At 40.7% G+C, this 54,078-nt stretch overlaps 2 protein-coding genes and 1 long non-coding RNA gene across 5 annotated transcripts; 2 read left to right on the forward strand and 1 right to left on the reverse strand.

Annotated features, from left to right (window-relative positions):
- The first annotated feature begins 681 nt into the window (after positions 1 to 681).
- lrrc8aa (leucine rich repeat containing 8 VRAC subunit Aa) lies at positions 682 to 24,330 on the forward strand. 2 transcript variants are annotated; one of them, XM_033646696.2, is made up of 4 exons: positions 682 to 871; positions 11,487 to 11,637; positions 14,143 to 16,267; positions 19,937 to 24,330. In XM_033646696.2, the coding sequence occupies exons 3-4, from the start codon at positions 14,153 to 14,155 to the stop codon at positions 20,210 to 20,212; spliced, it is 2,391 nt and encodes a 796-aa protein (XP_033502587.2). In that variant the 5' UTR covers positions 682 to 871; positions 11,487 to 11,637; positions 14,143 to 14,152; the 3' UTR covers positions 20,213 to 24,330. The 2 variants fall into 2 exon arrangements, with proteins under 2 accessions (XP_033502587.2, XP_033502586.2); XM_033646695.2 differs by lacking the exon at positions 11,487 to 11,637.
- On the reverse strand, positions 3,142 to 31,267 carry LOC117269584 (uncharacterized). 2 transcript variants are annotated; one of them, XR_013488096.1, is made up of 6 exons: positions 31,169 to 31,267; positions 30,056 to 30,117; positions 29,785 to 29,872; positions 29,406 to 29,578; positions 20,041 to 20,213; positions 3,142 to 3,974 (listed from the first exon to the last, which is right to left on the reverse strand). It is a non-coding gene; the product is annotated as an uncharacterized LOC117269584 (long non-coding RNA). The 2 variants fall into 2 exon arrangements; XR_013488097.1 differs by lacking the exon at positions 3,142 to 3,974 and adding an exon at positions 9,074 to 10,348.
- A 106-nt stretch (positions 31,268 to 31,373) lies between these two features.
- LOC117269919 (uncharacterized) lies at positions 31,374 to 38,254 on the forward strand. Its single transcript, XM_078161856.1, has 11 exons — positions 31,374 to 31,661; positions 32,549 to 32,673; positions 32,816 to 33,066; positions 33,475 to 33,772; positions 34,045 to 34,222; positions 34,487 to 34,563; positions 34,767 to 34,947; positions 35,143 to 35,388; positions 35,558 to 35,729; positions 35,868 to 36,015; positions 36,290 to 38,254. Exons 4-10 carry the CDS (start codon positions 33,521 to 33,523, stop codon positions 35,986 to 35,988), a joined length of 1,227 nt encoding a protein of 408 aa, XP_078017982.1. The 5' UTR covers positions 31,374 to 31,661; positions 32,549 to 32,673; positions 32,816 to 33,066; positions 33,475 to 33,520; the 3' UTR covers positions 35,989 to 36,015; positions 36,290 to 38,254.
- Positions 38,255 to 54,078: the final 15,824 nt, after the last annotated feature.

Below are 54,078 nucleotides of genomic sequence, written 5' to 3' on the forward strand. Positions count from 1 at the left end.
AAATTCAGTTTTTTTCACTCTGTTGATGTATAGGCCCGAAGTGCACAGATGCACAAACAGGACTTACATGAGATGTCAGAGTGAGGGGACTGTGCATGGACAGGCCCCGAGTGGCTGGGGAGCTTGGTATGTTCCTCGAGGGCACTTCGGCTGTGCCCAAGAGGTGAACTGGCACCTCTCCAGCTACCAGGACATGCATATTTGGTCCAGATGGGGACTTGAACTGGAAACCTTCTAGCTACCAACCCAAGTCCTCATGGATTGAGCTACTGCTACTGGGCATGATTTGCCAGAACTGATCAGTTCTGCCTTCGAAGGCTGCTTTAATGACACACACCAAGGTACTGGCTAGCCTGGGCCAATGTGAGTTCACGGAATGCTAGGAAGGAGTCTTGCCTAGCCTCTATAGGACCTCACTAGGAAGGACCCTTCCCACCAAGGAGGCATCCTTGACTTTGAGAAGCACCAATTGTTTGGAGGACCCACGCTCTCTATGCCCCACTGCCTGCACTCCAAATAGAATAAAGACTCATGTTAAAGACAAGTTATTTAAATTTGTATGGTACTTGAAGAAATGTACAAAGTAGGTGAACGAGGGTAGAGGGTGTTTTTGTCACTTTATCACCTTGCCGCCGTGCTTTTATTTTGACAGCGGCTCTGTTATGTACTTCCGCCAGTTTCGTGCAGCAGCGGTGTTCTTCGTGAGAGCGGCCGAACCCCCTCGGCTCGTACCTCCGTGTGGTTTTCTCCTCCGTCACTGTCGTACGGGGCCCCGGCCCGGTGTCAGACCAGACACAGCTGCTGAGAAACGTTTGAGAAATGTGTCACCCGTGTGCGGCGGAGGCGAGAGACACCATCTTAAATAAAACAGGTGGGTCTTTTCCTAATTTTCTCATGTATTTACCTAGCTAGTGTAGCTGTGTGGTCCTCAGTGATTTCACTGCCGCAGCGTGCTAACTGGACATCGGTGTGAGACATCGTTTCCCGTCCACTCGGCTCACTGTTGTTGTGGACAAGAGTCACCTAATGAAAAGTCGCTGTGTGGGCTAGGCATGTTATTAAATTATACTGCATTACAGTCACAGTCTTAACCCCACATGAATAGCTAATGAAATATTTTCTGTCATATCAACATTTGGTCCACTGTTGAGGTCCAGCAAGGTAACGCTGCACGGGTAGGTGTTACATGACACAAACAATGCTGCCCATTAAACACAGGGACAGTAAACAATTAATTACAATTAAAATGTTTGATATAAATTGTGAACTGTCTCTCAATAAAACACATTGATTTTAACTGTAATATTACAGCGTTTATGAGATAGCCTATATTGTTAAGTTCATAGTGAATTAATCCAGCCTCATTATGACACGACTATTGCAGTGATACTACAGGATGTAGTGCCTCTGTGTGTTATGTGGTGTAACATCCTTAGAGCATAAGTATGGGGCAAATCAGTATTGGCTAAATAACTAGTCACATTAGTTAAAATATATATTCAACATATGCTTTTATGCTGTCACAAAATGGTTTTGAATGGTCCATGTTTTAGATGTGTTTTGTGTGTGTGTGTGTGTGTGTTTGTGTGTGAGTATGACAACATCAGTGCTGTCATGAAAAGGAAAGTGGCTTTTTGTGAGTTAGAACCAGTTAGACCTGGTCAAGGCTGAAAACAGTGCCCTGTGTGCTGCAGCTCTTGATGTCGCACTCACTCGTACATCACTTCCAGGGTTGGGCAGATGGGTTGAGATCAGAAGCTGTGATAACTCTGTTTTCACAGCTTCTCTTGTTTTTGGAGGAACAAGAAGTATATCATGTTTTGGGAAGATATGTGGACACATTATGGCCAAGAATGTGATCTTGAATTTGTTTTGTGGTTACACCTACAGCTCAATCAGGAGAGACAGCAGAATGACGTAAAGATAATATTTATTATGAAATATGAGTGTACAGATTAGGGATGCACGATCCACATTTTTTCACTTCCGATACGATCCCGATACCTGAATTTGGATATCTGCCGATACCGATACTATTCCGATACCAGAGCTCTGTTTGCTTTAATATTATTATCATTGTTGATTTTATATGAAGCTGTAATAAACTCCTCTCTACAGGCAAGTATGCTATGTACGTATATATGCATGTATGTCCCAAAAGGCAACTTGAGGTAAGTATAAGGTCAGAAAAGCAGGAAATCCTGCTCACAGGAAAAATCCCATCCTGAAAACAAATAGCCTATGCAACTGTAAGGGTTTCAAATTGATTGTCAATATTTATTAAATTCCAAGACAGTGTTACTAGTGCAATATACACTATCAAAAAACAAAAAGTACCTGTCATATTAATCTGAACAGCACAGATACAACTCAAGTAGACACTACTATGTAGTAGTTTTGTCACGGTACCAAAATTGGGACCCACGGTACGATACCAGTGAAAGTATCATGGTTCTGAGTAGTATCACGATACCACAGCGAAAATGAGGCAGATGTGCCTTTTGTCATTTATAAAAAGATAAATCACTTTTCTATAATACATCAATGATATTTCAATGGAATAAATTACTTATTGACTTATTCATACTTCAAAAACAGCATCAATAAGTGATTAAAATAGGGGGGATCAAAATAAAATAAATAAATAAAATAAAAATCAACCAGCCACCCTCCTCCCCTGACAGTCCCTTCATAAGTAACGAACGGTCCCTAAAGTGCGGTGAGGTTTGTGGACCGTTCCCTGCCACGGAGAGCGAAATGTGAATGGCTCGTTTCTCCTCTGAACATCACATACCTTTGTGCCACCATGGCTCGACTGTTCAGGTACTTTTGGGCAGTCATGACGCCAAGAAGAGGACATTATTAGACCTGGAGTCGCTGTCGCCGGTAAGCCGTTCTTGCGCCGCGCAGCACTATGAGTCTCCGCCGTATTTGACAGGAATACATTACCGTCTGTGTCTGTGACCCCCGTTCAACCCACAACCGGCAGGATTTGCCTTTAGTTTCTGCTGCTGGTTGAAATCTGTACTGGCACAGCTGAATGATTTATTTTGCACGCACAAAACTATTTTTAGTCGCAAATGGCAGTAAAATGCTCCATAGAGCTCTGTAGTGGAAAACAAATCATTGTAGCATATATAAACAAATCGAACCTACAAGTAAAAAGTAAAGAAATTAATAATAACTTTCATAGCTTAAAGATACTCAGTAGCTCAGTTCATACCTGAAATGTCACTGGATACAAACCACTGCAGCGGCATATCGAGTGCCAGGTGGGCAGTGCGCGCCGTTATTGGACGCCGCATGGACACTCACGCTCTTGCGATTGGACTTTGATTTTATCCCACAGTAGTGGTACCTGAGGTACCGTAGTACTGCAGCCTACTCCAACATTATGGTATCATATGTACCATCGTGTTTTAGTACCGCGGTCAGTGCAACACTACTATGTAGTAATCATCATATCATTCCAGCAGAAAGCACAGACGCGGCTCGTGGATCGGAAATTTCCGATCCGTGAATTACGTTGGTATCGGAACCCGATACCGATACTGGATCGGATCGGCCCCATCCCTAGTACAGATAGACAGATTATTTGTGCTCATTAAGATTTAGCAGAAATCTTTGGCGCTTGGACACCAGAGGGAGATATCTTTTGATTGAGAGACATCTGAGCAGCAGCAAGATTTAATTTCAGTTCATTTCAATTTTATTTATAATGCCCAATATCACAAATCACAGTTTGCCTCACAGGGCTTTACAGCATCCAGCATCCCTCTGTCCTTGGACCCTCACAGTGGATAATGAAAAACTCCCCCAAAAAACGGGGGAGAAATGGTAGAAATCCCTCCATTGAGTCCAGACACCAGTGGTGGTGGTGGCTGCTGACTCTGAGGCTGCTGACTGCTGAGGCGGATGAGGCAGATGAATCTGTAAAGACTAGATGGTGATGGGGAGGTGGAGGGCGCACACCACTGCAGCAAAGGCAGAGAAAGAACCATATTAAAAATGAGGAGCAGTACGATGATAGGCTGACAGAGAAGGTGTGTTGCTGTGCTGTTGGTTAATTGTGAGTCAGCCAAAAAACAGCTGATGACTCAACTGACAGACCCAGACGATAACACCTAGAGATGGTGAGTGAGCATGCGTACAAGGAGTAAATGGCAGAGTGAGAAAGAAACTCACAGCCTGAGCATGAAAAGTATTGTCTTCCTGACTGAACTTTCGCAAGGGCTTTGTAATGCATTTTACATTCGCACCTCCATAAAGACACCCAATTTAGAATAAGCTGTAGCTAAAGTGAGCCAACAGGCCAATGAATAAAAATCAGAAACCTCTCAAATACAGGTAAAGGTTATTTATGCAAGATACCAAAATCTTATTGTCAGGAATTTTTTGTTCACGTAAAATATTCAAAATCTTATGATACTGTCTTATTAGGAATGCTCAGATTTTATTCACTGAATCAGTATTGAAAATGACTATCAACATAAATCAGATCAACAATAAATATAGTTTTATTTGTCAGTGTCATTATGAAATTAAATTCAAAGGGTTAAGCAGTTTTTAGGGCCACAACAATTCCTGGCCTCATGTTACCCTGCATAAAAAAAAAATAAAAAAAATACTTGAATTGTTGAGTTTGTCCTAATAGGCTCATTCGAGATTAACCAGGCCTGCACATATCAATCACAATGCGTGCCGGTTAGTTTTGTGTACAACTTCATCTGCATCATTCACTGATTGTGACGTTTAGTATTCAGAGACTAAATACATTCATCAGAAGCTATATGTAGTCTACTGTGTATTAACATTGGACTGTTTTAATTATTTAAGTATCAGCCATCACAGAGACTTGTGGTCAGTGGGATGTGAGGATTCTTAAAATAACATCTGTACAGATGTGAAGCCCTGATTATATCTGACTGATCTTTAATTTATTTTATTTAACCTTTATTTTAACAGGGTAGGTCCATTGATGACAGCTGTTGTCTTGGTTTTTCTTTTTCCACTGAAAATATTAACCTACTAATAGTCAGACACAATTTATTTAGCCTCTGTAACTGAGGGGACAGGTCTGCTCTGCAGCAACAAACTGACATGATGCTGATGTACATAAGAATTCATGTCAAATGGAGGTTGAACCATGAACAGCAGGGTTCAACGCTAAGGTTTTTTTTTCACTTGCCCGGTCGGGCAAGTTGGTCAGAGATCTACTTGCCCGAAGTCAGTTTTTACTTGCCCTATAAAAATTGTTTAATTTAAGCGGCTATCAATAACAAAGACTGCAGTTATTTTTATGTTATGTAATCTTTATTCACACTGTATTTATTGATTAAAACAACATACAGTACAGGCCAAAAGTTTGGACACACCTTCTCATTCAATGCGTTTTCTTTATTTTCATGACTATTTACTTTGTAGATTCTCACTGAAGGCATCAAAACTATGAATGAACACATGTGGAGTTATGTACTTAACAAAAAAAGGTGAAATAACTGAAAACATGTTTTATATTCTAGTTTCTTCAAAATAGCCACCCTTTGCTCTGATTACTGCTTTGCACACTCTTGGCGTTCTCTCGATGAGCTTCAAGAGGTAGTCACCTGAAATGGTTTTCCAACAGTCTTGAAGGAGTTCCCAGAGGTGTTTAGCACTTGTTGGCCCCTTTGCCTTCACTCTGCGGTCCAGCTCACCCCAAACCATCTCGATTGGGTTCAGGTCCGGTGACTGTGGAGGCCAGGTCATCTGCCGCAGCGCTCCATCACTCTCCTTCTTGGTCAAATAGCCCTTACACAGCCTGGAGGTGTGTTTGGGGTCATTGTCCTGTTGAAAAATAAATGATCGTCCAACTAAACGCAAACCGGATGGGATGGCATGTCGCTGCAGGATGCTGTGGTAGCCATGCTTGTTCAGCGTGCCTTCAATTTTGAATAAATCCCCAACAGTGTCACCAGCAAAACACCCCCACACCATCACACCTCCTCCTCCATGCTTCACAGTGGGAACCAGGCATGTGGAATCCATCCGTTCACCTTTTCTGCGTCTCACAAAGACACGGCGGTGGGAACCAAAGATCTCAAATTTGGACTCATCAGACCAAAGCACAGATTTCCACTGGTCTAATGTCCATTCCTTGTGTTTCTTGGCCCAAACAAATCTCTTCTGCTTGTTGCCTCTCCTTAGCAGTGGTTTCCTAGCAGCTATTTGACCATGAAGGCCTGATTCACGCAGTCTCCTCTTAACAGTTGTTCTAGAGATGGGTCTGCTGCTAGAACTCTGTGTGGCATTCATCTGGTCTCTGATCTGAGCTGCTGTTAACTTGCCATTTCTGAGGCTGGTGACTTGGATGAACTTATCCTCAGAAGCAGAGGTGACTCTTGGTCTTCCTTTCCTGGGTTGGTCCTCATGTGTGCCAGTTTCGTTGTAGCGCTTGATGGTTTTTGCGACCCCACTTGGGGACACATTTAAAGTTTTTGCAATTTTCCGGACTGACTGACCTTCATTTCTTAAAGTAATGATGGCCACTCGTTTTTCTTTAGTTAGCTGATTGGTTCTTGCCATAATATGAATTTTAACAGTTGTCCAATAGGGCTGTCGGCTGTGTATTAACCTGACTTCTGCACAACACAACTGATGGTCCCAACCCCATTGATAAGGCAAGAAATTCCACTAATTAACCCTGATAAGGCACACCTGTGAAGTGGAAACCATTTCAGGTGACTACCTCTTGAAGCTCATCGAGAGAATGCCAAGAGTGTGCAAAGCAGTAATCAGAGCAAAGGGTGGCTATTTTGAAGAAACTAGAATATAAAACATGTTTTCAGTTATTTCACCTTTTTTTGTTAAGTACATAACTCCACATGTGTTCATTCATAGTTTTGATGCCTTCAGTGAGAATCTACAATGTAAATAGTCATGAAAATAAAGAAAACGCATTGAATGAGAAGGTGTGTCCAAACTTTTGGCCTGTACTGTATGTCATGTATTGTAGCTTAATTCCTACACAAAAATGACAGTGTCAGGGCTTAAAGTGAAAAATTTGTCAATCGTTCTCCATCTATAATTTTGCGCCCTACTTGAGCCATGCCCACCTCTATTTATTTTTCACCCCTCTCTCCAGTTCTGCTGTATTAACACCAGGTTTAATATATTTTGCTTCCATCTCTCTGCCCTGCTCTACTGTACTTCAACGCTATTTAGGTCTCTCTCTACTACTACTACTCTAACCCAGTAGACTACCACATCCACCTGTTGCACAAAATGCACACAGCAGTGTTTCCCCTAGGATGGAGTTGTAGCAGCGGAGGTGAAGCACACGCATGAAAAATAATTTTCACATGCGTGAAACTTTTTTGTATGCTTGCAAAGCACAGCCTGCTGGGATGTTTCTGTGTATCTACTGGCACCAGAAGGGCTCTTTAGGACTAAGTACATACAGTACATGTGTGCACAGTAATGAGCAGGTGAAATGTCTGTCTAGCTTACATATGAGGTGTCTCAAGATTTAGGAACATACAATTTTATTGAATATAATAAAGTAAAAAGTCACTTGACATGCTGCTGTTTTGTGCTATGACCTATTTAAGTGTTGGAAGTTGTTATTTACGTGACAACGCCTGAACGCAACACAAGCTCAGCATGAGTGCCGTGCTGAGCTGCTGTGCGAGCAGCATGTTTGTCTGTGCATAACAGCAGTCTGTTGGTTATTTACACACTGTCCATTTCAATTACTTTGTCAGCTGACAAAATGCACCGGGCTCGGGGTCAGGTTTGGTCAGGAAAATGCCACTCTAGCGTGCTAACCTGTGTGTGTGGCGGAACTCCGCCGTGCGCGATACAGGGAGCAGAGGAGAATTGTTAACGCGTGACCATGTAGAGACAGAAATGACACGATAGCATAACACCATAAATAGTATATTGTTATGTTATTATATGAAGCGTCTGTCGCGCAAAATAATATTAATGGGGGCTGTGGGCAGGACATTGTTACACAGCGTGTGCCTGTGACTTCAGGCAGAGAGACCGCTGCATCAGAGCAGAAGAGCACGTTTTAAAATACATTTATTTTATCAATTAGTTATTAACTTTTACTATTTTTAGCAACTTGCCCGATCGGGCAAGTGAGTTGTTAGTTTACATGCCCGACCGTGAGTTTTACTTGCCCCGGGCAATCGGGCAATCCTTATTGTTGAGCCTTGAACAGAAATTACAGATTGCTGCTAAATCTTTTTCATGTACATATGTCATAATTAAAACAATTGTAGACTAAGAACAAACTGATATATGAGTCTGAACACATTAAAAAAACATCATCATATCTGACAGGATGTTAATGTTCTAGTGACATCCTGTACAGACTGAAGGCTGCTGGAAACTGTCCGACTTCACTGCAGCCTTTTGTCATCACTTCCTGCTGCAGCCGCCTGCTCTTGTCCTCTTTCCAGGGGAGGCGCATTTCATTTCAAACGGGCCTAATCATAATTTGTCCTGATGTGGGAAAAAGTTGTGCTCTTGGTCAGTCTTCATTTTTATGAACATAGACAGAATCGCAGTGTTTGTGTATAACATCTTTTGGGTAGAAAACCCCCATGTCACGTACATTAAATGAAACGGCACTAAGCAAATGCTGTCTCAGTTGTTTAGTTCCATACTTAAAAAAGACCCACTTAAAAACGTCAATATCACTTTGACTGCACACTATATTTAGAATATTTTCACAGCTTTCTAAGCCTCATTTATGCAGTCATATGCTCAGTACTTCCTAAAACCTTACTATTAAAATCTGAACTTAAAGTAAAACTTATGTACAATCTCTTCAAAGCCAGACTCCAGTACTAAGGTGTTTTTTATAAATAGATGTTTTGATATAGTTCTGCTGTTGTTAATGTGGTCTCAAATCAATTAATTAATCAGTGTGTTTGCTGATTTTTGTGGAGGCATGCGAGATAAACAAGGTTAGCTTAACAAATTTAAGGTAACACAGCATAACTAATTGATTTACAAATGGTCATTTGTGGGTGAAGTATTACTTCAAGCAACTACTTTGGACTGCATGCTGTGGACACATCACTGGGATTTGGACATAATGGTTTCAACAGCTAAGAACTGGTGAAATAATCTCCAAATGTGCCGTCTCACATGGTGGAGTCAGTGAGCTAGCCAGCCACTACATGAGTAAAATTTAACAGCTTCATGCTTCAGTGCTTCATCGACACACTCTTGTCCCAGGTGAGGAAAGCACATTGCTATCATCAGATGAGTGACAGCTTTGTTCAGCTCATTTCCTGTAACCACTTTATCATTAGCATTAAAGCATTGTGAAATTAACAAGTTAGCTAGGTAACTAGCTAGTCACAAAGGTAGGTAGGTAGGTAGGTAGGTACTAGGTAGGTACTTTATTAATCCCCTTGAGGAGAAATTTCAGCGCCACAGCAGCCAATAGAAACAATACAAAACAATAGACAATAAAAACACAGGTCATATTATAAAAATACTAATAAAAACACAGTGACACAAGGTGCAAGCAGTAAAAACCAAAGTGTAGACTGTCCATAGGAAATAGAAAGGGGGTGGGGGGGGTCAGCACATGGATGAGTTGTACAGTCTTAAGGCAGTGGGCAAAAAGGAGCGTCTATGTCTCTCTGTAGAACACCGAGGCAGGATAAACCGGTTGGTCAAAGAGCTTCTTTGCCTGGTCAGGGTGTCATGTAGTGGGTGGGAGGGGTTGTCCATGATGGTCAAAAGCATCTGTAACATCCTCCTTTCAGTCACCACACTCACTGGATCTAATCTGGTCCCAAGGACAGACCCGGCCTTCTTCAGCAGCTTATTGATCTTGTTTTCCTCTGTAGCCTTCATGCCGCTGCCCCAGCATGATAGTGCAAATAATAGTGCGCTCCCCACCACTGAATGGTAGAAGGCATTCAGCATTGGAGCAGAGACAACAACAAGGTGTCCACAAACTGTACAAGATGATGAAAAAGGGTGAGCTGAAAATGCCCGCCATTAACGTCAACGTCAAAGAAGTGGCAGTTTTGAACAGAGGATAGAGAGGGTCACCTCATCAGTTTGTTTTGGGAACACCCTTGTCTGTATGGCACTAGCCTTAAATGTTATTGACTATTACCTGTTAAAATGTCAGAACAGGTGCCGCTACTGACACTGATTAAACTTAAAGTGAACATTATGTGTTATGTGTTGCCACAATGACAAAATTCTCCTTTCAGTAATTGGCACCAATAGGATGTTTTACAGACTATCTTTATTGGTGCAGCTTGGCTTGGACAATGGCCGATGGCTTCCCAGCCTTCACCAGTCATGTGGGGAAGTATATCACTGACTGGAGCTGAAGAGACAAGAGTTGTATTAAATGTTACCATCTCTCTTAACAAACTAAGACTCTACTTGAGACTGAAACATGAAATAAAATAGAATAAAATAAAATAAGGTTTATTTTTAAGGAAAAACAGAATGATATTCACAACTTAAAGAAGGAAACAAAAAGGGTGAGAGATCCGAACTGAAAGGAGCCAAAGATGGGGAAGTCTCTGGTTGCCCAGTGGGCTGTCATACCCAGCTCATCTCATAAGTGTACTGTTTTTAATTTTAACATGCATTTACATGAATTTTTGGACTTGACTACAACAACAGGGCCATCGCTGTAAGCAAAAGTCAAGGTGAACAAAAGTCTGTGACTAGGTATATGCCATACCATACCATTGGCACAATATGTAATGCGTTATCTTTTGTTATAGTGGATCTTTGGTGTAACGTTTACCATGCTCACCATCTTAGTTGATGGTGTTAGCATGCTAACATGCTAATTAGCACTAAACACAAAGTTCAGCAGAGGTTGATGGGAGTGTCGTGAGATGTGCCAGTATTTGGTCATAAACCAAAGTATTGGACAGATTAAAATTAATGATGATAAAGCTACATTGTTACATTTTTAAATTCAGGTTTACTTTATTTTCTTTCTAAAGGTAGATCCAGTATAAACTGCGAATATACAGTACAGTCAGGATTTTCTCTCTGTTGTTCTGTTTGACTGTAGCTTGAGTTGAGAGATGCTTGTCCTTGAGGAAGCTTATAGTTGACTCTGTAATATATTGCCTCTCACAGCAGCCAGGTTTGCCCGCACCTCTATCAGCCCATGTGTCAGGACCTCATCTACAATGACTGCCTACACAAAAGCAGCTTTGTTCAGGGAACAAACTCAGGAGAAATGTACCAGGGTAGAGCTACAAGCAGGATGCCAAGAGCAGAGTATCTTTATAATCCAGTCTTGACCTTTTTCTTTTTTTAATCCAGTTTGCATTTTAGTACTAGTTTACTGAATTCCTCTGGTGGTGGTGAGAGTGATCAGATAGCTATCGTCAGTAGGTGATTTGCTAATTTTTAACAGAGGTGACGAATCCCAGTCTAATGAATAACTTGTGTTATGATTCAGTAATTCACTGCCATATTGTTTTCTGTGCACTTAGGAGGCCAGTCGAAGCGAGTATGTTTGCAAGGGGGAATGGCGTGTCCCTCCTCCCCCATCAAATCGCCTACTGGCTTTAGTTCCACAAAGGAGAAGTCTTTGGTGGAAAGTCTGGAGGAGTGGTTTGGAAAGACATGCAGTGTGATGCACAGGCAAGATAAGCTGCTTTCATATTGTTGTTTATTGTCCTGTGCCAGGATATTGTGAAACTAATCTTGGATGTCCTAATGATGTCAGTGAGTGCATGTTTGCTGTAACTTGATGCTGCTGATGAGTCTTCAAAAACTTCTATTTTAAGACATGGTACATGAATCTTTGTTGTTACAAACAAAGAGGTCTACTTGACCTTATCAGTGCCCTCATGTGAAGGGCCATTATCTATACAGTTTGACTTTGGGAACACGCCTACTGCTTTAAGTTTGTCTGCTATTTGTACTTGGCACAGGAAATAGAGATAGTAAGCAGCCAAACACATTTATTGTGCTGTTCTAGTTTTGGATGTGTGTCTAATCTGTGGCCATAGTGTAATAGAAATTGCATTGGTGTCAGAGATTTCTGTCCCTAATACCATGTGAATGCTCACAGAGGTGTTTTGGCAGCTTTGTGTGCTGTGATTTCTCAGTTGAAGTAAAGCAGCAACCTCACAGAGGAGGCCCACAGTGACTGTACTGCCATTCTGGTTTGAACTGGATAAAACAAGGCTTTTTTTGTGACCACTTGACCAGCTATCCTATTTCATCCTTTTCCTGTAAGTAAGGGGTGAGTGGAGCGGGCAGGGTGATACATTTTCAGAACAGCAAAGCAGAAGTCATCAGAACGTGATATTTGGATGTTCTCAAAGATAACAGTTTAATCTGGGGTTAACATTAAGCATTGACACAACTTGATGAAAAAAAATTGGTGAGATTGCTAATTTTCTTGTATTATTTACACATATAGCGTGTGAGGAAGTAGCCTAGTTGTGGTTTGACAATACTCAAGTATAAATGGACGCCTGGGAGAGTCTTGGTTTTGGGGTTTCTTTATTAAGTTGTCAGCAACCAAATCTCACTTGGTATCACTAATATTTTCTTGAGAGCCTTCAGTCAAAGTTTAAGTTGTTGTTCAGTATCCTCACTGATTCAGATAATTTAATCTCAGCTTGAAGGAGTGAAAATGGAAGAATTGAAATAGTCACTCATGTTTATATTTTTTGATATGTTAAAATGTGATTTGAATGAAGTATTAGCCTGAAAGAAGAGGCTTTTACCACTTCGTCATGCCATGAAAATGTTTGTGCAGAGAAATCACTGCACATCAGGTGATAGATGAAGAAACAGTGACTTGTGTGTGAACATGCATGCTGTGTCAGGATCTGTGGCCCTTTTACTTCCAGCTAACTCTGCAGTCTCTGAACCACAGTGTGCTGTCGGCGCATGCAGGATGCCGAGGATATGGCTGATGCTCCGTAGACTTTACAGCTAATACAATGACTCCCGGTCTTTGTATGCTACTTGACCTTAAACATGCTGACTGGACTGTGTGTATGATGATGAGTTCAGTACCAAATTGCATATCTGTGTGATTATGTGCAGTATATTAGCATTGAGCTAGCAGAAGAGGGAATGTCTTTCTACATGTATTAATATGGTATCCATTTGAAGCTATTTGTAGTTGTAGAGGTAGATGCTTTGCACTACATACATTTGAATTTGTTTAGAAGCCTTAGCAAACGTAGACTTGCATTGTTGCTCCAAACATAAAGAAGCTAGTGATACACAAGGGTGTAGGGTGCAAATTAATTCATCATCAAAAAAAGTAATCGGCAGATATTTTGAGTAGCCATTCATAGTTTAGGTTATCTTTCAAGCAAAAACTTTACATAACTGAAAATTAAATGTATTCAGGTTCTTGAGTGTTTGGAAAAATGTGTATATATTTGAAGATGTCACCGTAGGCTCTGAAAAATTTTGATGGGCATTTTTCACTAGATTCTTAATTTTTTTTTTTAGACAGACCAATTCATCGATTGATTTAGAAAATAATCAGAACAACAGGGAATGAAAATAATCATTAGTTGCAGTGTCTGTTGAAAATACACACATAAATCTTAAAATTTCTCATTTTGTGTGATCATACCGTAACCATATGCTTAGAAATTACTCAAATATTGCATCAAAATTTTATTAATACATATCCTGTCAATCAACTGATGGACTGATTGACCAATTACCCTCCCAAATATCAACGGGTTCTTGGTGGAGAGGGTGGACAGATTCCAGTACCTTGGTGTCCACATCACAAGGGGCCTTACCTGGCTGTTAACACCAGGCAATGCAATAATAAGGCCAGGAGAATCATTAAAGATCCCAACCACCCAGATAACAGCCTTTCTCCTTGCTGAGGTTGGGAAGATAGTACTGGATACACCAGGCCAGCACTGAGAGGCTCAGGAACAGGCTCTACTTTCAGGCCACAAGGATCCTAAATAATGACACTGCCTAAGACCGCCCAATCTAATATTGACTATTACAGCCTTTTAAATGCACAAATTGAAGGAACCGATGGGATTACATTTCATTAGAATAGAGGCCCACTGGAGTTTTAAAGAGTAGAGTTTATGGAGTTTTAAATTTGATAGATCACCCACTAATTTCCCATTTTTTCTGTCTTTTTAGATAAACCATCATGATTCCCATCACAGAGCTCCGGTACTTTGCTGACACCCAGCCAGCGTACCGTATCCTGAAGCCATGGTGGGATGTTTTCACCGACTATATCTCAATCGTCATGCTGATGATTGCGGTGTTCGGTGGTACGCTGCAGGTCACGCAGGACAAGATGATCTGCCTGCCTTGCAAGTGGGTGGTCAACAAGTCCTGCGAGACCATGCCCGCCCCAAATGTAAGCACCGCCTATGCACCGGAACCCAAAGGCATTCAGTATGACCTTGACCGTCATCAGTATAACTACGTCGATGCTGTCTGCTACGAGAACAAACTACATTGGTTTGCCAAATATTTCCCATATCTGGTGCTACTCCACACCCTTATCTTCCTGGCCTGCAGCAACTTCTGGTTCAAGTTCCCCCGCACAAGCTCTAAACTGGAGCACTTTGTCTCCATCCTCCTCAAGTGCTTTGACTCCCCATGGACAACAAGGGCTTTGTCTGAGACCGTGGTGGAGGAGAGCGACCCCAAGCCTCTGGGGAAGATGAACGGTTCGATGGATAAGAAGGCCTCATGTGTGAGCGAGGATGTTGAGGCTAGTGTACCCATGCTGCAACGAACAAAGTCCAGAATTGAACAAGGAATTGTAGATCGCTCTGAAACTGGGGTTTTGGATAAAAAGGAAGGGGAGCAGGCCAAAGCTCTTTTTGAGAAGGTGAAGAAGTTCAGGATCCACGTAGAGGAGGGTGACATAGTATACCGTCTTTATATACGTCAGACCATCATCAAAGTAATCAAGTTTGTACTGATAATTAGCTACACAGCCTACTATGTGCGCTACATCAGGTTCAGTGTAGTGTGCACAGTGAACATACAGAAATTAACAGGGTACAGCACATTCTATTGTGCTCACCCGTTAGCCACTCTTTTCAAGATTTTGGCCTGTTTCTACATCAGCTTGGTGGTGGTTTATGGTCTTATCTGCATGTACACTCTTTGTTGGATGCTCAGCCGCTCCCTCAAACGATACTCCTTTGAATCAATCCGCGAGGAAAGCAGCTATAGCGACATCCCTGACTTGAAGAACGATTTTGCCTTCATGCTGCACATGATAGATCAGTATGATCCTCTCTATTCCAAACGCTTTGCTGTGTTTCTGTCAGAGGTGAGCGAGAACAAGCTGAGGCAGCTGAACCTGAACAATGAGTGGACGATGGAGAAGCTGAAGCAGCGCATCACCAAGACCTCCCAGGATAAGCAGGAGCTGCATCTGTTTATGCTTAGTGGAATCCCAGACACAGTATTTGATCTAGTTGAGCTGGAAGTGCTCAAGCTGGAGCTCATCCCGGACGTAACTATCCCACCAATCATCGCCCAGCTCTCCAACATGAGAGAGATGTGGCTCTATCATACACCAGCTAAAATTGAGGCTCCAGCTCTTGCTTTCCTGAGAGAGAACCTGAAGTCTCTTCACATCAAGTTCACAGACATCAAGGAGATCCCACTGTGGATCTACAGCCTGAAGAACCTCAGTGAGCTTCACTTAACTGGGAACCTGAGCGCTGAGAACAATCGTTACATCGTCATTGATGGGCTTCGGGAGCTCAAAAGGCTCAAAGTGCTTCGTCTGAAAAGCAACCTGACCAAGCTGCCACAGGTCGTGACGGATGTGGGCGTGCACCTCCAGAAGCTCTCCATCAACAACGAGGGCACCAAGCTGATGGTGCTCAACAGCCTGAAGAAAATGGTCAACCTGACGGAGCTTGAGCTTGTTCGCTGCGACCTTGAACGCATTCCACACTCCATTTTTAGTTTGCACAACCTGCAGGAGATTGACCTGAAGGACAACAACCTGAAGACCATAGAGGAGATCATCAGCTTCCAGCACCTGCACCGGCTGGTGTGCCTGAAGCTATGGTACAACCAGATCGCCTACATCCCCATTCAGATCGGAACACTTACCAACTTGGAGAGGCTGTATCTGAACAGAAACAAGATAGAGAAGATCCCCAGCCAGCTCTTCTTCTGTCGCAAGCTGCGCTTCTTAGACCTGAGTCACAACAATCTGACCAACATCCATGCTGATGTAGGCTTCCTCCAGAACCTGCAGTACTTCGCTGTAACAGCAAACAGGGTGAGAGGCAAAAATTCCTTTAAATTTCCCATCCATGGTTTAACTTAAGTAAAAGCTTATTCATAATTCCTGTGTTTTTGGAGAGATAATTCCCTCTATCTTTGTATCATGTGTGAATAAGATTAGCTCAAAGGCCAGATAAGGTGTTTATGAAGATCAACGCTTATAACTGTTGCTATCTCAGGAGACAGGTTGGGCATTATGGCTTTAAAGATAACCACATGACTGAGGCTTTGGCAGTTTTGCAGTTGTGAATTATCAATATATACGATGCTTTATATTTCTGAGTTTTAAATTGTCCTTAGAAGTTTAGATTTGAAATCAGACAGAAGTTGAAAACATTGATATAATTTTGGTCTGTTTTATGCCTGGTTCACACGACACAACATTTCTGTCTGTTCCAACAGTCACTATGTCACAATAGCCGATTGTGGAGTCATAAACATGACACACTACATGATGGTACTCACCAATTATCCCCGGTCGTCTTTCACAATGTGTGATGTCATCAGGTTATTCTTGTCCTTTTTTTATTATTATTGCTATTATTTCGGTCACTGTGTCTGTTCACATGCCAGCCGAAATGTTGTTGTAGTAAGGTAAAAAGCTCCACTAGATGGCAGGAGCTACATTTGAAGTACCACGTGTAAACATGCAAGTCACTGAATCCTCCACAATAAGTTCCTGCAAGTGTTTCACAATAAAAGCCCGTTTAGAAAATGAAGGAATTCTTTTAACAGATGTTATAAATGGGCTTTTAATTTGAAACAGATACAGGAAGTGTTGAGTTTGAAATGACGTTGCAATGCATTAACTTTATCAAGGCAATCGGGAACAGATAAAAAGTAAAAATAGAAGAATAAAAAAAAAAAATAGAATCGGGCTGGTATCATGTAGTGTGAACCTGGCATTAGGGATGCATGATATATATGGGGCCGGTAAATTATCAGCAGGTAATGGGAAATTAATATTACGTATTATTCCAATAATGAAATCATGGTTGATAAATAGACTTTAATCCAAAGCCAAATTACTTTCATTGAGTTAAAAGGAGAAGTTTCTACATAGTCAATACAGTAGGTGGTGGAACACCTTTAAAGTTAGAGTTCGAGCTGCCAATAAATTCAGAGAAGAACAAGCGCAGCACGCTGACTACAGAGCCAAACAACAGCTGGTGTGGACGTCTACCAGCGGGTGCATTCCAAGTCTCTTATTTGAGTCATTCTTGTGCTCCATCTTGAAGACTGTCCCACAGCTCTTATTTCTGCTCTGAGGAGCAAAAAGGGATCTCTGAGGAGCATGAGCGAAGACATGCAAGAGCAGCCTTCCTGGAAGTGAGTTAAGCTGAAAGCCATGACAGGCCTATTTAACTCTGCCCCTACATCTGGCTCATTGGAACGGGATGGTGAAGAAACACTACAAACGTAAGTGCTCCTTATGTTAAGTTATTTTATGTTTTGAAATGTAATGTAATGTTAACGCAGCGTGTGTTTACGCATATTTTATTCACAACTCGTTTAGTTATGTCATATCAGCACTCTCCTATCGTCTGTGTTGTACAGCATCTGTTATTTATTGGACCTTGGTTAGAAAATGTGTTACTTTCATGGGTTGGGTACTTTCACATGAGAAAGTGTTGGGTTTTATAAAGCATGGTATCAAATGTTGCCTTATAACCTCCAAGGTCCGATAAAAAGCAGATGCTGTAGGTATATACACGTTAGAAGGATATCATGTTAGGACAGTAAGAAAATTACTTGCATTCATGTGGCTGACACTTTTTTAGAGCCCATCATCAATTGTTAAGCATGTTATTTGACTGAAATAATGTGTGTCATGGCCTGTAGGGTGCCATCATATTCTAGTGGTTTCAGTGTGTCTACATCTCACTAATAAATTCCATGTTTGATATCTTCCAGGAGCTCTAAAAATCCACTGATAAGAGCAGGGACAGACAATGGGAGGACACAACAGCCGTGGTTTTCTGTCATGCACAAGGCCAATGGGGACTCGTGTGTATTGGGAAACCATGAGCCTGTGGCCTCCAGTGGTCATGGCTCATCACCTCCTGGAGCTGGAGCCGCTACTTGTGGTCGGGAATGTGAGGAAGTGGATCCTACATGGCCTGGCGCAAATAGCGGTGCCACCACAAAGGCATGATGTGGGAGCATTGTTAGTGTTCCTAAAAGGAGGAGGCTAAGGAGGACCAGCAGCTCCAGGCGATGCAAGCCAACACTAAAAGATTTTTGGACCTTTTTGGAAAAATTTGTTAAAAAAACAAAAAGTTTATCATTTTGTATTTATTTATTTAATGTTATGTTGTTATGTCTGACAGGAGGAACATTCTGTTGTGTAAAACATGTAATTTGTTATATTTATGTGACAGTTTATAATTAAAATGCTGAGCAAACAAGTCTTCAGTCTGTGTTATTCAAATCCTTGGTCTAAACTAGTTTAGCCACACAGTTAACAAATGTCTCACAACTTTCTTTTCGAGGGTAATGTTCTAAGGACAGGAGTGTGGCACAACTCAGCTTCTTGTCTCATGAATAGCTTTTATTAATAGTATTTCAAAAATCGTTGCATTTTAACAGGTAAGGAGGTGTAGGGAACAAACTGGAATAATGACAACTTGTCTACAGCACAGAAAACATCACATGTACTAAAGCATATGGTAGTATAATGAAAAGGACTCCTAGTTACTTCCTGTTTCAGTGACTTGTGTATAACCTGTTGACATGTCTGGTTTGACAGATTCTGTTGAAGCATTTAGTGCCAATTCTTAGGCAAAATGCGCTTTAAAACCGAAGTATGTTTGGGAAGTTTTTTGATGTACTTTACTAGAAAAAACAAAGGACATTTGAAGTGTCAAAACTGACACAAACCTACAAACAACTAAGCTTGGCTTTGGCTGAAGTGGATCATTTCATTCTTAATAAAATGCTGTTAATTTGCTTCACAATGCAGGAATTTCATTCTGTTCACTGTGAGAAGTTTTCCTGAAAACACTGCTTTCCACTCAGGATCATGTGTTTTAAATAAAGGCTACTATTACTGCTGTTTTATTGCGTTTACTTGTGTGGTTGCGCTCTGAAAATAGGTTCCAGCAGGTTTGTGTGCAGCCAAAAATAGTTCCATTAAACAGGACCCCTCTGGTGTCTCTTGTGTTTTTAAGGCCTCTCTTATCTAACTCCTCTTCACACTGTTCGCACATTATCAATTCAAATTAGTTGCATAATTATGAATATTGTGTCCATGTAGGTGTTTAAAGAGGATGTGATTTCTTTAGACAATCAATGAATACAGATTGAAATTTATTTTTAGATAAACAAAAATTACATATAGTTTTGCTGAATGTTGGTTTTAACTTATTCATTGACATCTTTGAAGCCATTTTTCCCCATTATCCTAAATTTGTTAATGAGACTTTTTAACCTTAAATCTAACAACAAAGCCCGATTGCCCTCTGATCTTATTTTGACTAGAACTGAACCTTTTCTAGTCACTACAGTGGAAACAGCCGCCTCATTTTCTTAATGCCCTTTGCTCACATTGCAGATTGTGGCCTCACCTGCCAATGCATATTGATTCAAAAAATTGACAATTCAGGCTTTCTGTTCACTGTTTAACTTACACTACACATTCTTTTCCTTATCCTCTCCACTTCAGATCGAGACTTTGCCCCCAGAACTGTTCAAGTGCAAGAAGCTGCGTACTCTGAATCTGGGAAACAACTGCCTGCAGACGCTGCCATCACGCTTCGGGGAACTCACCGGATTGACCCAGCTGGAGCTGAGAGGGAACCGTCTCGAGTGTCTCCCGGTGGAGCTCGGTGAGTGTCGGCTGTTGAAGAGGAGCAGTCTGGTGGTGGAGGAGGACCTGTTCAACACGCTGCCGCCAGAAGTCAAAGAGCAGCTCTGGAGGGCCGATAAGGAGCAAGCTTGAACTAAACCCCAGTGGAAAGTTGCAGAGGAGAGAAGTTTGATTTAAGAAATAACAGAGTGGTGATATTGTTTGTATATGCAAACTAGAAGTTTGCAGCAGTGTCGGCCATGCAGGCTCCGAAAAATGGCTTATTGTATAAAAAAACTGCATGATTCAGCCTTGCCAGTGAGCTAAATGTGCTCACTATCATTTCTTTGCGGATCATGGGACACATGCGCCAAATGAACGTGCTCAAAGCAGTGTTTGCCTGAACTTCCTCTGGCCTTGAGACTCAAAAATTTTCGTTTGAAATTTATACAGTTACATTTGCAGTTGCGGCGCCCCGTGTGGCTCAGAATACTGGCAGATGTTCATACATAAATTAAAATGCAACTGACAGCCAATTTGTTGAGGCATGAACGTTTGGTCCTGTTGTTTTCTTCAGGCTCTCTGCACCCCCAACATGCTCGGAGGCATCTTTTTATGTGAACAAAATAACTCTGACGATCAACGGTCAACAGATCGTCCCACAACTGATCTCACAGCTTAGGCCTTAACTCAGAGGACTGATGAAAGAACATCAGAGAAAACAACAGGGGACAAACTCTGCAGTGCAAGTCTAAATACCCTGCAGCTGTTAATTTGTAACATTAGTCAGAGTGGCAGGTGATTTCTAAACTGTGTGGGAGCTGTGGTGTGGAACTCTTGCTTTTCTAAACAACATGTCTTCAGTAGGCATGGTGGCACAGACTTTATTTTATATGACTTAACATCACACACATTACGGGTGTGTCTTATGAAAGTTTGTGAGATTGATTGTGATTGGACAAGAAACAAGGTCAAGAAGTTATTTTGGCTTTGAGCTATATAATGAGGTACTTTTAAATGCTACCACACATTGGTATCATGTTTGGGCCTGGGACACAGGCTGTGTTGAGATTGGTTCAACATTAAAATTAGACGCGATCAGTATCCAGTGAGGGACTGAATGCCACACATTCTACACAACCATTGATTCGCTGTTTTTGTGTATGATTTTATTTTAAGTTGCTTATGGAACATATACTTGTTGTCAAAGATCTTAAGTGACCTTTGTTTAGTTGAAGGCTGATGTACGTGTTGCTTACCTGACTAGATAGTAATAACACAAGGTGTCCCCCACCTGACAGGAAGTACAGGGGAACGCACTCAATTAGAAAACTCCATCACAGTCGATTTCTTTGTCTTCGTTAAATTGAAACTTACGCAAGCTTGCACAATGCTAATCATTCATCCAGAATATGTCGATGAAAAACAGTACTTTTAAGAGACTTAAGATGATTATTACCTCCAAGAGGATGAACTCCTGCAGATGTGAGACAGGAGAGTCTTAACTAGCTGCAAGGTACTGCCAGTCCCTAAAAGAAAAAGTGTTGTTTTTGGTGACTCAAGTGCCCAGCTGTTTGTATGCTAGCCCCTCTATTTATCATGCTCAGTTTACATCAGGGTAAACTGGACATTTTTCTGCGCTTTGTTTATCCACTGAAGAGCAAACTGAGGACAAACAGGAAATTATAGTGAAGGAAACTGGTTCTGACCAACCTACCCGAGGGAAAACATTTATTCCAGAGTATGCAGACTATGTGATTTCCACATTCATGGTCCAAATTAGTGCAACATGCTTTGTCTGCTTGAAACACTTTTCTTATTAAGACCTTGGATTTAATTGCATCGTTTGGAGTAACCCTGCTATGTTTACTCCAGCCAGGCATCTTGTTGCTAATATGGCCTTATCCTTCACAAGCCGCATGCCCTGTTAATGATCACAAACATCATGTTCATGACTTGTTTTGTGTGTGTTCTAAAATGTATAGCTGAGATGTTTTATATCAGTCATATATTATGTGGTCTTACTGTTACCAGCTGTTTAGCTTTGAATTTAAATTATTTTGTTAAAGAGGTTTAAGGGAAGTTTTACTGTAATAATACAATCGCACCTTTGTTCACAGTGAATTTTGTTCCACTGAGTCCCTGGCTAAATCTAAATGCCCTTCTCGGGGTCATAGGTAATTTGCTCCACTTCTGAAAGAAGAGCCTCAGTCTTGATTGTGTTGACTAGCAGCCAGCTTTGAGTTGTAAGCAAAGGTCACAGGTTAAGTAAAAAAAAGGAACAGATGACATCAGTGAAACTCAGTAATTTAAAGGAAATCTCAGCTTTTCCAGTATGTATGAACTTGTTTGACATGTTTTTAAGTGGCATTTCTGCTCTTGATGAATTATTGTGGTGCCAAGAAAGAGACAAAACATGTTTTTCGGTACACTTTACAGGTAGTGACCTGTTGTTGCCAAATAATGAGTGCAAATAAGGACATTTAGGTACTAGCATATGCAGTATATACACATTATAAAAATAGAAATAATCTATTGCAGTAGGTGGTTTCAGATATAGGGACAAGTTGTGGGAAGACTGGTACGTCATTCCAAACTAAGAGATAGTAACATGGCTCATTGTGGTGGTGCAGTGCAGTTGTCACTGCTGCTGACACTAAAAATCTCCTTCCTGCAGTGCACCGCAGAGTGTCAAATTAGGATGTTGAAACAATGCCTGTCAGTTGTATCAAATGTCTTTTGGCCTTAACATGGTGGTTATCAGAGGTTGAGTAGTCACAGCTAAATATTCTTTTTATGACCCTGAATTGATCCTTGGTACAGCGGTTTTAGTCTATTTAACTCTTGAAGCTTGAGAGTGCCATAGAAATCTTTCTCAGGGCATCACTGGGATGCTAGTCACATCTTGGATTTGCTAAAATTGCTTTACATATATCCGTCCATTCGCCATTTCAGCTCTGTCATATTCAATCTATGTCAGCATTGTGACACATCTGTAGACAGCCAAATTTTCTGAGTCACATTTTCCTGCTAATATTTGGATTTATATTGACAAATACCCTTTTTTCCTGACCTCCAGAGCTGTGACTGCAGCCATACAGTCCTCAACAGTCACTTCCCTCTGAGTCACAAGATGAGCACATTAAAACCCGCAGCCAGACTCCCTTTCCTGCTTGTCAGCGTCACTGAATCGGGTGACGGGTCTTAGCTGAGGTTAGTCAGCCATTTGCAGAGAACCAAAAGAAGAAGTTTTAGTCAAAATATCCCTTGGTTACTTGAAAACTCTTACGCAGGCACTTTAGTGTCATGTCAGAGATGGCCCATTCTCATGTAAACACTTACAAAAAAATCAATTAGCTCTTTTTTTTTTAAATTGTGTGCTAAAATGTGCCCAAAGTTTTGTTTTGATCTTTTGTGTTGCCTCTCCTGAATTTCTTCAAAGTACGAAATGCTCTGTATTTATGTTATGATGCCTTAAGTAGTGTAGTTTGTGTGAAACAGCGTGATTTATCAGTTAATTCTGACAGGATTAACTCATTTGGATCAAGAGGGGGTTTTACAGCAGACAGTGACATGCTGATTTCTGTGGGCACAGCTCATTTCCCAAAAAAGGACAGGATTTCACAACTCAGCAGAAGCAAGTCATGACAATCTAACATACTGTAAATGGAGATGATCTCTCCCTCCAGTGTGGTGCCCACACACTGTTAATATCTGTAATATTTCTGAAGTGTGTACATTTTTGGACGGTTGTAACCATTTCACTTGAACTCAGAAATCGCATTATTCAAAAAAACTGCCATGATTGCATTGACATCTAATCACTACCTGTGTATAAAACCTTTTTTGAATACATGATTGTATTTACTATGTATGATTCACTCATCTCTGTATTCTGATGCCTGTAGATCAGGGATATGAAAACAGTTCCTTTTATTCGGGGTTCACATCTATTTCATCTTGCAGCATGAGTTTGCAGATGCTGAACTTGTGTGCATTATAGCCATACTGAAAGCCACACCACTTAACCCCTAGCAGCAATCACTGTTGAGCATTAACTTTAAGCTGGATGGACAGACTTGTTTTAATCAGCACCGTCTGTATCACGTGACAAGGCCTTTATTATCTAATTGTTGCCAAGTGGACTGAACACTGGCTTTTTAAGCAGGATGTCTGTAACAATGGACAACTGAACTGTATTTCCTGATGTTCAGACCCTACGTTTTGTACCATTCTGACACATGATAATGAAATAAACACTTAACACCAAATCCTGTTGCAAAGAGTGATTAATTCTTCATTTGGCACATGGTTCTTCTTTCAGGGGAAAATCCTAAACACTATTGAACTTGTTGCCGAGAAACCGATTTAAACACATGAAACAGGTTAATAGATCTTTTTCCTCTGCTGACATTTTGACTTGTTTTAGCTAGTAGGGACAGCATAAGTGTAATACTCCCTGTGTAATAAATATCTGAAATGGCTGTCAGACTATAAGTAGTAGTGCGTCATGGTCAGATAGTTAGAGTCAGAATGACCACTTTTACCATGGCAACTTTACTGACATTATGTTTTTAAGCCTACCCAGGTATCCAAAATGACATGGCCCAACATTGGCCCAAACAGTAAGACGCTGGAAGACCTAAGTTGGGCTGCATCCAGTTGCCCGACTCGGCTGAGACCAGGTTTCATATGAGAAGAGGAAATCTCCGCTCGTCGCTAGGCTAATTTAACCCTTGTGTTACCCCTGGACATTTTTGTCCATTTCCAAAATTCAAAAATTCCCTCACAGACAAATGAAAGATTACAGGGGGGTGATTTTTTTGCATGGGGGTGTCATTCTGGATGAAATTTCAAAATCTCAACTTTCAGCACGAAAATCCATTATTTGACCCTGTAATGCATTTTTATCCTATCCATGACCCTTCAAATGGACAAAAATGTCCATTTTATAGAAAGTGTCCAACAAAAGGTCACAGGGGGGTGATTTTGGTTTAAATTTGAAAATCCCAACTTTCAGCATGAAGATCCATTGTTTGACCCTGTAATGCAATTTTATCCCATCCATGATAAATGGATGGTATAGCAACAATAACAAATAGCTAAATGACAGGTGGACATTTTTGTCCACTTGAAGGGTCATGGATAGGATAAAAATGCATTACAGGTTCAAATAATGGATTTTCATGCTGAAAGTTGGGATTTTCAAATTTTAACCCCCCCCCCCCCCCCCCCCCCCGACAAAAATCACCCTCCTGTGACCTTTTGTTGGACACTACAAAAGTTTCTAGAAAATGAACATTTTTGTCCACTTGAAGGGTCATGGATGTAACTTTTTTGAAGGGTAACACTTATACAATGTAAAATGCCATAGGCTTGTGCTAATGACATTAGCATTTTGTGTTTGTTTGGAAAACGTGTTTAGTATGACAGTTGTTTTGTTGGTGAATTTTGTGAGTTGTAATGGAGCCATATTTTGTGCCGTTACCTTTGTTAAATGTTGCTGTTGTCCCTGGTTTATATGAGAAGAGGGAAAGATCGCTAGCAGCTAGGCTAATTTATACAATGTGAAATGCCATAGGCTTGTGCTAATAACATTAGCATTTTGTGTTTGTTTGGAAAACATGTTTAGTATAAAAGTTGTTTTGTTCGTGAATCTTGTCAGATGTAATGTGTGCCGTTAACTTTGTTAAACGTTGCTGTTGTCCCTGGTTTTATGAGAAGAGGGAAAGATTGCTGGCCACTAGGCTAATTTATACATTATAAAATGCCATAGGTTTGTGCTAATAAGGTTAGCATGTTAAATTTGTTTGGAAAACATGTATAGCACGGTACAGTTGTTTTGTCAGTGAACTTCGTGACATCACTGGGCCATTATCAAAAATGACCTAGCTCAGCATCGGCCTAAACACAGCATGCTGGAAGAAATAAGTCAGACCCATCTGGCTGCCCGACTCAGCTGACACCCAGGAGAAGTGACACTCTGGAACCAGGCCAAATTATCCGGCCTGATTCTGGTTGCCAACATGGGCATCACTGGGCTGTTACCAAATTGATCGAGCTCAGCATTGACAAAACTCGGCAGGCTAGAGGAAGTAAGTTGGGCCGCATCCGGTTGCCTGACTCGGCTGGGACTTGGGATAAATGATGCCCTGGCTGCCGACAATGGCATCATTGAGCCATAATCTAGAACAACTTGGGCCAGCATCGGCTCAAACACAGCATTGCTGGAAGAAATAAGTCAGAGCCCTTCTGGTTACCTGACTCGGCTGACACTTTGGAAAAAATTACGCTCCAGAATCTGGCCAAATAAACTGGCCTGATTCTGGCTGCCAACACTGCCATCACTGGGTCATTATCAGAAATGACATGGCCCAACATTGGCCCAAATGCAGAGCGCCGGAAGACATAAGTTGGGCTGCATCCATTTGCTCAACTCGACTGAGACTCAGAATGAATGACGCTCCAGAATCTGGCCAAATAAACTGGCCAATTCCAGCTGCTGGCATTGTCACCACTGGGCCATAATTGAAAATGACCTGGCTCAGCATCAGCCTAAACACAACACGCTGAAAGAAATAAGTCAGGCCCGTCTGGTTGCCTGACTCGGCTGACATTCAGGGTAAATGACAGAATGCTCCAAAATCAGGCCAAGTAAACGGACCTGATTCTGGCTGCCAACACTGGCGTCACTATGTTGTTATCAAAAATGACCTAGCTCAGCACTGGCCCAAACTTGGCAGGCTGGAAGAAGTAAGTTGGGCCACGTCTGGTTGCCTGACTCTGCTGGGACTTTGGCTAAATGACACCTCAAAATCAGGCGAAATAAACTTGTCAGATTCTGGCTGCCAACATTGGGCTGTTTTCAAAATGACCTAGCTCAGCATTGGCCCAAACTCGCCAGGCTGGAAGAGGTAATTTGGGCCGCATCCGGTTGCCCGACTCAGCTGAGACTTGGGATGAATGACACTGTGGCTGCCGACACTGGCATCACTGGGCCATCATCAAAAATGACCTAGCTCAGCATTGGCCCAAACTAAGCATACTGGAAGAAATAAGTCAGGCCGATCCAGTTGCCTAACTCGGTTGACACTCAGGATGAATGACACCCCAAAATTGCCACCAAAATGCCAAAACTGGCCCAAGCATGTCCCAGTCATATGGTTTGTCAACTCAACTTATTACCATTGAATGCCAGTTCAATTCATTTTAAAATAAATAAACCTACCAAATATACAAATATGGCTATGAAATATATCCTGAAATAAATAATTGAGGCAATAAACCCAGTAGATGTCCATAAATCCTTCACACTACAAGTGTAAAAGGTATAAGTACTCCTGATGATATTTCATATTCTGTTGGGTATTTTAATCTACAGCAATGCATAACATTTGATTAAATCTTTTGTTTTGTTTATAAGATATCAGTGTAGACATTAACAAAAGCTGCCAAATAAATAAAGTGGTGCGGGATATATGGTATAAAATAGAAGTAAAGAGTAAGTGCCTCAAATCTGTACTTATGTACTTGTTTTGTGGATTAACATTCACCACTGCATCGAGGTCTAGTCAAGAAACCTTAGCGACCAAGAGATGGCACTGTAGTGTATTTGTATTAATCTCCATGATACAGCAGCGACACCTGGAGGCCATGATGGGCTACTACAGTACCACTACCAGCAGCAGGATTTATGAGCCTCTGGGTTCATTTCATTTTAATATTTCGTCTGCCTTTGTTCTTTCCTTTAAAAAACCCCTCTAAGAACAGGAATATCCTTTATGAATAATAAGGATCCATTCTTAGATCCGGGATACATCCGGGATATTATTTTGCATTTTGTTACAATTCCATTTTATAACTACTTGAAGGTTTTTTGCATTTGTGTACCAAGGGGGAAAAATACTTATTTTGCTAAATTGTCTATTTCAGAATAATGTAATGGATTATAATTAGTGATGCATATGGACTTTGAGATGTAGTGTGGAGTAGAAGCATAGAATAGCAGAAAATGGAGACGCTCAAGTTAAGTGCAAGTACCTCAAGTGCCACTTGAGTGAATGTGCTCAATTAATTTTCACCACAATAAGCACAAATACAACATACAATAGTATAACTTGTTATTAAAGGTTATTCAGATATGTACAGGCATTCTCATTTCCAGCTGTTCCATATTTAAACAGTCACTTGTTTGACATCTCGTTTCATGTAGATATCAACAATGTCTATAAAATACCTCCATGATTATGTCATCTGAAATATTTTCAGAAACATGGTTAAGCTCACTGTTTAACTGTAATTCAAAATCATTTGTTACCAGCCAGTCGCCATGTTGTTTTCTGTGTCAAAACGGATGAGCTCGCATTACGTCACCCACCAGCTGAAGCATTTATTTGTTTATTTATTGTCTTTCTACTGCACCGATGGCCCAGTTTTATGAAAAGACCATCATTCCAGCACTGAAAATACTTCTTTAAACTTGAATAATACCTAATAATTTATAAGTTAATTTATGTTTTGTATTAATAATCTAAATCTGCCAAGTAACTATCAAATGAGTGTTTTATTGTAAAGTAATTTGTCTCTGAAATGAAACAGCAGCAGCATAACAAAAACCAACAGTCATACCATTCACTACAACAGAAATGGCGTGTGTGTGTTTGTTTTAGGTTCATTTGTTGCCATATTTCCCTTATACACTGGAATTATTTCACTCTGACAGATAAGAGACAGATGTACCACCATGTTGTACTTTTGTGGTATAAAGTGAATCATTGTAAGTAGGACTGATTCAGCTCTGGCACAGCTTGTTTGCATTTGTCATTTTTTTAATTAACTGTTTCTTTATAACAATCCACCTGAACCTGCTTTTGTTAACTGAAAGTCAGTTTCAGACTGAATCTTTAATGTGAATTATTGAAGATTATAGAAGCCATGCTGTACCTTAATGGCTCTCAGACAATCACACAAATGATGAAAAGATCTTGCAAAACTGATGATGAAAACACTGCATTACAAGTCGATACTCCCAATATTCAAACATGCTAGAATATGCCCCAACCAGTCCGCAGTATATTGATACAAAATATAACAAAAATTGTTGCTTTGATGTGAAAGGCAATCCTTCTGTCCATAATAATCATTAGCAAATGTAAATAAGCCAGACTAATCACCATTATTGTTACTACTTTTTCTAGTATTACTGTGTACTGCAGTTCTGCATGTGGTTTATAAAAGTGGTCTTGCTGTAACTCAGCAGAAGCTATTGTTGAGCTGCTGTTGGTAGGTACAATAAATGGCAAAATAAAAGTGTAGTAGTGTAGTGTAGAAGCAGAGCTGGTTGTACCTGTTGCTCCTTCAGCACTTGTTGAGGGTGATGGGGTGTCTGTCTGCAGGCTGTAGTGTAGAAGCAGAGCTGGTTGTGCCTGTTGCTCCTTCAGCACTTGTTGAGGGTGATGGGGTGTTTGTCTGCAGGCTGTAGTGTCGAAGCAGAGCTGGTTGTGCCTGTTGCTCCTTCATCTGAAATACATGATACATGCAAATTTGATGTTAATCCTTAAATACAGATACAGATACATGATAGCATAAGACAATACACTACCAAATTCTGTCTTATCTGTATACATGAAATGTGGCGAGATTTGTCACTGATGTTGTCAATGCATTGTTCATCTTTTTTTTTGAATGTTAAGTTAAATAAAATAAAGATTATTAAACAGACTTACCCATTCCAGGCTCAGTATCCCTGGTCAGTGTTTGACTAGTAACTGGAATGCTACATGTGGTGCTAGATGTCCCTTAACCTGCAGCTGACTACAAGTATTAAGCATAACCAAATCAGTGGTGTTGAAATAAATGATTGACATGATCAAGAATGTGGTTGAAATATCAGTTTTACAGAAGGTGGGAAGTATATGGTCATATTTTGAACATATTTATGTAATTTTGAACTATAACAGATAATTAGCTGTGTTAAAAATCATTCAAAGGACCTACCCATTCTAGGCTCTGTGTCCCTGGTAAGTGTTGGACTGATGCAGGTGTTCCTTCACCTGTTGCTGAATTCAAGCACAGAATTTCTCCAGTTACACCATTGCATTTGGTCATGTCCCCCCCCAATAAAGCAAAATCAGCATCTTGATATGCCACACCTGTGAGGTGGGATGGATTATCTCGGCAAAGGAGAAGTGCTCACTTACACAGATTTAGACAGATTTGTGAACAATATTTGTGAGAAATGGTCTTTTGTGTGTATAGAAAATGTTTTAGATCTTTGAGTTCAGCTCATGAAAAATGGGAGCAAAAACAAAAATGTTGCGTTTATATTTTTGTTCAGTGTATTTGCATTCATGGCACTAGACAAAATCTGGGAAATGCATACCCACACATACTAGGCTCTCATAGCAGATTCTGCATTAAAATGGAATTGAAGCATTTACTCTGAAAATATTGAATATTTTCCAAGCTGGAAGGGAAGGCCAGACAAATGCCACGAAACACTCGCGCCATTTTGTCCTTATAAAGCAGCTTGGCTTAGTATGCTAATGCTAGGTTTATTCTTTGACAGTCTGAACAGGACACAGTTTTGTATAGCAGACACATTGTGGATTACGCGATGTAAACCATTGGCCACAAGCAAGAATTCATCTGAAGCCTTCTATGTGAGACATGGTTAAAATTAACATAACAATGTTTTCAAATTGTGTCCATCTGTTTAGCTTCTGAAGGTCAACCTGAGTTTATGCTACATAGCTAGCTACCATTGCAAGCAAACTCCTTCCCTGAGAATATTTGAAACAACCAATTCTGTTTCTAAATTTAGTGGTACTCCTTAGAGAAGTGGCGAGACGTGAGAAAGTGCTTTCCAAATATTCGTCATCTTCATTAGTCGTGAAACATAGTTTTTGGCCAGGCAAGGCTCTAGCTAGCTAGCTAGCAATTCACCAAGCAGGCTTAACATTAGCTTACTAGTAATAGAATGCAATGGCTATCTGGCTAGCGGAGCAGTGACAGCAAGGTACCAACAATGGAACCTCAGTCATCACCCGGAAATCACAATTTTCCCTGTTAATACGTGTATATTGGAGGTGGACCTCAGTTGAAACTTGCCTGAAATTTTGGAGGATGGAAATGGCTCCGTTTTTTCGTTTGGCCTCTTTGTTCAAACCACAAGAGTGCGCACTCAAAAAAAGGGAGATTTTGGGTGTGATCCTATGGCTACGTAACCATAGGAGGCTATTTGCATAAGCCCGACCTCTCTACCACCCAACCCAACCCCACCCCACCCACCACCTGAATCAGCCTGCACCTGCCGCCATTACCGACAAAAAATGGCTGAACGACGCTCCCATGTTAATTGCTCTGTTGTTGGTTGCCAGAATGAAGACAAAAGTATTTTCAGCATCCCAGCATCGGCGGACCAAGCAACAAAGGAACAGTGGATAAATTTTATTTTCAACAACAATGTTCCCGTGCCATGTTCCATCATTTTTCGCCTGACAGTTTTTCGAATTTGGGACAGTACCAGGTGAATCTGGCCTTAACTCTGCGTTTGGAGAAAGGGGCAGTTCCTACGATTCGAGACTCACCAGCAGTGCAATCGGTAAGTCTCGCCGCTTTGTGTAACAGTTAACGGTATGTTTTACTGTGTACTTGACCCTGAAATGACGGTAGACAGCAGCTAACTGCTAATTGGGCTAACGCTAGATGCTAACGTTATTCACAAGGGACTAGTGTAACCTGTGGACCTCATGTGATTTAGAAATGACCCCCACGTCTTTCGTCACGCTGCCCAGTTTTGGTTTCTGAGGGACTTACAGCCAGCTGAGCTGCTACCGAAATAAGGCGAGTGACTGTGTGTTGACCAATAGTTTTGAGTGACCGTAAGAAACTAACGTTATCCGGGTGGATTTTGTGAAGAGCATTCACGTTTTACTGCCTCATCACTACAATTTCCTTACTGTTTACATGCGTTTGCGTTTGGATTTTATTACTGAAAAAATACCAGGACGCAAACTTTTCATTTCTCTGACGTTTTCACATCATAAACCATGAACATCAATATTAAAACTCTTACATGTAAAACATGAGACTCATGCAGGCTGTCTGCTGAGTGTGAAATCAAGCTCTGCAGCTTGATTTCACTGTAACGTTAACTGTTTTAACTGGGCAGAGATGAGCCTCCTGAAAGAGGCAGAAACAGGGGAACTACCAGCATTTTGGAGGCTATAGTGTACATATTTTCAGAGTTTATTGTGGTTACAATGTGTTAACACACTGACCGATGTCACATCCAATGTCATGGGTTTTAATGTTTTAGATTCCAGCTGCAGCTATTCACACTTAGGATTTCTTATTTAATTGCTGTATATTATAAGGTCTTTTGGTACCCTTTTGGTCCTCAAACGCAATATGTTACTTCTAATGAATCATTTCAGATTTTTTATGTTATATTTCTTTGCTTTTAACATTTCTATTTCCTGTTATTAGGCTAGCACATCTAAATCCAAATACCACAAAAGGGTGACTTGGCTGCCAGACAGACTCTCCAATGCAGGCATCGACTGGCACACAGCTGTCATTTAAAACTTTGCAGCCTCACTTCCGAAGTACAGGTTTGTGGTCTGGGATATGATTTTGCTTCTATAAAATAAAAAATCTAATCTAACACATATTTTAATATTCGTATAAGAAGCAAATATTCAGTTCACTTTTATTGCACACTGTGATTTCAATATCTGTTTCTGTGCGTAAAAGGTACACAGACAACAACAGTCAAGACAACCACAGATGTTGGAGTCGGCACGTCCACTGTTCCTGTGTTCCCTGACCTTCCTTGGTCCTCCACACCAACCAAGACATCACTGAAGAGGCCTCGCCTCGGTAGAGGAGGAAGATGAGGACAGCTCTGTGGAAGCCAGCTCATCTTTTGTGGCTCCAGAACCACAAGACTCCACATATAACCCGGAAGACTCAGTTACTGTGTTAACAGAGTCATTGGATAAGTCGTAAGTTATTCTGTTTTAGGTAAACTTAAATTGTATTTTTTAACAGTTGAAATTTTGCTCAGCCATTCTCTGCATTTTTGAACTAGGCACACAACATTCACACAATTTTACTTTCAGAGCCTTATGTGACTGTTGATGTTTTATTTTCTACTACGTCATATTTAATTGGAGATATAAGCATTTGTTTGACAATTAATTATGGTTGAAAAATAAGTAATGATTCAGCGTAATTTAACATTAAAGTAAATTGGTTGCATCTCTATTTACACACTCAGCTCTCTCTATAATATGGTGTTCATCATAACATAGTAGACAATTGGCCATGGCAGAGGTATGGGCTCTCCAAGTGCCTCTCTGGTCTTATTCATTGTACATGCTTGTGACTTTATTTACTCTCTCTCAACATAGGGAAGGCTCCAGCCCCACCCATCAAGAGCCCTTATCCATTCACAAAATGCGCAAGCTGCTTGTATTTGAATCTTGCCTCATGGAGCTCTTTGAGAAGTGTCCAGTGTGCAGCAGAGTTTGTGATGTCAAGAAGAACATCAGGGGAACATTCTTTGCCATTGTCCAGCGATGTCCACATTGTCAGTACTGGAGACAATGGAAGAGTCAGCCTGTGATTGGACACTCCACCCCAGCTGGGAATTTGCAACTTTCTGCTGCAATCTACTTCAGTGGTGCTTCGTTTTTCACTGTGCAAAAGGTACTTTCAAATATTTGTTTATGGTTTAATATGTTATTGCTGCTCCAATCCAGAAGTATGACATGGTATAAAACAAATGATTGATTCGCTACCTAAGGTGGAGTGGGTTACTTGCCAAGCCCAGCACAGCAGTCCAGTTGAATTAGATAGGATGAAGAGGCCTGCATACAATTTAGACTAAGGACAGGAAATTGATCTACAAATGCCATTTTCCAACAATATATATTGTGAATCAAGGTAACTCATACAATTTTATTTGTCTTTGCTATCAGGTTTTCAAGGCCATGCAGTTGCAGCTACACACTTACAAACAGTTCAGAATACACTGCTGCAGCTTCATTGAGCCCGCTGTGCTGCATAAATGGAAGACGGATCAGGCAGCCATTTTGCAGCAGCTCAGCCAAGAGGGGAGTGCCATTCTCGGTGGTGATATGAGGGCTGACTCACCAGGTAATTTTCAAATCACAGATTTTCATGTTACATTTAAATGTTACCACATAAATGCCCACTTAGCCGAAAATAATAGGAATTATCTTTTTGAGAATGTAACCTCTGAGTCAAGTCACAATTATTTAGAAAGTGCATTTAAAACAATGCAAGTTGACCAAAATGCTGCACATAACAGACAATAAAACACAATATATTGTTAGGTCTCAAACAATAGCAATAACAACAAAATTTGATTGTGAATTTCAATGTGATTTATGTTTTCAGGACACTGTGCAAAGTATGGCAGTTACACCATGATGGACTTGAACACCAACAACGTCATCGACATTCAGCTAGTGCAGGTTAGTGACTACATCACAGCACTGTTACACCATGGAAATGTATTATATTATGTTGTATAAAAAATGTCAAAGGCTAAACAAAAAGTTTCAAACTGTAATTAAGATCCCAATTTTATTTTATTGACTTTCTTTCCTTGCTTCTTTCTGCTTTCCACATCACACATTGGCTCACATTTTCCCCTCTTACTTGTCTTCTATATCAGAGCAACGAGGTTGGCGGGAGTACCAACATGGAGAAGGAAGGTCTTAAAAGGAGCCTTAAACTCATGGAGAAAAGTGGTATCAACTTGGACTGTATTGTGTCTGATAGGCACCCCCAGATCCAGAAATTCCTTACTGATGCCAAAATCACCCAGTTCTATGATGTATGGCACTTTGAGAAAGGTAATATTTTCTAGTTATCATTCATTAATTCATAATTATTTAAATCATTATGACATCTATAAACAAACATTTTTGAGATTTATTCAGTCTGGCCATATTTTATGAATTTATTTTGTTTAGAATTTGATGGTGAAACATAGGATAGTGTATTGTGGGGGGGGTGTAATGCCCTAATTATTGTTTATGTATTCATAGGAATGGGCAAGAAACTGAAGGCAATCGCCAAAACCAAGGAGTGTGAAAAGGTCAAATGGTTGCCCATGATCAAAAATCAGATCTACTGGATTGCAGCTTCATCTGCCTCTGGGCCAGAGCGAATTGCCAAGTGGACTTCGGTTATGAACCACCTCCAAGACATCCACATCCATGATGACCCCTTGTACCCAAAGTGTGATCATGCCCCACGTGTGTCAAAGGATAAGGAGAAATGGTTGAAAGCAGGTGTGTACTCAATCTGTACAATATATTTGCTTATTGACTTGTACATGTGAACCTAAGTAGACGTTTTTGTGAGTGTTATCAACTTAATTATCGATGACATGGTAAATAAGTTACTAGTAGCCTGGTAGTTCCATATGTATTTACTGACTTTTTCTAATTCTACTTTCAGGAACCGCCGCTCTCTACAAATTGGAGAAGCTGTTCACTGGCAAGAGAGTCCTGAAGGATGTGGCGAAGCTTAGCCCCCATCACCAAACATCATCGCTCGAGGCTTATCACTCTGTAGTGATACGTTTTGTTCCCAAAAGTGTGGTGTTTCCGTTTTTGGGAATGCTGTGCAGGTAAATAAGATAAAAGTGTATCTCAATCTTGATGCAAAAATTTTAAATGCAAGTGTTAAAATTTTTCAAATCAAGGCTCAATAAACTAACAGAAGTGGCAGTAATTAAATCTGATTTACTTTCTTTTTCTCCCCAAAGACTTTACTTGTCAGCCATGCATTTTATAACGAGAACGCTGAGCGCCCATAGAAGCAGGCTGATGGGAAACCCGTCTTCAAGCTTCACTGGCCAAAGTCTAAAGAGGGAACATGCACAGTGAAGCCACTGAAGGAAGATCCAACATTCAGTAAGTTGACTTGTATAAATTTTTATTGCACACAAATAATTTAAACGTCACAAAATTTTAAATATAAATAAAAAATGGGGTGGATTTATTTTTTAAATAAAATCCTCATTTTTATACTTTTCCAGACCTGGAAATTGACAATCAAAAAATTCAAGACTGTTTATGAACCCAGACAAACTAAAATATAATAAAAAAAATGCAAGAGTGACAGCAGATTAAATTTTACAAGACATTTGTGTTATTGATATACTGACATTTCTTTGTTTGTCTACAGACTATGTGGATGAACTGATGGACCTGGGGTCCGTTTCACAAAGCAGGTTCAACAAACTCTGAGTCTAATCCTGAACTCTGAGTTGATCTACTCTGAGATAGGAAACTCTGAGTTTCCGGTTCCAGAACAGCTGATTTGAATCAGTTTAATCAACTCAGAGTAGTTTCACCTGGAGTTAAGCACGTGCACCACAACTATAAAAAGCCAGCATCAATGGAGCCCCGATTCGACGAGTCACCATGGCAACGGGGAAGAGGAGGGCTGCGTTTTTCACCCCATTAGAATTAAAAATCTTAATGCACTCATACGGCGAGTTTGCACACGTTTTCAAAAAGAAGTACAACACCGCTGCAGCTGCAAAAGAGAGGGAGATGGCATGGGAGAACATTGCTGCTCGGGTCATTGTGTAAGTTTAAATGTAGTCCTTTGCAATCACAATAATATTACAGGGGAAAACTGCTTGAATGGTAGCCTATTCATTTATTTAATTTAGGTGCAATCCCGCAGGGGAGAAGTGCACTTGGCAGCAGTTTAGGATGAAATATAAAAACATTGTTCAAACAGGTAAGACCTCGGCATAATCTCATGGGGGTACCTCATTCTGATCATGTTTTACATTGTAAAGTAAATATTAAGTGGCTGTTTGACTGTGCAGTTGTTTTATCCCCAACATAATGCTGTTTTCACGCACATAAATATCTTCTCATCTATATCATGTTCTGTTAAATAATTAAGCCTATTTAAACTAACATAGACTTCTACTCAGCCAACAGAAAGAAGGCAGATGCCCGTAAAACGAGCACACTTTTCTGACCGCCCTGCATACAGTAGCCTTACTCAAGTGCTCAGCATCTCCGACATTGTACAAAAACTTCCATTTGCAAAGAAACGTAGCGCAACACATAATATCTGCTGGGATGTGAGAGCATGACTACGATTGGTAATGTTGCAAATGTAAGGACGGATTAGGTTGTGTATGTAGATGATGGACTGTGACGTGAAACGGTACAGCTCAAAAAGATAATTGTGTGGAAATGCTAAAACATCTATGTGTGGTCTGACAACCATCTCCCGACGAATATTTAATTCTCTGCGCAGTAATGCTGCACCTTCATCCACAGGATCGTTATCAAAAGGACATGCCATGTTAGTGAAAAAAGTCGCCACCTACTGTGCCTAATGGACTTCTAATATACTGACTCTGATTTTTTAAAATGACAGACGGCAGAACTAGGCTACGCCAAAACTTGCCTGCTGACTGAATGAATGAGGAAATCAAATGGACTGTGTGGCTCTGAAAGAGGGCGGAGACGGAGAGAAACTCGAGGTTCATTGACAAAAACTTGGTCCCGACCAGGTTAGGTTCATAGTCTGTTACTACGGTAACTGCCCGAGAGCTTAAGTTACCTCTCTCTCTGAAACAGGCTAGAGTTACTCCTCTTTCTCTGGTTTGAGTTACCTCCCTTTTTGAAACGGAAAACTCAGAGTTTCCCTCATTTCAGGGTTAACAGACTCTGAGTTTTCACTAAACCTGCTTTGTGAAACGGACCCCTGGTGTTCGATGTGGTGTTTGTTGATCCGGCACCTTATGTCAGTCAGCTGAAGCAGATTCCAGTACCTGAACCGCTCTGCTCTCAGTATGACAGGCCAGAGAAGGACGACGTCGTTGCCCGCTACGTGTCTCGCTTTAATCGAGGGGCAACCTGAAGCCTACGTATTGGCCATGTACAGTAGGGAATTCTTGCCGGATCCGCAGCACCACACATGCCGGTATTACTACGCATATTCTATGGCCAAGATGACCCCAGCACCAGCTCACAAAGGACCTGTATGCAAGGTGCCTGTATTCACTGGAGAGAGAGTGCACAAAAATGCAATTAGATTTATTTATCTTGTTTGATTTAGAAATAGTAGATTTGCAGTGTTGTGCTTTTTTGTATTCTTAATAAAGACACTTTTGTATTGAAGCTTTGTTGTTTCCTTCACATTTTACATATGAAAGTAACAATGTAGAAACATTTAAATGGTACAGTATGTGGGATTATAGTGTGTATTCTGTAGCTACACCTCAGTTTTTTTCATGTGCATTTGTCCACCATATTTACATTAGGTATTGACTTTTCGCCTGTTATCTTATTAGCAATAACATGGCGACTACACCGGGCATTTGGCCAAAATAGTACATGGTATGGGACATAGCAACTTATATTCAAGCTATACTGTTACTGCATTATTACCTGGCATGATGCTATAAACTGCATGCTATGAAAACTGACTGCATGTTATGTAACACATTTACACATTTTCATAACTTCACTATGACCATGGATATAAAACTAAGTACATTTGCATTACTTTTTATGTTTTGACACAACACGTATAACTGGGACGCTACATGCCTCGTTAGCGAAAACCGGATTGAGGTACATATCTAACTTCTCATTCTCATCCAAAATGAAAATAACTTTACCATTCACAGACATCTTGTTGTACACGCGTTTCTTCCACCACCTCAGCATCGTCAGTCTCTGGTTCTGGTTCCGACTCCGGTTCAAACATAAAAGAGCGAATTCCATAAACAGCTGCCTGGTCAGGTTGTTCGTTTGGTGCGTGCGCCATGACGAAGGGATTGTTGTTGTTTTGGAGTCGGCCAACTCGTGGATGTATTGGGCCAGCCCCCATCCCGGCCCTGTCCTTCCTGCAGCCAATCAGCGCGCGCATCCTTATCATTAATCCAATGAGCATCCGGACCAGTCAAAATCTCGCATCTACTCTCGCGAGAGAAAGTCGTAGTATGGCGGGGGGCAAAACAAGCTCAATGTTTGATTTTTTTTTTTTTTTGCAAATTAATTTTAAATTTTTTTTAGGACAATTAAAGAGAGACAGGATATGTTAAAACACCAGGTGATGACTCCTTTAAGACAGACACAAACCCTATTCTGATTAAAATTTAAATATCAAAGATGACAGAATTCTCCTCCTCCTCTTTCCTCAGTTTTCGCCTCTGTGCACCTGATGGTTTGTGCTGTTTGGTATATGGTTGGTAAAAAACTATCAATTAAAAAAAATAAAAATAAATAAAAAAATTGACCTCTATAATTGCTTGATGGCAAACAGCCTCCTGAGTTGCAACATTGCAATGTCAACGTTAACCTGTTTTCTTTATTGTTGTCATTTATGTAGCCTAGCAGTAATTACACAGAGCCAGCAATGTAATGAAAGAGAGAGAAATGCTAATAAAAAAATCAATGGAAAAAAAGGACAAGTAGCACATAAATAAAATAATTATAACAAATATAAGTTGTTTTTATTTAAATCATTTATCTCGTCTCAGTCACACGCACGCGCGTGCGTCATGAAATGTCATAGAAACAGAACGATGAGCCCGCGAGGTCGGGTATATAAGGCCTTCACATCAGTCTGATCGCTCACTTTGCACTTGGATTTAGACTAGAGCCAACCTGTGGAAAGTTATCTCTTGAGTTTTGAAGCAGAAAGCAGATCTTGTTCGAGAAAAGTTTGTTAAAACTTTTGGATTGTTCGAGAAAAGTTTGTTAAAACTTTCGGACTGTTCGAGAAAAGTTTGTTAAAACTTTTGGATTTCTACATTTTGTGGGAAACCGAAGAACCTGACGATGGCCGCCAGAAGACCCCGGACCCTGGAGGAGCTCCTGTGTGGACTGGACATCAGCTGCGCAGGTAAGACAACTTTCACATTTATTTTAGCATTTTACTTGTTGATTGTTGACCTCTTAAACTGTTAAAAGCCGTATCAATGTAGAGATCCGCATAATTAATGGTGTTATGGTATAATCCTATGAGCCTAATTAATTTTTGAACGTGAAGGTGGACAGTTCACACCATGTTATTAATGTTAGGCCCGTTGGAAAACTCCAGATTTGGTGAAAACGGACACTAACTTAATTCACGATTTCTCGTGTAAATTAGTCTTTGGGCAGAATATGTTAAATATACCGGAACATGTGTGAAATATATTAACATATAAGTGATTTGAAATCACTTTTATGTTTTTCACATGTTTGAGGGGTCACATCTTCCAAATGTGACAATCTGTGACTGAATTTAACGAAAAACAAAGATGGCGACTGGGCCGAATTTCAAATAGGCTAATATTACAAATGTTATTAAGTTGTCACCATGGAGACGATGGGGCTGTTAGCAGCGGCCGTTAGGATCATATTAAATAAACTTATTCTCAACATTTAAAACTGAAAAGCGCTCCGCTCGACCGATGTATTTAACTGTATGTTACTGACTGCATGTGCGCATCCTGTGTCCAGGCTGATATTATCTGCTAGATGTCTACCAGTTCAGTCTGCGCCGAACTCACTGTGGTATCTTTGGACTCATTTAGCCATGATGCACTGAGTAATGCGTAATGTAATGTAATGTAACATACATTTCTGCAGTTAATTGATTCACGATTTCTCCTGTAAATTATTCTTTTGACAGAATCTGTTTAATATATGTCGGAACATGTGTGAAATATATGTATAATTAATGCAGTGATTTGAAAACACCTTTATATTTTTCACATGTTTGAGGGGTCACATCTTCCAAATGTGACAATCTGTGACTGAATTTAACGAAAAACAAAGATGGCGACTGGGCCGAATTTCAAATAATATTACAAATGTTATTAAGTTGTCACCATGGAGACGATGGGACTGTTAGCAGCGGCCGTCAAAAGCGCTCCGCTCGACCGTTGTATTTAACTGTATGTTACTGACTGCATGTGCGCGTCCTGTGTCCAGGCTGATATTATCTGCTGGATGCTAGACTCACTGTGGTATCTTTGGATTCATTTAGCCATAATGCACTGCGTAATGTGTAATGTAATGCAGTGCATACATTTCTGCAGTTTATTGCGATTCACGATTTCTCCTGTAAATTTTTCTTTGGACAGAATCTGTTTAATATATGCCGGAACATGTGTGGAATATATGTATAGCTATGCAGTGATTTGAAAACACCTTTATGTTTTTCACATGTTTGAGGGGTCACATCCTCCATTAAAGCCTGCCTTTTGTATCTGGAGTTCATGCACAAACATCTGGTCCTTTTAATTTCAAATTGTATCATATTAAATAAACTTATTCTTAAGATTTGATACTGAAAAGTGGAACAAGAGACCGATTTATTTAACTGTATGTTACTGACTGCACATCCAGGCTGATATTATCTGCTATGTGATGTGCAACTCATAAACTGTGAGAATACTGAGTTATTAACTACCAGTTCAGTCTGCACAGAACTCACTGTGATATCTTTGGATTGATATAGCCATGATGCACTGCGTAATGCGTAATGAGGGTTAATGCAATGCATATTAAATACATTTCTGCTGTTTATTGCGAACCTTCGGGAGATTTGTCCACATAGACACACAGACACTGAGGTCGTTACAGCTGTTTGGTGCAAAACAGTTATGCTTTATTACACAGTATTAATTGATTGTCATGCTCTCATCTGTTCAAACTAAGAGACTGAGCTGCACAGTATTAGATTTTACTGTTTGTCTTATGTGTTGGTGCCTTTGTTTCAAATGCAGTTGTATTTAGTATATGGGTATGCTGTAGTGTTTTCATTCATTCATTTTCCGTATTTGCTTATCCTCTTGGGGGTCGTGGGGCTCCCCACCCTGGGTTTGAACCAGGAACCCTCTTAACCCTCTGTGTTTTCTTATTTAAATTTTGATTACTGCTAATCCAATTCAAAATATTTAAGGTAGCCTGTTTACATATTATTCCATGTATACTTGAGTTCAAAAGTATTCATTACTTGTGTTTCTGTTTTATAGGAAAGGACCCCCTGAGGTTTTGGCACTCCTGGGGCGGCTGAGAGTGGGCATCAGGCATCCCAGGAAAACCCAACGCCACAGCAGACCACTGAAGCACCCTCAGCACTCAAAATGTGTGGCTATGTGTCTGCTTCTTCTGTGCAAGTCGGTTAGTGACGCTCCTCACACGCACACACAAACAAGAAGCTGTCCCCAACTTATTGCATGTATACACAGTGTATTACTATCAGACATACAGAAAGACAGACAGACAGACAGACAGACCTTTATCAGACAGACAGACCTTCATTAGACATACAGACAGACAGACAGACACACACACACACATACAAACACACAAACAACCAGAACTTTATTCAGACAGACAGACACACAGACAGACCTTTATTCAGACAGACGGACAGACAGACAGACACGCACGCGAACACACACACACACACAAATACAAACAAACAAACAAACAAACAGAACTTTATTCAGACACACAGACATATAGACGGACAGACTTACAGACAGACAGACATTCAGACAAACAGACAAATAGACACACAGACAGACAGACCTTTATTCAGACACACAGACATTCTTTAGATATTTAGATAGAAAGACAGACAGGCAGACAGACAGACAGACAGACACACTTACAAACAGACCAGGTTTTTTTTGTGATTGTTGCGGACAAAAATCTTTAATTATGCAGCATGTTTTCTTAAAAAATGCGATGGAATATGCGGGATATTTATGCAATTTTATGCATTGAAATTGCGGGAACTTGCAAAAATTGCGGTTTGATGAAAAAGAAAAAAAAAAGTGATTCCCTCAACACCCTGTTCTCACTAGGCTACTACCTTAACGTAAAGAGTCATTTCTAATTACTTCCTATGATAAGCAAGCATACTACATCACACAAAATGCAGGGAATATTTAAGTTCTCATCTTGTTTTATTTCAGACCTTAATAAACACATGGCTCAAACTTACAAAACATTACTGAGTCAAACAAGTTCTGTAGCTTTACAAAAGGAATATGCTACAACTTCTGTAAAAATGAATAAATAAAATATAACAAAACATTGCTGAGTCAAACAAGTTCTGTAGCTTTACAAAAGGAATATGCTACAACTTCTGTAAAAATGAATAAATAAAATATAACAAAACATTGCTGAGTCAAACAAGTTCTGTTACTTTACAAAAGGAATATGCTACAACTTCTGTAAAAATGAATAAATGAAATATAAAAAAAATAAAATGTGTGCTTCCTGTTTTACGCAACATTTTTCAACTTTGTGCTAAGATATATGTATCTTTTGTGCAACGAAAATGTGGGGATTATGAAATCATGCAAGCCCTGCATATTTTGCGCATTTTGCGCAGAAATCGGCGATTTATGCAGCAATTTATGCAGCGAAAATGCGGCGTCTTTGAAAAAATGCGGCCCCTGCATAAATATGCAGACTTTAGCTGATTATGCATTGAATTATGCGATCACGTTTTTCTAGAGGGACTGGACAGACAGACCTTCATTAGACAGCGAGACAGACCTTTATTCAGACACACAGACATACAGGAAGACAGACCTTTATTCAGAAAGACAGACAGACAGACAGACACACACACACACACACACACACACACACACAAATACATACAAACAAACAGAAATGTATTCAGTCACACAGACAGACAGACACACACACACACACACACACAATCAAACAAACAAACAAACAGAACTTTATTCAGTCACACAGACAGACTTAAAGACAGACAGTTCTTTATTCTGACAGACAGACCTTCATTAGATAGAAAGACAAACAGACAGAAAGACAGACAGATCTTTATTAAGACAGACAGACATTCAGACAAACCTTCATTAGACGGACAGACAGACCCTTTTTTCAGACAGAAAAACAGCCAGACAGACCTTTATTCAGACAGAAAGACACACAGACACCACTTTCTTCAGACAGACAGACAGACAGACAGACCTTTATTCAGACAGAAATACATACAGACAGACAGAAAGACACACACACAGACACACACACACACTCATACGAACAAACAGAACTTTATTCAGACACGCAGACAGGCAGACAGACATTAATTCAGACAGACAGACAGACAGACAGACACATTTACAAACACACCTTTATTCAGACAGACAGACATTCAGACACACAGACACAGACAGACCTTCATCACACAGACAGAAAGACACACTTACAGACAGATCCTTATTCAGACAAACACACCTTCATTACATAGAAAGACAGACACACACAGACAGACAGACCTTTATTCAGACACACAGACAGACAGGAAGACAAACCTTTATTCAGACAGATAAACAGACAGACCTGTATTTAGACTGACAGACACACAGACAGACCTTTATTCAGACAGACACACGGACAGACTTACAGACAGACAGTTCTTTATTCTGACAGACAGACCTTCATTAGATAGAAAGACAAACAGACAGACAGACAGATCTTTATTCAGACAGACAGACATTCAGACAAACAAACACACAGACACAGACAAACCTTCATTAGACGGACAGACAGACCCTTTTTTCAGACAGAAAAACAGCCAGACAGACCTTTATTCAGACAGAAAGACACACAGACACCACTTTCTTCAGACAGACAGAAAGACAGACAGACCTTTATTCAGACAGAAATACATACAGACAGACAGAAAGACACACACACAGACACACACACACTCATACGAACAAACAGAACTTTATTCAGACACGCAGACAGACAGACATTGATTCAGACAGACAGACAGACACACTTACAAACAGACCTTTATTCAGACAGACATTCAGAAAAACACACACACAGACGCAGACAGAACTTCATCACACAGACAGAAAGACACACTTACAGACAGATCATTATTCAGACAGACAGACCTTCATTAGATAGAAAGACAGACACACACAGACAGACAGACAGAAAGACAGACGGACCTTTATTAAGACACACAGACAGACAGAAAGATAGACCTTTATTCAAACAGACAGACAGACACACAGACACACAGACACACACACACACACACACACACACACACACACACACACACACATTCAAACAAACAAACAAACAAACACAATTTTATTCAGTCACACAGACAGACGGACAGACAGACAGATCTTTATTCAGACAAACAGACCTTCCTTAGATAGAGAGACAGACAGACAGACAGACAGACAGACAGACATTTAGATAGACAGACAGACAGACATTTAGACAGACAGACAGACAGACAGACATTCAGACAGACAGACCGTTATTCAGACAATAGACAGAGAGACAGACTTTCATCAGACAGACGGAAAGACATTTATTCAGGCAGACAGACAGACCTTTGTTCAGACTCACAGACAGACAGACAGACCTTCATTCAGACAGACAGACAGACAGACAGACAGACAGACCTTTATTTTGACAGACAAACAGGCAGACATATCTTTCTTCATATCTTCATATCTTTATTCAGACAGACAGACCTTCATTAGACAGACATACAGACAAACACACATACAATGACGGACCTATATTCAGACAGACAGACACACACAGTGACCACACACACTCACACATACAAACAACCAGAATTTTATTCAGACACACACACAGACAGGTAGACATTAATTCAAAAAAACAGACAGAGAGACAGACAGACAGACGGACAGACCTTTATTTAGACATACAGACAGACAGACAGACATTTAGTCAGACAGACAGACAGACAGACAGACAGACGGACATTTATTCAGGCAGACAGACAGACAGACATTCAGAGAGACACACGGACAGGCACAAAGATATTTATTCAGATAACCAGACAGACAGACCGACCGATGAACAAACAGACATTTATTCAGAGAGACAGACATACCTTCATTAGATTGACAGACAGACAGACCTTTAATCAAACAGACAGACAGAAGGACAGATGGACAGACCTTTATTCATGCAGACAGAGAGGCAGACCTTAATCAGACAGACAGACAGATCTTCATCAGACAGACAGACAGACAGACAGACAAACAGACCATCATTCAGACACAGACAGACACACAGAAAGACCTTTATTTCGACAGACAGAGGGACATTTATTCAGACAGACAGACAGACAGACAGACAGACATTTATTCAGGCAGACAGACCTTCATTCAGACAGACAGACAGACACACAGACAGACCTTTATTTCGACAGACAGATGGACATTTATTCAGACAGACAGACAGACAGATAGACATTTAGACAGGCAGACAGACATTCAGACAGACAGAAGGACATTTATTCAGGCAGACAGACAGACCGTTATTCAGACAGAGAGACCTTCATTAGACAGACATACAGACAGACACACATACAAAGACGGACCTATATTCAGACAGACAGACACACACAGTGACCAAACACACTCACACATACAAACAACCAGAATTTTATTCAGACACACAGACAGACAGGTAGACATTAATTCAAAAAAACAGACAGAGAGACAGACAGACAGACGGACAGACCTTTATTTAGGCATACAGGCAGACAGACAGACAGACAGACATTTATTCAGACAGACAGACAGACAGACAGACCGACCTTTATTCAGACAAAAGACAGAGAGACGGACTTTCATCAGACAGACGGAAAGACATTTATTCAGGCAGACAGACAGACAGGCCTTTATTCAGACAGACAGACAGACAGACAGACAGACCTTTATTTTGACAGACAACCAGACAGACATATCTTTATTCAGACAGACAAACCTTCATTAGACAGACATACAGACAGACACACACAGTGACCACACACACTCACACATACAAACAACCAGAATTTTATTCAGACACACACACAGACAGACAGACATTAATTCAGAAAAACAGACAGAGAGACAGAGAGACAGACGGACAGACCTTTATTTAGGCATACAGGCAAACAGACATACAGACAGACAGACAGACAGATAGAAAGAACAGACCTTTAGTCAGACAAACAAACACACAGACAGACAGACAGACAGACAGACAATCATTCACAGACAGACAGACAGACAGACAGAAAGACCTTTATTTCGACAGACAGAGGGACATTTATTCAGACAGACAGACGGACAGACAGACGGACATTTATTCAGACAGACAGACAGACAGGCAGACAGACATTCAGACAGACAGACAGACAGACATTTATTCAGGCAGACAGACAGACCTTTATTCATGCAGAATGAGAGGCAGACCTTAATCAGACAGACAGGCAGATCTTCATCAGACAGACAGACAGACAGACATATATTCAGGCAGACAGACAGACATATATTCAGGCAGACAGACAGACCTTTATTCAGACACACAGAAAGACAGACAGACAGACCATCATTCAGACACAGACAGACACACAGAAAGACCTTTATTTCGACAGACAGAGGGACATTTATTCAGACAGACAGACAGACAGAGGGACATTTATTCAGACAGACAGACAGACAGACAGACAGACATTTATTCAGGCAGACAGACCTTCATTCAGACAGACAGATGGACATTTATTCAGACAGACAGACAGACAGACAGAGGGACATTTATTCAGACAGACAGACAGACAGATAGACATTTAGACAGGCAGACAGACATTCAGACAGACAGAAGGACATTTATTCAGGCAGACAGACAGACCTTTATTCAGACAGACAGACCTTCATTCAGACAGACAGACAGACACACAGACAGACCTTTATTTCGACAGACAACCAGACAGACATATCTTTATTCAGACAGACAGACCTTCATTAGACAGACAGACACACACACACACATACAAAGACGGACCTATATTCAGACAGACAGACACACACAGTGACCAAACACACTCACACATACAAACAACCAGAATTTTATTCAGACACACAGACAGACAGGTAGACATTAATTCAGAAAAACAGACAGAGAGACAGACAGACAGACAGACAGACGGACAGACCTTTATTTAGGCATACAGGCAGACAGACAGACAGACAGACATTTATTCAGACACACAGACAGACAGACAGACAGACAGACCGACCTTTATTCAGACAAAAGACAGAGAGACGGACTTTCATCAGACAGACGGAAAGACATTTATTCAGGCAGACAGACAGACAGGCCTTTATTCAGACACACAGACAGACAGACAGACAGACAGACCTTCATTCAGACACACAGACAGACAGACCTTTATTTTGACAGACAACCAGACAGACATATCTTTATTCAGACAGACAAACCTTCATTAGACAGACATACAGACAGACACACATACAAAGACGGACCTATATTCAGACAGACAGACACACACAGTGACCAAACACACTCACACATACAAACAACCAGAATTGTATTCAGACACACACACAGACAGGTAGACATTAATTCAGAAAAACAGACAGAGAGACAGACAGATAGACGGACAGACCTTTATTTAGGCATACAGGCGGACAGACAGACAGACAGACAGACACACAGACCGACCTTTATTCAGACAAAAGACAGAGAGACGGACTTTCATCAGACAGACGGAAAGACATTTATTCAGGCAGACAGACAGACAGGCCTTTATTCAGACACACAGACAGACAGACAGACAGACAGACAGACCTTCATTCAGACACACAGACAGACAGACCTTTATTTTGACAGACAACCAGACAGACATATCTTTATTCAGACAGACAAACCTTCATTAGACAGACATACAGACAGACACACATACAAAGACGGACCTATATTCAGACAGACAGACACACACAGTGACCAAACACACTCACACATACAAACAACCAGAATTGTATTCAGACACACACACAGACAGGTAGACATTAATTCAGAAAAACAGACAGAGAGACAGACAGATAGACGGACAGACCTTTATTGAGACATACAGACAGACAGACAGACAGACCTTCATTCAGACACACAGACAGACAGACAGACCTTTATTTTGACAGCCAACCAGACAGACATATCTTTATTCAGACAGACAGACCTTCATTAGACAGACAGACACACATACAAAGATGGACCTATATTCAGACAGACAGACAGACACACACAGTGACCAAACACACTCACACATACAAACAAGCAGAATTTTATTCAGACACACACACAGACAAACAGGCAGACATTAATTCAGAAAAACAGACAGAGAGACAGACAGACAGACGGACAGATAGAAAGAACAGACCTTTAGTCAGACAAACAAACAAACACACAGACAGACAGAAAGACCTTTATTTCGACAGACAGAGGGACATTTATTCAGACAGACAGACAGACGGACATTTATTCAGACAGACAGACAGACAGACAGACATTTAGACAGGCAGACAGACATTCAGACAGACAGACAGACATTTATTCAGGCAGACAGACAGACCTTTCTTCAGACAGACAGACAGACAGACCATCATTCAGACAGACAGACACACAGACAGACCTTTATTTTGACAGACAAACAGACAGACTTATCTTTATTCAGACAGACAGACCTTCATTAGACAGACATACAGACAGACACACATACAAAGACGGACCTATATTCAGACAGACACACACACACAGTGACCAAACACACTCACACATACAAACAACCAGAATTTTATTCAGACACACAGACAAACAGGCAGACATTAATTAAAAAAAACAGACAGAGAGACAGACAGACAGACGGACAGACCTTTATTGAGACATACAGACAGACAGACAGATAGAAAGAACAGACCTTTAGTCAGACAAAAAAACACACAGACAGACAGACAGACAGACAAACAGACAGACAGACGTTTATTCAGACAGACAGACAGACAGACAGACGTTTATTCAGACAGACAGACAGACAGACAGACAGACATTTAGACAGGCAGACAGACATTCAGACAGACAGACAGACATTTATTCAGGCAGACAGACAGACCTTTCTTCAGACAGACAGACAGACAGACCATCATTCAGACAGACAGACACACAGACAGACCTTTATTTTGACAGACAAACAGACAGACTTATCTTTATTCAGACAGACAGACCTTCATTAGACAGACATACAGACAGACACACATACAAAGACGGACCTATATTCAGACAGACAGACACACACAGTGACCAAACACACTCACACATACAACCAACCAGAATTTTATTCAGACACACAGACAGACAGACAGACATTAATTCAGAAAAACAGACAGAGAAAACGACCGACAGACGGACAGACCTTTATTAAGGCAAACAGACAGACAGACAGACAGACAGACAGACCGTTATTCAGACAAAAGACAGAGAGACGGACTTTCATCAGACAGACGGAAAGACATTTATTCAGGCAGACAGACAGACAGGCCTTTATTCAGACACACAGACAGACAGACAGACCTTCATTCAGACACACAGACAGACAGACAGACAGACCTTCATTAGACAGACATACAGACAGACACACATACAAAGATGGATCTATATTCAGACAGACAGACACACATACAAAGACGGACCTATATTCAGACAGACAGACATACACAGTGACCACACACACTCACACATACAAACAACCAGAATTTTATTCAGACACACAGACAAACAGGCAGACATTAATTCAAAAAAACAGACAGAGAGACAGCCAGACAGATGGACAGACCTTTATTGAGACATACAGACAGACAGACAGACAGATAGAAAGAACAGACCTTTCGTCAGACAGACAGACAGACAGACAGACAGACAGACCTTTATTTCGACAGACAGAGGGACATTTATTCAGACAGACAGACAGACATTCACGCAGACAGACAGACAGACAGACATTCAGACAGACAGACATTAATTTAGACAGACAGACAGACAGACAGACACACATACAAATAGACCTTTATTCAGACAGACAGACAGACAGACAGACAGACAGACGGACAGGCACACAGATATTTATTCAGATAACCAGACAGACAGACAGACAGTCCGACAGATGGACAAATAGACATTTATTCAGAGAGACAGACAGACATACCTTCATTAGATTGACACATTTTTATAGACAGAAAGACAGACAGACAGACAGAGAGACAGACAGACAGACAGACATTTATTCAGGCAGATGGACAGACAGACAGACAGACAAACAGACATTTATTCAGGCAGATGGACAGACATTCAGACAGACAGGCAGAGAACTTTGTTCAAACACGACGACAAACATTAAACAGAGACAAAAAAGACCTTCATTCAGACAGACAGACAGACTTACAGACAGACAGTCATGTATTCAGATAGACAGATAGACAGACAGACCGACTGATGGACAAACACACATTTATTCAGAGAGACAGACATACCTTCATTAGATTGACAGACAGACAGACCTTTAATCAAACAAACAGACAGACAAACAGACAGAAGGACAGATGGACAGACCTTTATTCATGTAGACAGAGAGACAGATCTTCATCAGACAGACAGACAGACAGACTTATTCAGGCAGACAGACAGACCTTTATTCAGACACACAGACAGACAGATAGACAGACAGACCATCATTCAGACACAGACAGACACACAGAAAGACCTTTATTTCGACAGACAGAGGGACATTTATTCAGACAGACAGACAGACAGACAGACAGACAGACAGAGGGACATTTATTCAGACAGACAGACAGTCAGACAGACAGACAGACAGACATTTATTCACACAGACAGACAGACAGACAGACATTCATTTAGACAGACAGACAGGTAAGACTTTAATCAGACAGACAGACAGACAGACAAGCACACCTTTATTCAGACAGACAGACCTTCATTAGACAGACATACAGACAGACACACATACAAATAGACCTTTATTCAGACAGACAGACAGACAGATAGACGGACAGGCACACAGATATTTATTCAGATAACCAGACAGACATATCTTTATTCAGACAGACAGACCTTCATTAGACAGACATACAGACAGACACACATACAAAGACGGACCTATATTCAGACAGACAGACACACACAGTGACCACACACACTCACACATACAAACAACCAGAATTTTATTCAGACACACACACAGACAAACAGGCAGACATCAATTCAGAAAAACAGACAGACAGACAGACAGACGGACAGATAGAAAGAACAGACCTTTAGTCAGACAAACAAACACACAGACAGACAGACAGACAGATAGAAAGAACAGACCTTTAGTCAGACAAACAAACAGACAGACAGACAGACAGAAAGACCTTTATTTCGACAGACAGAGGGACATTTATTCAGACAGACAGACAGACAGACAGACAGATGGACATTTATTCAGACAGACAGACATTTAGACAGGCAGACAGACATTCAGACAGACAGACAGACATTTATTCAGGCAGACAGACAGACCTTTATTCAGACAGACAGACAGACACACACACACACACACACATACACACACACACAGCGACCACACACACTCATGCATACAAACGACCAGAATTTTATTCAGACACACACACAGACAGGTACACATTAATTCAGAAAAAACAGACAGAGAGAAAGACAGACAGACAGACAGACAGACAGTCAGACAGACAGACAGACAGACAGACCTTTATTTAGACATACAGGCAGACAGACAGATAGACAGACAAACCTTTATTCAGACAAACAAACAGACAGACAGACAGAAAGAATGACAGACAGACAGACAGACAGATAGACAAACAGACATTGAGACAGACAGACCATTATTCAGACAAAAGACAGAGAGACAGACTTTCATCAGACAGACGGAAAAAAAATTATTCAGACAGACAGACAGACCTTTATTCAGACACACACACAGACAGACAGACCTTCATTCAGACACACAGACAGACAGACAGACAGACAGACCTTTATTTTGACAGACAAACAGACAGACACACATACAAAGATGGGCCTATATTCAGACAGACAGACAGACAGACAGACATAAGGACAGGCACACAGATATTTATTCAGATAACCAGACAGACAGATTATCATCAGACAGACAGACAGACAGACAGACAGACATTTATTCAGGTAGACAGACAGACCTTTATTCAGACACACAGACAGACACACAGACAGAAAGATAGACAGACCTTTATTCAGAAAAACAAACAGAAAGACAAATAGCCAGACAGAGAGACATTTATTTAGATGGACAGACAGACAGAGAGACCATCATTCAGACCGACAGACAGACAGACAGACAGACAGACAGACAGACCTTTATTTCGACAGACAGACGGACATTTATTCAGACAGACAGACAGACAGACAGACAGACATACGGACATTTATTCAAACAGACAGACATTTAGACAAAAAGACATTCAGACAAACAGACATTCAGACAGACAGACAGACAGACATTTATTCAGGCAGACAGACAGACCTTTATTCAGACAGACAGACAGATAGACAGACAGAAAGATACAGACAGACCTTTATTCAGAAAAACAAACAGAAAGACAGACAGACAGACAGACATTTAGAAAGACAGATAGAAAGATAGACAGACAGAAAGAAGGACAAACAGACAGACAGACAGACAGAAGGGTAGGCCTTGAATCAAACGGACAGACAGACCTTTATTCACAGACAGACAGACAGACAGACAGACAGACAAACAGGTAGGCCCTTAATTAGACGGACAGACCTTCATTAGACAGACAGACCGACAGACACGCATACAAACAGACCTTTTTTCAAACTGACACAGACAGACAGATAGACAGACAGACGGACAGACCTTTATTCAGACAGAAAGACAGAGAGAAAGACAGATCTTTTTTCAGACAGACAGACAGACCTTTATTCACACACACAGAGAGGCAGACCTTTTTCAGACAGACAGACAGAACTTTATTCAGATAGACAGACAGACAGACA

This window comes from Epinephelus lanceolatus, chromosome 19, assembly GCF_041903045.1.
Source record: "Epinephelus lanceolatus isolate andai-2023 chromosome 19, ASM4190304v1, whole genome shotgun sequence".
Lineage (NCBI taxonomy): Eukaryota > Metazoa > Chordata > Actinopteri > Perciformes > Serranidae > Epinephelus > Epinephelus lanceolatus.

Bases quoted from the DNA above. Each gene is read 5' to 3' on its own strand.
- LOC117269919 (XM_078161856.1), top strand. From the start codon at position 33,521: ATGCGCAAGCTGCTTGTATTTGAATCTTGCCTCATGGAGCTCTTTGAG. The intron at 33,773-34,044 runs GTACTTTCAAAT...CTTTGCTATCAG, and splicing joins CGTTTTTCACTGTGCAAAAG to GTTTTCAAGGCCATGCAGTT. The intron at 34,564-34,766 runs GTTAGTGACTAC...CTTCTATATCAG, and splicing joins TCGACATTCAGCTAGTGCAG to AGCAACGAGGTTGGCGGGAG.
- lrrc8aa (XM_033646696.2), top strand. From the start codon at position 14,153: ATGATTCCCATCACAGAGCTCCGGTACTTTGCTGACACCCAGCCAGCG. The intron at 16,268-19,936 runs GTGAGAGGCAAA...TCTCCACTTCAG, and splicing joins TCGCTGTAACAGCAAACAGG to ATCGAGACTTTGCCCCCAGA.